The following is a 72,089-nucleotide window of genomic DNA, read 5'->3' on the forward strand; positions in this document are numbered from 1 at the left end:
GTGGCCAGGAATCAGTCATTACCTTGACACCATTAATGTTCGGGTTTTGAGGTGGAAAAACCTATTTTAACAGGAGGACTATGCAAAGGTTCATCTCTCTCTCTCTCTCTTTCTCTTCTGGGTCACCATTCATTGAACCTCTTGAAGACTGCAGGGGAAATTTCCTCCACAAACACTACCAACAGCAGATCTTTAATGAAGGTCAAACACAAAGAATATTAGAGAAACTCAGCAGGTCTCACAGCATCTGTGGGGAGAAAACAGAGTTAATGTTTTGAATTTAGAGACCCTTCTTCAGAATAATTTTAAAAACCTGACCCTGAAGTTCACTGCTACAGTCACAGCAGCAACAGGGCATTAGTATTTCGCAAGGAAACAATTTAGTTTAAAGTGTACTCCAACTTTTATAAACACAATATTGATTTGATGAAATCTAATGTGAAAAAATGGAATCATTCCTGGGGCATATTGGATCACAACATGTATAAGTGAGGTAAAAACCGAAAGAACCGAAAGATGCTGTAAATCAGGAACAAAAACAAAGTTGCTGGAAAAGCTCAGCAGGTCTGGCAGCATCTGTGAAGGAAAAAACAGAGTTAATGTTTTGGGTCCAGTGTTCTGAGGAAGGGTCACCAGACCCGAAACGTTAACTCTGTTTTTTCTTTAACAGATGCTGCCAGACCTGCTGAGCTTTTCCAGCAACTTTGTTTTTGTTCCATGTATAAGTGAGGTAATTTATTATCAGAATTCAGTGTATAGCGGTTATATATAATCTTTCTACTTTTATTGATTAGATCAGATAAGCAGAATTCTACACATACGCTTTCTATGTTTTATATATCATACAGTCAAACACAAGCATGTGAGAAAACTCCATATTTATTACAGAATTCACCAGCAATGTAAATTGACATGGGAGATTTTTTAAGATAAGTCTATTTTAATAAAGTATTTTGCAATAAGCCAACGGCTCTTTTCTTGACCTACTACTTCAAATTTCAAAGAATTTAATCTCTTGGGTTATCAAGCCAGTTGAATATTGATTAACTTTAGCCTCAATCCTAGCAATAAGTGAAAAGTGATAATAATGTTTAAGAACTGCACTATCACCTCAGTTTGTTGAGACCAAGTTAAAGAAGAGGGATGTGAACATTTGTAATATTCACATCCAAAAAAATCCTCAGCAACGCCATAAATATTAGCAATTCAAAAAGTCTTAACTATTGAATACTAATTACTGTAACAAAATTTAATTTAAAGAAACTTCAATTTTCAAACATAAATCATAGAATTACTACAGGGTGGAAGCAGGCCATTCAGCCCATTGAGTCCACACTGTGTCTGCATCCCAGACCCACCCTCTTACCCTATCCCTGTAACCCCACATTTCCCATGACTAATCCCCCTAGCCTGCACATCCCTGGGCACCATGAGCAATTTAGCATGGCCAATCCACCTAACCTGCACATCTTTAGAAGAAACTCTGGATCACCCGGAGGAAACCCACACAGACATGGGGAGAATGTGCAAACTCCACACAGACAATTGCCCAAGGCTGGTATTGAACCTGGGTCCCTGGAATGAAGAGGCAGTAGTGCTAACCACTGAGCCACCGTACCACCCCAAAATCTCATGTTATATTCAATGTTTCAATATGGCGCTGGAACATGGTGACACTTTGCATAAAGTTTTGTATTCTTCTATACATGTGACAGTAAATCTAAAGCTAACCTTTTTTGATTGAATTCAAATTCCACCACATACCTCGAAACATTACCTAGGTCTTCTGGATTAACACTTCAGCAATAATACCACTAAGTCATCGTCTCCTCTTTGCAGGCCATTGCCTCCTCTTTGCGAGTGAATGCTTCACATAATTTCCAAATAAATAAATGGACTTATGTCATAACAAGCATTTTTTTGAAGGGGATTGTACGAGGAAACTCACTTGAACAGGCTAATACCACTGAAATGTCTTATTTATTTTACAACTTTAAGCTCTCACAAAGGCATTGGGAAAATGATGCTGCAGCTAAGGAAGTGATCTTAGAAGGGTCACTGAAAGCTTAGCCAACAGTTAGGTTTGCAGGAGAGTCTAAATGGAGGAAAACTTTCCAAAGTACTTTGAGAAAGGAGTTCCAAAGTTAAAGGAATAGCAAGCTATGGTGACATGAGAAAGGAGATAAAGCTGAGTGGAGTCAGACACTTAGGGATTTTGGAAAAGGTTTTACAGGTTAGGTAAAGGCATGAAGTGATTAAAGCTCAAAGGTGAGAATTCTAAGTTTGAGGCTTTGGGTGACTGCAAGTCAGGAAGGAAAAGAGAAATGAGCAAGCATGGACTAGCTGAAGAATACAATATCGTCAGCAGTAATTTTAAATCAGCTGAAATTTACAGTGGATGGAATCCAATCAAGGGAAACAATAGAGTAGTCAGATCTGGAGATAAGAACAGTACAAACATGTCTCAATGCCAGATTGTCGGCTGACGGTAGTTGATATTATGTTTGCGCAATTAGGTAATATTTGCCAGACAGCTCATGGTTAGAATTTTTGGGAATACAGTTGCAAATTAAACAGAGTACCACACATCCATCTCTGTTTCACACTAAATGCTGCCTGTGTCCTGGAATGCCCTCTAATATAATTTCACAGTTTGTTTCCAAGTCTAAAATGATTGAATGGTTACAATTTAGAAAGAGCCATTCAGCCCATCATGTCTGCACCAGTTCTCCAGATGAATTTTACGTCTTAATGTCATTCTGTCACTTTCTCCCCATCACCCTACACATTGCTTCTCTTCAAGTAATCACAAACTGATCTCTTAAATATCTTGATAGAACCAACCTCCAATACATTTCCAAGCTTGACCTAAGCCACTTATATGATTTCTTTGTCTAATATCGCAGTTGCTTCTTTTCCAAATTACTTACAATCTGTGTCCTCTCATTCTCAATCCTCTTGTGAATGTGAACAGTTTCTCCCTATCTACTCTGTCTGAACCTCTCACGTTTTATAAACCATCGTCTCCTCTCAAAAGTCCCAACTATTTTTATTCATTAACAGGATGTCAGCATCACTGGCAAGACCATCATTTATTGTCCATCCCTAATAGTTAAGTGTCAACCACCTTGCTGTGGGTCTGGAGTCATGCACAGGCCAGCGTTGATAAGGATTACAATTTCCTTCTGACAGTCAGCAACAGTGTCATGGTCATAATTAGACTCTTCATACAAGACTTTTTTTATATATCGGATTCAATTTACCCCATCTGCATTGGTAGGATTCAAAACCAGGTCCCCAGAACATCACTTGGGCCTATGGATTAATAGACTAGTGATAACGCCATTGCCTCCTCCCTAATTTCTGCAAACTATCTTCAGAAATAAAGTTTCTAATTGGTGGAATCATTTGAGTAAACCTCTGTATTCCCTCCAAGTTATACTCCCTCCAAGTTAATCATGTCCTACCTGAAGTATAGCACACAGAACTGTACCGAATACTCCTGCTGAGGTAGAATTAATGCCATATACAAGTCCAATACAATCCCCTTGATCTTGATAAAAACCAAAAGAACTGCAGATGCTGTAAATCAGGAACAAAAACAAAGTTGCTGGAAAAGCTCAGCAGATCTGGCAGCATCTGTGAAGGAGAAAACAGAGTTAACGTTTCGGTTCCGGTGACCCTTCCTCAGAACTGAGTTTCTCAGGTCTGGCAGCATCAATGAAGGAAAAAACAGAGTTAATGTTTCGGGTCTGGTGTTCTGCCAGACCTGCTGAGCTTTTCCAGCAATTTTGTTTTTGTCCCCTTGGTCTTGAACTGTATATACGTATTAATAAAGCCAAGGGTATTGCATGTTTTATTCACAACTCTCTGCAGCTGCTCTGCCACTTTTCATGACACCTGGACATATACTCCCAGGTCTCTTTGCTCCTCCTGCACTCCTTCTAGAGTGGTTCTCTCCAATTTATACTGTGCGTTTCTATCAAAATATATCACCTCACACCTCTCCAAACTGAGCTTCATCTGTTACTTACCCGCTGACTCCACCAAAGTTGTCAGTGTCCTTTTAAAGCTCTGACACGCTTTGTTTTACACTTCCCCCTCTTAGGAAGGCAGCTGAAATGTAGCCAAACTATCTCCTCTGTAAAGGCAACCATTGTATTCTCGAAGTTTTTCTTACTAATCTATGATTCAATTTATCAGGCCTAGGTATATTGTCAACCTATTCTGAAATTGTTCCTCCTCAATTGCTTTTATCCCAATTGCTCTTTGTCCATTTCCATTGCTAACCTAAACCTCATGATGTTATGGTCACTTTCCCCTTGTGTTTTCTGACAAACTCTTCATCCACTTGACCCAACTTATTTCCCAGAAACAGATTCAGCAATGCCTCCTTTCTAATTGCCCTGAAAAATACTGATCAGAAAATTTACTTCAATACACTTTAGAAAAGCTCTTGAGACCGTTAATATCCGAGTATACGTTAGAATAATTAGAGTCGACTATCATAGTTTTGTATGGTTTTGCCACGTGTCTAATTTCCTTGCAAATTTGACCATTTAAGTTGTTTGCACAGTTGGTAGCCTATCGAATACACCTATTAGTAAAATGGGACTTCCATTCTTTGTTCTGACCAAATTGGTCTGTCCATAACGCCTCTAGTATCTTGTCTCTCTTCAGCAATCTATAATTCTGCCTAATTAATACTGCCAGTCTTCTTCCATTCACTATCTTTCCTATGCACCTTGGATTCAGGAGTATTTAATACACGGTCCTGCCCATTTTTGACCCACGTCTTCAATATTGCCACAACACTATATTTCTACATTGCTACCTTTGTCTGCAGCCCACTAACATTATTTAGCACACTCCACGTAATCACATACGTGCAGAGCAAACTTATTTTTGATTTTATATTCCCTTTTACACTGACAGTAAACCATATAGCATTTTATACTACATAAGGAGTCCACTCAACTGATTGTGACTGGACTGGCTCCTGAAAGAATTACCGAGATAGTACCATTCTCCAGGCATATCTCTATAGCTCTCTTCATTCATCACTTTCAAATATAGATCCAGCTCTCTTCTGAAATCTCCAATAGAATCTACTACTACCACTCTCTCAGGCAGCACATTCCAAATCCTAACAACATTCTAATTAAAGAAGTTTCTCCTCATCTCACTCCTAGCTCTCCTTCTGGTAATCTTAAAATTATGACCCCTAGTTACTGACATACTAACTAGTGGAAACAGAATAGCCTTCTTTACCCTGTCAAAATGTTCATAATTTTAAACACCTCAAGAAGGTCATCACTTAATCTTCTCTGCTCTAAGGAGAATAAACTCAATTTCTAATCTCCTTTTGTATTTAAAAACACTAATTCCTGGTATCATTCCAGTAAATTTCCTTTGAACTCTCTCTAGGGCTTTAACATCCTTCATTAAATTAGGTGCCCAGAACTGAACACAATACTCCAATTGCGGTCTGACCAATGATTTGTATAGGTGCAGTGTCACTGCGTTTATACCCTTATATCTCTATTTACAAATACTAGGAATTTAGAAGGTTAAGGAGTGATCTAATCAAGGTCTTCAGGATATTAACAGGGAAAGACAGAGCAGATAAAGATGAACTATTTCTGCTGATTGAAAAGATTAGTGCAGGTTTGGAACCCTGTTCCTCAAACAGCGGTCAATGTGACTTAAATTGTTAAATTTAAATCTGATCATTTTTTATTAAACAAGGGTACAAAGGGATATGGGCCCAAGGCAGGTATATGGAGTTAGGCCATAGATCAGCCATGATTTTATTGTAATTGGAGCAGGCTCAAGGGGCAAAAAGGCCTACTCCTGTTCCTATGAACCTATATCTTGTCATTTCTTTCTTGAGGACTGCCTGGTTCTTCTTCTTCTTTTTGTCACCTTGTTTTTCATCTCTTATGTTACCTCCTCATTCTCTAACCCTACGCAAATGAAACTTATCTGACCTGTAGAGATCCGAACTTCCCCAAAAACCAGCCCCCCTCCAAGTCCTAGGAATCAAAAGACCAGCCTCTTACACCCTGTGGTGAATGTTAGTAATGCCAAAAACACTATTTACAAAAGTCAGTTCCAAACTGTCCACCACAAAGAAATAAAGGCCACTCCAAAGCAATAACACTGCGCTGGTGGGTTTAATCAGCAAAGAGTGGGATGTCCGACCCTTAATGGGAAGAGGTGCTTTCCATTCTCTTCAGTCCGAGCAGTGTCAGAACTCAGTAGTGAGTGCTGCTCGAACTGCAAAGGGGCATCTATAAAAAAGGGGAATGCAATCCTAGATAAAGGCTAAGTTCCAGCCTTTTACAGACAGAAGCAATCAGGCATCCACAGGGAGAGCTGATTGAAGGGGAGGTCATGTGGATAAATACAATGGAACGGACAGCGATGTCCTCATCTCTGGTACCAGGAGGACACATTCCATCCCAGATTCAAGTCTGCAGCTACAAAAATACCAATTGCTCCCCTAATTATATAATCCCCTTCTGTATTACTTTCACAAAACACTTCCTACCCCCAATACAGCTGAGCCAGCCATGGACTCAGTTCTAGCTGCATGAAGCATTACTCTCACCAGTGTCCAGAACAGCAGATTTCTGTACTAACAGCCCACATTGCTGTGACAGCCTGGCAATCATCCATTCCTTCTCTGTCTGCACACATTGCAGGGCAATCCTATCAAAAAATATCCCGTCCATTAAGGTCAGAAATCACACAGCACCAGGTTATAGTCCAACAGGTTTATTTGAAAACCCAAGCTTTCGGAGCCTCAGAGGGCCCCTGCTATGTTTCTATTTATTAGCCTGTTAATTTACCTGCAGAAATAAATGTACTTAACAGAAATAAAATTGTTAGAGTAAAAATATTCCTAGGTATTTTCTAGGTTCTGCTAACAATTACCTTAAATCTCTGTCTTCATGTTATTAATTTCTTATCCACGGGAAGCAATTTTTTTTTATTTACACTCTCTATACCTGATATTATTTTTGACACTTTTACCAAATCTTACTCTTGGCCTTCACTACCCCAGGAGGAACAACTACAACTTTTAATCGATATCCAAAAGCCTAGCACAATGGAAAATGCTTGTAGCTATTGGAGTTCATCTTAATAGGACATTACCTCAGGAATTCCTCATAGTATCCTAAGCTCAACAATCTTTAGCCATTTTGTCAACGACTTTCCTTTCAGTGCAAGATTATAGGTGTGGATGATCACTGATAATAGTGTTCAGTACCATTTGAAGCTTCTTAGATACTGAAATGAGGCAACTGAAGGTATTTAGGCTCAGAGTACTGTGTACCGTCCTGGACATCCTGCTATGGGAATGATATTATTAAATCAGAGACGATTCAGAAAAGATTTACCAGGATGTTACTGGGAATGGAAGGACTAAAGTTATAAAGGTAGGCTGGGACTTTTTTCACTGGAGCGTAGAAGGTTGAGGAGTGACTTTATGGAGATTTATAAAATCATGAGCGGCGTAGATAAAATAAGTAGCAATGGTCTTTTCCGTAGGTTGGGGGAGTTCAAAACTAGGGGGCATATTTTTAAAATGAGAGGAGAAAGATTTAAAAAGGATATGAGTGGCAACTTTTTTACACAACGTGTGGTCCATATGTGGAATGAACTGCCAGAGGAAGTGGTGGATGCAGGTACAGTTACAATATTTGAAAGGCATCTGGATGGGTGCATGAATAGGAAAGATTTGGAGGGATATGGGCCAAATGCAGGCAAGTGAGACTGGTTTGGTTTGGGAACATGGTCAACATGGACTGGTTGGACCAAAGGGTCTGTTTATATGCTGCATGACTCTATGACTCTATAACTCAAATCTTTTCACCCTGGAATCATTCCAGCAAACCCCATCTGTAGCCTCTTCAAAGATTTCAAATCTTTTACAGTTCTGGTGCTCAGGGTTGGATACACTAGTCCATTTGTGACTGAGCTTGTGTATCAGATAAATTTAGGAAAATTTCCTGGATTTGTACTTTCTGCAAGCGATGGGGGATCTCAGCCACAGGCTGGAAAGCTCATAACAGAGCTGCACTATCTCCTCTGGGGAGGCTCGTCAGTGCTAAATGATAACAATCACACAGCTCAGAGGTCACTAGTGAACCTGCCATGGTCAGGACTCCAGGACAGCACTTCCATTGAACAACAGCATCACGGATTGGGGCGGGGGAGTGTGGTGGGGGGTTGAGGAGCTGCTGCTAGAACAACGCACCCATCGGATGTTCAGGAGTGACCCAAGCCAAGCCAATGATGACAGGAGTTGTTGGGGTGGGGGGTGGTGTGGAACGGGGGGTGGGGTGTCACGTGGCAGCAACAGCTGTAGATGGCTGGAAGCAAGGTCAGCACCCCCACCCCATTCCCCTAAGCGTAGAGAAATGCATCCCTGGGAGACCACAAGCAATCTGTCCAGGGTTTGCTCAATATGTCCCCCTCCCCTTTGTGTGCGATGGGAAGAGGCCCTTAATTGGGTTTTAATTGCCCTTTGAGAGTTGGTGGGAAGGTGGGGTAACAGTCCACAGACATGACTGGGGTAGAGATGTGAGGGTGGTAGGGTCCCCACCTTCCACATGATCAAATACCTTCCCTGCCAGAGGCTCTCCAAGTGGGAACATGTAAAATAATAACCAGTGCCTCAATTTATAAAGGTCAAGGCTCATACGTTTTATTAACTGTATGGCTAACTTTTCTTGTCAACTTCAAAGATTTATTCACAAGCCCCCACACACCCAGCTGAGTGAGACTTGAAATTTTGAGGTACCCAAAACAAAAGACTGTGATACGTTACTTATGAATAAGAGTTTATTTTATTTCTGTAAGGGGAATCATGAAGAAGGGGACATAATCTAAATGTTAGTGCTAAGCCAGTCAGGGGTAAAATCAAGAAATGCAATTGAAATCAAAATCATAAAGAAAAACAGAAATTGCTGGAAAAACTCAGCAGGTCTGGCAGCATATGTGAAGAGAAATCAGAGTTAGCATTTTGGGTTCGGTGACCCTTCCTCAGAACCGAAGGACTTCAGAACCCAGTTCTGAGGAAGGGTCACCGGACCCGAAAGATTAATTCTGATTTCTCTTCACAGATGCTGCCAGACCTGCTGAGCTTTCCCAGCAATTTCTGCTTTTGTTTCTGATTTACAGCATCAGCAGTTCTTTTGGTTTTCAACCTCACAGAGTTAGGGCAAGACCATCAGACAGGAGAATGTATCTAGGAGAAACCAGTTCTCATTGTTTTTACAATTTCCCAGATCATTTCTCGAAAAGGCCACATTCAGGGCAAAGCCAAATTTATAGAAAGCCACATTGGTCTTGTTACCTTTCCATGACGGACCTAACTTTATTTGGCATGTGGTATATTTGGCATTGGTCCCCCTTTGATGAAGGCCATTGATCTGAATCAACTAATTTGTCATTCATCAGTTGTATTCTCAACACCATTAATTTTTGCAGAGGGTTCTTCTGATTATCTACCAGAATTTGATGACGGATCAAAAGAAACTTCAGAGAACTCACATAAAAACATTCATGCTATTTCACAGGGTTTCTAGCTGTAGAAGAGATTAGACTGATTGCAGACACCGAAAGCAGTCAGGTTTGTATCTCCGGTAACTGTCTGGCTGAACATATTGTGAAATCTCTGATTGCTGCCTGATCAGGTGAAGGTGGTGGTGTCATTCTGTGATATACAGTGATATATATCACAGAAAAAAGAGTGATATAGCCCCTTGTATCTCCGATTATATAAGAAAAAAATCCTCATTATTTCTGAAGAGATGTGGCTCTTATCACTGGTCCATGTCTCCAACAGGATGAGCCGTTACCTCCTTCAACTGGCTGTCGTTTCTAACTTTATGCAGTGAAGACAGGGAGTGTGAAATTGGAGAGGGACCAAAATGGGCATGGCTATTGCCATGTATAATTAACCCATGCTCACTGCTTCCAATGCAGGCAGCAGATACAAAACTTCACAGATTGCTAATTTACAAGTGCTAGTCCTAAATGCCCTGCTGAGTAGCTACAGGCCACAGCAGATGGTTCAAGTCTGTGCAATATTGGCACCAAATAAAGCTGGCCTCAAAGTTAGTGGGAGAGGACTGTGGTTGCTCATGTGGTGATGCTGTGAGTTCCATGTCCCAGCAACAAGAAAGATTCATTGTCAAGTGCTGTGCTGCTCTCTCATTACCACCACTGCGAATGTCTTCTTAACATGCTCAAACATCTACACCTCTGTCACAACTCATCCTCTCTTTTGACTCCTTGCACATTTGCAGAGTTCCTGCCATGTAGGGACCAACCACTCAAAGCAACATCTCCTCCTCCACTCCTGAGGAAGAAGCTTCAGTTCCCTCAGAGGAAGCACTGGCAAGGCTGTCTCCTGCGCCCTCCACCCAGTTCCAGTACTCGGTGGGTAATATTAGCTCGAGTACAGATGAGAGCACATTCTGGTGACAACATCAATGCCAAGTCACTGGAGCTGGTCAAGGAAGAAACATGCCAGGTCATCAGAACTCAGAGGACAGCTGCAGACCAGACATCTGCTCGGCCTCAGTCAAGACCCCAGGGTGTCAGCCACTGATACTTCAACAAAATGCCCAAGCAGACACAGAAGCAGGAGTCAGGGGTTTTTCAGAGGCACAGGGCAAACTGACTCAAAGGTTGGCAGAGTCCACCAATGCTAACATACAAGTGTCTGGCTGCTGGTGGATAGCTGCCATGGGGAAACAGGTCCAGCACCCTCAGGGTCTGCTGGATATACACAAAGACCTGTACTCCGTCACTCTAGCCTAGCACTAACAGCAAAGTGACAAGGAGATGATCGATATTGTCTCCACTCCAGGTGCCCTTTCCTTCCATGGAGACAGGGTGGTGTCAGTAGACACCCAGCCGGAGGAGGAACCACATAAAGGTTCTCCAGAAGTCTCCTCACAGGACGATGTGGAGGTGCCTGGCCTTCCACCTCCACCTGCAGCCTTGTCGGAGTTCAAGCCCTAAACACTCAGGGGTTTTCCACTTACCCTCCAAGGCTAACTGGCTCCAATATAGGTCAGTTTCCCTCCAGCCCAGCTGAGGACACTGGGACTCCACTTGGATGTAGTGGGAGGAAAAGGAAGAAGAGGATCATCTAAGGGCACACAGGTGACACCATAAAACCATAAGATGTAAGAGCAGAGGGGCCATTTGGCCCATCAAGTCTGCTCTGCCATTCGATCATGGCTGATAGTTTTCTCAACCCCATTCTCTTTTCTTCTGCCTGTAAGCCTTGATCCCCTGACTAATCAAGAACTGATCGATCTCTGTCTGAAATACACTCAAAGCCTTGTCCTTCACAGGCCTCTGTGGCAATGAGTTCCACAGATTTACCATCCTCCGGCAGAAGAAATTCCTCCTCATTTCAGTTCCAAAAGGTCATCCCTTCACTCTGGGGCTGTGCTGTTGGGTCCGTGTCCCTCTTACTAGTGGAAACATCTTCTCCATGTTCACGCTATCCCAAGACTCTCAGTATTCTGTAAGTTTCAATGAGATACCTCCCTTGTCCTTCTGAATTCCATCAAGTACAGACCGAGAGTCCTCAATCACTCCTCATAAAACAAGCTCTTCATTCTCATGATCATTCTTGTAACTGTCCTCTGGACCCCTCCAACACTAACACACACTTCCTTCAACATTATTTGCAATTACCCACTCAGTAGTGCACAGTTTGAGTTCCACCAGGGTCACTCAGCTCCTGATCTCATTACAGCGTTTGTTCAAACATGGGCCAAAGAGCTGAATTTCAAAGATGAGTTGAGAGTGACAGCCCTTCACATCAAGGCTGGATTTGACTGGAGTCAATAGGTATCAAGGGGCAAACTGTCCATTGGCTGGCATCATACCTAACACACAAGAAGTTAGTCGTGGTTGTTGGAGGTCAGTCAACTCAGTTCCAGGACATCTCTGCAGGAGTTCCTCAGGGTAGTGTCCTCGGCCCAACAATCTTCACCTGCTTCATCAATGACCTTCCCTCCATCATAAGGTCAGAAGTGAGGATGTTTGCCGATGATTGCACAATGTTGAGCACCATTCATGATTCCTCAGATACTGAAGCAGTCCATGTTCAAATGCAACAAGATCTGGACAATATCTAGGCTTGGGCTGAGAAGTGTCAAGGAACATTTATGCCAGACAAATGCCAGGCAATGACCGTTGCCAATAAGGAACAATCTAACCACTGCTCTTTGACATTCAATGCTGTTACCATCACTGAATCCCCCCTACTATCAACATCCTGGGGGTTACCATTGACCAGAAATGCAACTGGACTCACCATATGAATACAATGGCTACAAGAACAGGTTAGTGGCTAGGAATCCTGCAGTGAGTGACTCATCTCCTGACTCCCCAACGCCAGTCCAGCTTCTACAAGGCACAAGTCAGGAGTGTGATGGAATACTCCCCACTTGCCTGGTTGGGTGCAGCCCCAACAACACTCAAGAAGCTTGACACCTTCCAAGTTAAAGCAGCCCGCTTGATTGGCACCACATCCACAGGTGTCCATTCCCTCCACCTTCGATGGTCAGTAGCAGCAGTGTGTACTATCTACAAGATGCATTGCAGAAATTCACCAAAACCACAAACACTTCTATCGATTAGGACAAGGGCAGAGGATACATGGGAACACCACCACCTGCAAGTACCCCTCCAAACCACTCACCATCCTGACTTACAAATATATCGCCATTCCTTCACTGTCGCTGGGTCAAAATCCTGGAATTCCCTCCCTAACGGCATTGTGGCTCTACCTACAGCACATGAACTGCAGCAGTTTAAGAAGGCAGCTCACCACCACCTCCTCAAGGGCAACTAAGGACGGGCAATAAATGCTGGTCAGCCAGCGATGCCCACAACCCACAAGTGAATGTAAGAAAAATTATTGAATGCTAAAATATTGTGTGCTCAGAAAAGGAGATGATAAACTTTTATATCAGAAATAGCTGGAAGGAAAATGTAATCCTTTCGAGGGAGTAAATCACAAATGAATTACTATGATTAGGCATCTCAAACATGAAAAGAAAATGTGGGTTTTACACAAGAGACAAGTTAAATGTTTGGTCAGCATGGGTGCATTACTTGATTCACAGAAGATGGCTACGTGAAAACAGGTAAATAAACTTATCCAAACAAATCTGAGAAACTTCAAATAATTTAGAATCCAAATTGGCAAATGTAAAAGATTACCAACTTCTTAACGGACAATGCATGAAAGAAGCAACAATACACAATGCTCAACTTGACCTCCTGTTCCTTAATGATCCTGACAAAATAAAGGAAATGGAAGCTGTAACACCTCTGGATGAAAGCAACACAAAGTGAACATAATCCGTGACTTAAATCTACCCAGGTCCAGGAGAATGAATAAAGAGAGCTTTTGAGTGTCTCCAAACTTTGGTGGAAGATCTCTGGATATCAAAAAGAACCTAATAGAAATGCTACAAATGGATCTTATGTCGTTTCATTGTGGCTTCTTCGTTATTACCAAACACAAGGCAGTCAATTAGATTAATAATTGTGCAGTTGTCAAGTCCGTATCATTAAAAGAGGTAAAATTGAGCAAACAACGGAACAACTAAATAGAATTGTTTGGGATAGGTTGCTCCAGAGCAAAGGAAAAAATGTCCTTTCAAATGTTGCAGGGAAGAGGAAAGGGATTCATCAGGATGAATAATATTCAAACATGCATTAAAATGCTAATCAGAAGAACAATGGGGAAGCTTGAAAATAGATAGCAGCAGATGATAGAAACAATAATAAAATACTCCTAAAATAAAAATATAAGTCAGAAAAGGGGTGAAAAATCTCAAAAGTCACAAAAAGGCACACGACAGAATGACATAGATGCTTTGGAGAGGGTGCAGAGAAGGTTTATCAGGATGTTGCCTGATGTGGAAGGTTTTAGTTATGAGGAGATGTTAGATAATCTCGAATTGTTTTCACTGGAAAGACAGAGGCTGAGAGGGGGACTGATAGAGGTCTACAAAATTATTAGAGGCATAAATAGTGGGGATAATCAGAGGTTTTTTTCCCAGGTTGGAAAGGTCAACTACAAGTCAGTACAGGTTCAAGGTGAGAGGGGGAAAGTTTAGGGAGAAGTGCGGGAAAATATTTTCACCCAGAGGGTTGTCGGTGCCTGGAACACACTGGCAGTGAGGTGGTGGAAGCAGACACATCAGCAATGTTTAAGGTGTATCTTGATAGACACATGAACAGGAGGCAAACAGAGGGATAGAAACCATGTATGGGCAGTAAATAGCTGGTCTAAATAAGGATGAGAATCGGCACAGACTTGGTGGGCCGAAGGGCCTGTTCCTATGCTGTATTGTATTCTATTCTATTGTAAGAGAGTTAGTATTCTGAATGACTAATATTTCCAAGTATTCACACATGAAAATATGAGCAATATCCCTCACAGGGAGATACCAAAACAAAATCAATTAATTTGATTGGAAATTGAGAGATAAAAGTCCTTGATTGATTAAAAGGATTTAAAACAAAAATTCCCAGGAATGGTCCTGTGGGAGTAATGGTTAATCATTTCTACAATTATAGCCTAATAAATAGCAGATAATACAGATTCAGAAGGTAAATATCTTGCCCGGCTGACCTCATTTTTTGAGAAAGTCACGTCCCAAATAAGTGGTGGTGAGACATATGTCATGATTACAAGGAAGTGTAGTGGTAATGTCACAGTTATTTGTAATCCTGTAAACCCAGACTAATATTCTAAGGCTGTGAGTTTGAATCTCCCAATGGTGATATTTGAACATAATAAAATTCTGGAGTTTACAAAAGATGATGGACATGTAACCACTCTAGATTTTTGTAAAAACCCCCATTGGTTTATGTCCTTTAGGGAAGGAAATCTTCCATCTTTTCCCAGTGTGGCCTACAGATGATTACAGACCCGTAGCAATGTGGGTGACCTTTAACTGCCCTCTGGATATATGATTAGTGATGGGCAACACAGACTGATCCATATCTCATGCATTAATTTTTTCAAATGATATCTATATTGCTGAGAAAATACATTGATTAAAGCTTTTCTGAAATACTCATCAGGGTAATTTGCAAGAATACCAATTTAAGTGGAAAATTAACATTTATATTGTATGAGTGTGCTGATGGAATTTGAGTAGTCGAGGCTTTACCATGGAAAAAGCGCCAGTTTTTAATCTTTGTTTAGATTTTAAACCAAGCAAGTTGACTGATTGGTCATGACATTACACTGAAAAATGAACCAGTGATTGTCTCTTACTTAATTTGTTACGTCGAGAGAGTCGCAGAGCATATGCATGATTTTTCTATCTACAAAGAACATGATTTCATGTGCTGTTTCATACTGCTGCTACGAAGTAACAACATCAGTTGTGTTTACCAATACAGCTGTTGCTATCAAGCCAAAAAGAGTTATGCCTTTTATAAAAATGAGTAATGTGATATATGAATTTCAGTGACAGTGTGATGCCTGGTAGGCCACACATATGTCAAACAGCGCATTCCTTCAACTGACAGAACATGTAAAATACAAACTCTATTCTACCAGTATGTGCTTGCAAAACTCACAACAGAGTGGCCAACAGTGGTTAGCACTGCTGTCTCACAGGGACCAGGGCTCGATTCCAGCCTTGGGTGACGGTCTGTATGGAGTTTATATGTTCTCCCTGTGTCTGCGTGGGTTTCCACCGGGTGCTCCGGTTTCCTCCCACAGTCCAAAGATGTGCAGATTAGGTGGATTGGCCACGCTAAATTGCTCATAGTGCCCAGGGATGAGTGGGTTAGGTGGATTTAACATGGTAAATGCAGGGTTACAGGAACAGGGTCAGGAGTTGGGTGTGGGTAGGATGCTTTTGGAGGGTCGATACAGAATTGATGGACCGAACGGCTTCTTTCTGCACTGTAGGGATTCTGTGATTCTGCAATTGAACAACATTTGCTGGATAACTATGAGTGTGCAAAGAATGACACTGACCACTGACAACCAATTTAGGATCATCAGTTAGACATGGTATGTGGTGTAAGTGCACGTACTGGAAGCCTCATTTTATTTTCAGCAACGCTGATATACTCAAGTTCCCTACTGCCAAACGGTTAAATATACCTATACAACCAAAGCTATTTGACAATGTTTCACATTGAAGGTTATTAATAAAATTCAATCCTTTGGAGATTCAGTGTGAAATCCTCAGAAGGTGCTGCACAAAAGGTGAATGCACCAGATTCTTGCTCATGGTGTTTGGGGTAATATTTTAAGTTGGATGGAGGATTGATTAATGGGCAAGAGAAAAGATCAGGACCAACAACGCATTTTCATGTTGGCAATCTGTGACTACTGGAGCGCCACAATTATCAGAAGTGGGGTGTCAGTTATTTACAATCTACATAAAATTATTAATTAGAAAGCCAGATGTACCTAAGTTTGTTGAAGATACAAAGTCAGGTGGAAATAAAGATAAAGTTGCCATAGCAGTCCTGGACCATGGGGCTGCTTTCTCATGAGACAGGCAACTGGTGGTAGTTTAACATGAGGGTCACCACACTGCTGATAAAGGGAGAGGTTGAGAAGGAGAGTCTGTCATGGTGACTTCAGCTGGTATGGGAATTGAACGCACACTGGCATCGTTCTGCAACAGAAACCAGCCATCTTGGCAAACTGAGCTAACCAACCTCATGTGGAAATGTAAGCTGTGAGAAGAACACAAAGCGGCTGCAAAGAGATATGCAGAAGTTAATTGAGCAGGCAAGAAGGTGGCAGAAAGATTACATTATGAGGCAGTGTGAGGTTAGTAGTTATTTTGATAGAATCACAGAGTCATACAACATGGAAACAGATCCTTCGGTCCAAACAATCTGTGTCAACCATAATCCCAAACTAAAATAGTCCCACCTGCCTGCACTTGGCCCATATCCCTCCAAACATTTCTTATTCATGTACTTATCCAAATGTCTTTTAAATGTTGTAACTGTACCCACATCCAACACTTCCTTTGGAAGTTTATTGCACACACGAACCACTCTCTGTGTAAATTGCCCCTCATGTCTTTTCAAAATCTTTCTCCTCTCACCTTAAAAATATGCCCCGGTCCCGAAATCCCCCACCCCAAGGAAAATACACCTGCCATACACCTTATCTATAACCCTCATTATTTTATTAACCTCTATAAGGTCATCTCTCAACCTCCTGCGCTCCAGTGAAATAAGTCCCAGCCTATTCCGCCTCTGCTTATAACTCAAACCCTCCATTCCCGGCAACATCCCGGTAAATCTTTTAATTAGTAAGATAGAAAGGAAGTAGTGAGGATAGAAAAAGAGTAAATCTTTATGTTCAGAGAGGCCTAGCTGCACAGGAAATACAGAAAGTTAGCATGCATGTACAGCAAACAGTCAAGAAGTAAAATGACATGTAGATCTCTGGAACAAAAGCAAAGTTGCTGGAAAAGCTCAGCAGGTCTGGCAGCATCTATGAAGGAAAAATGTAGATCTCTATTGGCTAGGGTTGTCAAATATTCTGTGCTAATGTGATACCCTGGCTACATACATACGCACACAAGCCGCTCAAATCAATAGAATGTAAATATGTCTGAAAACATACTTATATTTAAGGACCATGAGGAACTGGAATATGGAACCGTTTTGACATTTGGTATTAAAGAGCATTTACTGAGGTTCCAAAGGACATGTAATTTCTTGGATAGAAATAGAAATTAAGCAGAAATTCAGCAGGTCTGGCAGCATCTGTGGAGAAAAATCAGAGTTAATGCTTCAGGTGTGGTGACCCTTTTTCAGAACACAGAACTGATCTGAGGAAGGGTCACTGGTCCCGAAGCATTAACTCTGATTTCTCTCCACGGATGCTGCCAGACCTGCTGAGTTTTTCCAGCAATTTCTATTTTTGTCTCTTAGATGTGGTCTTGATACAGCCACATCCCCTACAGTGCTCAAGTCCTCACTTAAGCGATTAACTTCACATGTACTTTAGTGACAGTTATATAGGAACAGTGCACTGGTTTGTAATTCTAACATGTTTAATTCAATATTGGTTCTTTTAATATCTTGTCACTTCACTGTTAACTGCTGAATTCCTCTACTTTTGTTATGACACAATGGTCACATCTCTATGTTTGTAACCTGGTTATTTGATCTAATATTTGCATCAGACTACAATTCAGCAATTCATACTTTGGAGGTGTTTTCTCTAATACTGACCCCCAGATTCAGGTAAAACAAGGACCTACGCCAGAAGGTAAACAATCTTCCGCACTTTTGCCAAACTGGATTTGTCCAACAATTAAAGTTGAATAAACTTGAATATGTTTCTTGAATAAAATACCAGTATTACAGAAACAACTGAAAACGGCAAAAATATATGAATCCCTGTTTTTTTTCCATCCAACATCAACGTTTTGTGCAAAATCCCGTTAATTGTTGGGACTTGACCTCTTTATACAAAATTTATCTGAAGGTCAAGCGTCAGTAGCTTTCAGGAGAGCTTGTCTGACTTTATTAAGACTTAAAACAAAAGTCTTTCAGTATTAGTCTAATCAATTTTGCAATCCTATAAACACCTCTTGGGCACTTATTTCGAAGTTGAGTTTAGGATATCTGGTCGGCATGGACGGGTTGGACCGAAGGGTCGGTTTCCGTGTTGTACAACATCACTATTACTCTACCCAACTCCCCTTGATTTTGATGTAAAAATGTGACTATAAATAAACATTCGACCTTTGCACTTTTACCTCGTTTGTGTGGTATAGGGCCCATCTTCCTGCTCTGGCAAATCAGAACACAAGAAATGGGCAAAAAAAGAACAACACTCAAAAGTCTTTTGTGAAATATTTTCTAATCAACAGAAGTCTTTCATTGCGAGAACCCTGAACCAAATCTATTGCAGTCAGCGGTGAGAACTCATTCACCAATAATGGGAAGGCGTACATTCAGTAAATCAACCATTTACCGTCCCATCAGCGAGCAGCTATATCGACAGATATGAATTTACCATGCAGTTATTTAACAAGGTAATTGGGTTAGGAGGCACACAACCACCAACCAGTTGTTCCAGAGAGCAGAGGGAACGCATTTAAAAGCACGTCTGTGCGTCATTCTGGCGTGTCCGTCTATCCTTAGTTCGCTGGAGGGATTTAGAGGGAGAAAAAAAAAAAAAAAATATCCTGGTTCTACCCGTTGGTATTGGGGAACCAAGCAGTAGCTTGGCGCTGATAGTGGAACGCTGAAATGATCCCTCTCCGTGCGGTTTTGCCGCTGCTGCTTGCAGTGTGTGTGTATCAGTGCAGACATATACATGGTAAGTACTGTGACTCCATTATCTTAACACTGAGCTAGTGGCTGGGGTAAAGAAGCAGGTGGCAGGGCAAGATCCAGAGACAGGGGCGGGGGGAGAAGGAAGACATAGTTTTTAAAAAACGTGACCACAAGCTGAGCTGGTTTTATTTGCTCCTTTTTCAGTCATGGAGCTGTAATATTGAGTACTATCTGAATCGTGGCGGGTTACAATTTTTAAATGGAGATTCTTATTGTTGTAACAACCTCCTTCGCGAGCTTGTATACACTCCCTGTGCCATTCGCTCGTTCTTGGCTTAGTTGACTAATAATTGAAAAGCCACACTGTCGAGTAGGAAATGGCTTGGGAATTGTCAGACCTACATATACCTAAAATGGAACACTATATTAAAAGGGCAACAGTAGCATTTAAGGATGTGATCCTTGACTAGAAATGCTTTGTATTAAAAGCAAATAAAAATACTCCTATGGACTAAGGGAGAAGCGAACAATTATATTAAAGGTACTGTACTTCTAGGATACCCCATTCAGCCCCCTCCAAATGGGGGGGGGGGGGGGGGGGAAGAAATATTAGGTCCCACCAGCTAACTTTTTTTTTACTTTTAAAAGTAAATCTACATAGACTCCTGCTTAAGAGAACCTATTGGGTTTTAAAGCTGCAGACCTTGAAGCGTCTGCCTGCCTCATAACTTGGCGAATGTGATGCAAGCCTTGGCTAGAGTTACATTTACTGAATGGGTTAGGTTCTCAAACCAAACGTAGCTATAAACTTTCACTAGTCGGCATACTTTAAACCACAAATCGGGAGAGCATCACTGGATAGAGTACGCTGCCAAGGATCAAATGGCTAATCATTCCAGCTTTATTAGTACCTGGACTAAACTTGAGTCATGTCAACTTGCAGCAAGTTTAACTTGAAACTGAACCATCAGCCACTTCCATAGTGGTTACACTCTGGCTGTTCACCCTGAATTGCAGGCTTATCTCCTGTTTGACCTTGGCTTGGCTTTTAATAAGTCGAGTGTGTTTACTTAGAGTATTCGCGTAGCCCTATTCGGGACTGCTCCAAGTGGAGCAGGAGGTGACACGCCCCCCATGCCTAAGACGGTAAATTCGCTGCTTTCAGCCACCTTTCTCCCCCGGCACGGTCACAGCACTCATTGCTGAATGTGATCTAGAATGCCGTAGACAGCTTCTTAATCCGGCAGCTCCCTTACTCTTTCCCACCTTCTCTCCCCCCCCCCCGCCTCAGCCAAAACGACTTTGTTCACGAGAACAGGTTGTTTTGAACTGTTTAAACAAACGCTTTCTTAAAACCTTGGCTGTAGTTTGGCAGTGTGAAGCAGATCTTTCCTAAGAGTCGCAGACTAAATGACCTTGAACTGGCAACATGTTGCTTGTTTTGGTGAGGAGGAGCTCTACGTAACTATTTTTATATATACCTACACGTGGGTGTGTAGGTAAACGATAGCTTGTTTCTTTTTTCCCCTCTCTTTGTAATGCTGGTTACAAGGTGGGTTCCTCCAACATTAAATAACGAAGGAGAAACGTTGGCGTGCCGGGTCTAAGCAAAGGGGCTAGAAATCCGAGACCAGGATTTCGCGGCAAGTGGTTTGAAGACCAGCCTCAACCTGACTAATGCATAACCCATACAAGAGCTACCAGTTCAGAGTTCTGCCATTCACCCCCGTTCTAGTATGGGGAAACGTCCCTCAGTAAATTTAAATATCTGGAAAATTTCCTGAAGGGTCCAGACCCGAAACGTAAGCTTTCCTGCTTGGCCTGATGTGTTCACCCAGCTCTTAACATTGTTATCTTTAAATATCTGGAGTTTGTTTCAGCTTGCTAGTTATGCCTTTCTTCCCTCAAGTGACCTAAACTAAACCTTGCAAGTTGGTTTATAATAACTATATACAGAACCAACCAATTACTACTGCTCCAATGACAGGTGGTGCACTCACACCTGACCATGAAACAATTACTCAGTTAAGCTAGCAATACTTTATTAGATTAAAATAGCAAAATTGTGCTTAAAATTATCTAAAGCTAAGGTGCAAAAGATAAACTGCAACTTCTTTCCCCGGAGGCTCTCGAGTATCTTGTGAGGCATCACAATTCCAATGCCGAAATGGTCGCTGTATTCCCTCTGTATGGAAATGTGATGGAGATGAAGACTGCTCAGATGGAAGTGATGAAGCTGCCTGTGGTAAGAAGCTGAAATAGTCAATTGTCAGACTTTGAAACTGACATTGACTTCTACCTTCTATTATAGAAAGCATCAAGGGGACATGCCATAGATTTTAGCATGGATAGCTGAAGTTGCTATTGAGACTTGGGATTAAAATGCCAAAACATACAATTTTTTAAGCATACTCCTAATTAGAGTCTAACCTTGACTTGAGGTGTCTAGCTTGTCAATTGTTAGACACTGTCACTTTCAAGATTGCATCTCTCCATGGTGGAGATGCTATTAAAAATAGATTTTCTTCCATGCCCCTTTTCTTTTCTCGTCTAGAGTGAATGCTAGTGGTGATGTAATCACTTACTCTTCATATCCTAAGGTCAAGTATGACAGCAAACTTGAGCAAAAGTACAAACTAACTTCAGTGAAACTGACTGCTGGAGTCAAATTGTCAGCTGAGCTTTATGCTGTAAAGGAGTTTCAGTGGTGAAACTCACCACTCTAGGTGTAAACAACATCCTTTATCTGTCCTACATTACACACCTAAAGAAAGTAAACATCTTAACTTTTTTCATTATTTTTATACTGGCCTTAATTAGCTAACAAAGGCATTCATCCTCTGACTGGAGGACCAGCTCCTCATTAGTTACCTGGCTAATCCTGAGATTTTCAAGACTAATTGAAACCAATGCCCCATCTACACTGACATAGCAATGATCTGGCAAAGCTTTGCAATAGCTGTTTGCCTCATCACTTTTTCTCTTTCAATTGTGCTATCTATCCCTTGAACATTTAAATTCCTTTCAGTTAAAAAACTGATGTTGTGATAATGCCTTGACTAAGCCCTAGCAATCTCACTACACATCACCTTCCTCATTGACAAGCTTTTGTGTATCTGTTCCTTGATCCCCTTACCACTTCAGTTTCCATTACACTGACTAACTGCCTTGCTCAACACAATTGACACCTAACTTTGCAACTTGTTTCTGTACTCATGCAACATTTAAATGTTGCAAGTAGTTTAACTCCTGCAGGAAAACCTAGCACATGAGGCTAGATACTCCTTGAAGCATTAAGTAGGCCATGATTTTCTTGCCTCTCCAGGTGTGTAGAGGTTACAAATGGTGGTACCTGCTACATGATTTCTGAATGTGAATAATAGCTTGTCCCACTTTGTACAAAGGAATCATTATTGAAGACAATGGAACACAGCCTATAATTAGATTTAAACTCTGTTTTTTTTAAAAAAAACACCTCTTCTACAAATGACTAGGTTGGTTAACACTTTGTTTTTGAAATCTGAATATTCTAGGTTTTCCTCTAATCTTAGTGACAATACACTTGTATCTTCTGGCTTTGGTCAACTTGTAACCCTGAATTTTAAGTTTAAAATGGCAGTTATGAACAACTGGACCATATTGACTTGATCAATGATAAATCTGAAAAGCAGGTCTCAGTCTTAATTTTTCAATCTGGGTAAATGAAGTAGTTTAAGTTTTGAAGCTAATATTTGTGTGCAAATGGCTTTTTTTAGCCAAGAAGACCTGTGGTGCTTCTGACTTTGTGTGCCATGATGGACACTGTGTACCCAGTAGGTGGCAATGTGATGGCGATGCAGATTGTGAAGATGGCTCAGACGAAAGTCCAGAAGTCTGTCGTGAGTATTTAATGCTGGACACAAATTTATCCTAGCTGAGTATCTTTACTAATGCAGTATTAACAAACTGTCCTTGTCCAAAAGATTCCATACAATAGTCTTGCTGACTACAGCACAGGCATCAGCTGTCTCCTGCATAAGTAGGTTTGCCTTCCTGATAACATGGAGGTATGGCTAGAACTCCAACATGAAAATGTGAGTTTGGGGTTTTCATCACTGACATGGTACAGTCCTGAACTTGGGTCAGCTGGCAAAATATCAGCATGGGTTAATGACCTCTGCAGATACTGTTGCTTGTCCATCCAAATCAATCCATGACATAAGGCAAATGTCAATCCTAGGCTGAATAACAGCCCTGAAGAGAACTTAGGAATTGAATCAATTCCTTGTTTTGCCCACTTCAGTTCTTAATTTACTGGCATGCCAGTAACTAAATCTCTCTGAGCAATTGGCTAGAATATATATTGAATGCAACCAAACTAAGAATCCCTGCCATGAGAACTTACTGCTTTAGGTTACATGTTAAACAGCACATTTTTGACTCATTGCAGGAGTCAAATTCCCAACCTCCTTCTGCCTAAATGCTAGACAACTAATTCTCAAACACTTTCATTCCAGACATGAGAACGTGTCGTGTCAATGAAGTCAGCTGCAGTCCTGGATCTACACAGTGCATCCCTATACCCTGGAGATGTGATGGTGAAAGAGACTGTGATGATGGTGGAGATGAAGCAAATTGTGGTGGGTTGTTTAGACTAAAGTCTTGAACTACCTCCTACTAAACATCTGTTTAAATATCATGATGGGATGGTATACATGCCAATAGGGTCAAATTTTAGACTAATGCAAGGTAGTGATTATCCTTATCTATAATTCAAGATGCTTGACCTGCCAATTTTTTGCATTGGCAATGCACTTTATCTCCTATTGGAGCACTCCTATTGCTTTGCTTCATATTGTAAGCATACTTTAAGTTAAAGACAGGAGGCTTGGAAGGGATTTGAGAAACCCACCAGAAGGTGGTGGAAGTCAAGAATGCACAAGCTGGGAGGGTAGCAAGGCACAATCTTGTGTAGAGGCAAGGCTATCCTTGCCCAGGAAAATGGGGTTAGTTTATACTGTCTTCTGTAGTACAGACCAGATGGGCTGAAGGATTTTGGTCAACTGAACTATTAGTTTCCAACCTCCACTACAGATAGACTTGTACATATGTTTGCAAAACTGTTTACCCACTTTCACTTTACTGAAATCTAGATTTAAAAAGCCATGATGCTAGTTTTCTAGTCAAGTACTTGTTCAAATCTAACTTCAGGGTGTTGACTTGCCCACATTGCTGATTTGACTCTCTAACTAATAAAACACAATTGGCTGTAGATCTCATTAAGAGTCCCACTAACTTTCTAATCTTTTCATTTTAGCAATTGTTGCATCTAACATACCATGAAAGTCTATTGCTGAAATTCAACTTGAACATGTCTGTTCTGCCACTCTAGTGGGTTATATTGTGGCTGGTTAATTTAGCAGCTTCAGTTTGAGTACCAAATTGCTTTGAACAACTAACTTCAAACATTTTACCCTCTAGGTGCCCTCACTTGCAGTACACAAGAATTTACATGTGCCAGTGGCAGATGTGTTTCTAAGACCTTTGTCTGCAATGGTGAAGATGACTGTGGTGATGGAAGTGATGAGAAAGGCTGTGCACCACCAACCTGTGGCCCACATGAATTTCAGTGCAATAGTTCAGAATGTATCCCATTGCAGTGGGTATGTGATAGTGATGTTGACTGTGCTGATCACTCTGATGAATCCCCAGAACACTGTGGCCGCACACTCCCTCCCCCTGTAAAATGCTCTGCTGGTGAAATCCAGTGTGATTCAGGTGAATGCATCCACCGTAGATGGTACTGTGATGGTGATGCTGACTGCAGAGATGGAAGTGATGAAGTAAATTGCCGTAAGTAACTCTTTCTATTGTGTCAATGTCACTTCTGACTTAACAAACATGAATTATAGGGTATTGTTATATGGATGGAACTAGAAATAGTTCAAATGCTACAACATTCACCAATTATGGCTTTAAAGATTTAATGAAATGTTATTGGGGTCTTGAAGTTGACTAAAGGTCTGGACATCAGGTTTCTTGGTCTGACCTAAAATGTCACACATGACATCCCAATGCCTGATTCCAGCCTCCAGACCAGGTATATGGTCCTCCTGACATGTCTGCCTTGGGCAAATTCTGCCTGAACATAAGAACTAGGAGTAGGCTGTCTGGCCCTTCAAGCCTGCTCTGCCATTCAATAAGATCATGGCTGATCCTTTTGTGAACTCAGATCCACTTACCTGCATTCTCACCATAGCCCTTAATTCCTTTATTGTTCAAAAAAATTTGCTTTTTTTTTAAAGAAAAGCACTTTAGTGTCAACTAATTTACTACTGGGCAAGGAATTCCGTAGATTAACACAACCCTCTGGGTGAAGAAATTCCTTCTCAGTTCAGTCCTAAATCTGCTCCCTCTAATCTTTATGCTATGCCCTCTTGTCCTAGCTTCACCTGCCAGTGGAAACATCCTCTCTACTTCGATCTTATCTATTCCCTTTATAATTTTATCTTTCTATAAGATCCCCCTCAATCTTCTGAATTCCAATGAATATAATCCTGATCTACTCAGTCTCTCCTCATAAGCCAACCCCATCAACTCTGGAATCAACCTAGTGAACATCCTTTGTACACCCTCCAGTGCCAGTACATCCTTTCATAAGGAGACCAAAACTGTGCACAGTACTCCAGGTGTGGCCTCACTAGCACCTTGTACAGCTGCAACATAACCTCTGCTTTTATTTCAATCCATTTGCCTTCCTAATTACTTGTACCTGCAGACCTACCTTCTGTGATCATCAAAGGAGTCTTCAAGCTGGGAAGTTTCATAACTGAGACTGTCCCAGATATCAGTACAGCTCAACTCCAGAGCAGGTCCTATGGTATTTGTCATAACCATTTTTCACTGTTGCAAGTCAGGTTCCAAATTAAAGTGCTGCTAGCATTTTAAGGCTGGCTGTGCTTTATTGCATATCCCCTGCAACTGGTACTGATATGTTCCCTAATTCTCTTCTCCATCAATCCTCATTGAGATGGGGAAGAAGTCAGTGACCACAATCTCCTAGATAACTATTGCCCAAGTTTAAACTGGATCAGACTGAATATCCAAATCCAGGTATGGTGTCCGATGTGACTGCCAACATTTCTGTAAACCAAGTTGAGACTTGGACTACAGATCCAGTAATAACATGCACTTGATCACTCCACTACTCTGTACCTGGCAAGCAACAAATGCTGGCCCGGCAAGCAACACTCCCACATGCAAACAACTGCAACCACTTGTTTCCACAATCCTGTGACCCAGGTTTCATGGCTGGCACCCTCATTTGCCACCAGGGTAATGGCAACAGGCACAAGTTGTCTGTTGCTCAAATTAAACTTGAACATGTCTGTTCTGCCACTTTAGTGGGTTATATTGTGGCAGCTCATAATGGTCTCTCTAGCATTCTTGAACAATAGCTAGGTTCAAGGGGCAACCTGCACACTTCTACAATCCAACTGGCTTTCCTAAATGTATGACAGTAAATATCATCTGTAATATTCTCATCTGGCTTGTGAATATACCATGAGTTCTCTCTTCAGCTCCACAAACTTGTAGACCAGATAACTTCAGATGTGGTGATGGAAGCTGCATCCATGGAAGCAGGCAGTGTAATGGATTCAGAGACTGCCACGATGGCACTGATGAGATTAACTGCAGGAATGGTAAGAGATTGAAGTGTTGCATGCACCAACTTCAATTTGAGCAGTATTGACAATTCTCATTCTCTCCAGTTTCAGAGTGTACTGGTCCAACTAACTTCAAGTGCCACAGTGGAGAATGCATTGATATGACTTTAGTGTGTAATCAGCAGCAGGATTGCCAGGACTGGAGTGATGAGCCCCTCAAAGAATGTAGTAAGTGCTACTTGACTAGAACTGGTTATTCCTAGTTCAGAACTGGTCTAACTTAAACCACATACAATCCACTAGAGTAATCCAACCTTGCCATAGTATCTCATGAAGCAAATTCTTTCTATAAAGCCTTACCTGACTATATACCCAATAACCTTGACCTAAAGAACAATGCAGCACAAGAACTGGTCCTCCAAGCCTGCACTGGCACTTTTTTGTCCTTCATTCTAAAACTCATCACTTGCAGGATCTGTATCCCCACTTCCTTGTTAATTGTGTTCATCCAGTGTTTCTCAAATATTGCTACTGTCTGCTTCAACAATATCTGGCAATGCATTGCAGGCACTACACAACCTTTTGTGGAAAATCCTCAACTTTAAACTACCCCCTTGCACCTTGAACCTGTTTCTCCCTGTATCTCTAAGGGAGAAAAAGCCTCATACTTACCATCCATGCCATTTGCAAGCCTAGACTTCTGCTAGGCCATTCCTCAACCTGCCTTCCAATGAAAACAAAACCTTTGTTCATAGCTGAAATGTAAGGTTTTACTTGTGTAAACTAACAGGCCAAAGTCTGCCAGGCTGTCCTTGTTACAGCTTTAGTATTCAACATTGAATCAACAATATCAAACCAGGAGTTGTTTTTTAACTTGTAAACAAACTTCATTTGGTACATAGCTGGCTAATGTGCCTAAAATACACTTAACCATGCAGTAGGTATCAAACTTATAATTGGAATGGTGTTCTTGAATCTGCTGCAATAGTGAAATATGACTAATCTAATTTAAGGTACTTGAGTGAATAAATACAAATCATTAATGGCAATTTTCAACTGGATTTTCAATCTTGTCTAAACAGTAAGCTAATAGTTGTTACTCTACCTCCAGATTTGAATGAATGTCTAGCTAACAATGGAGGATGCTCCCATGTCTGCAGAGACCTTGTCATTGGTTATGAATGTGATTGTCCTGCTGGCTTTGAGCTGGTTGACAGAAAAACATGTGGAGGTAAAGACAAACTTGCAAGTTGCTTTTTCTTAGTCTTGTATCTTTCCATAATCTAAATTGTTGCTAACTTCATCTACAGATGTTGATGAATGCCAAAACCCTAGTGTGTGCAGCCAAATTTGTGTGAATTTGAAAGGAGGCTATAAATGTGAGTGCTATGAAGGATATCAAATGGATGCTGCCAATGGAGTTTGTAAAGCAGTAGGTAAGACTCTTTAAACAAGTGTCTTCTGGCATGCAAATTTTCAGCCCTATACTATAAATCTTAGCAAGGTCAAACTTAGAATTTGCCAGCTATTCACTTCATGTTTGAATCTTGATTTGCCATTGCTCATGTTAAAGTCAAATGAATCCCATTCTTAAGAATTTGGTCAACCAGTTTTGCTCACCCTAGAGCCAATTTCTTTCCTAGGCCTAACTAATTCTTAAGTGCAAAAACACAACTACCTATATTCTCATCTGTGGCTCTGCTGCATTGAGCAATCTTCTGCAGGAATGGTAGGTTACCAAAATGAGTTCTGACTCAAAGATTGACTGACTTTATTTCTTTGCAGGCAAAGAACCTTATTTAATGTTTACTAATCGGCGTGACATCCGGAAAATAGGACTAGAGCACAAGGAATACACTGAGGTGGTTGAGCAACTAAGAAACACAGTAGCACTGGATGCTGATGTTGCAGAGCAAAGACTCTTCTGGGCTGACTTGGGAGAACGGGCAATTTTCAGGTAACTAGTGAAGTCATCAACTGATGATCACTAACCTGCCCATATCAGGGGGAAAACCCCTGAATTTGACTCTAATGCCACGTACCAAGTGGTTTTTGGCCTTGATGCATGGCACAAATGCTTCCTGAGACTTCCTTCTCAATCTTTAGACATGCACTCCAGTTCCATACCTGAGCTTGCTGTGTGGACCTCTTAACAGTCTGGTTCTCCACCAGTTTGTGATAAGAAATTTTTTGTAAATTCTACAACCCTTGAGCCTGCTCACCACAATTCTACCAACACTTTTTTTTTGGTCCAGACTTGGTTATGAGTTGAATGTAGTCTTGTAATGCCCACTTTCTAGGGCAATGAACTGAACTCTTCTGAAATGGAAACTTCTCCAGCTGTTTCAATGGCACAACATCTTTTCTAGGCAAAGTCTGCACTACTTGACACTGTCTAGCATACAACTTGTTAATAGCTCCATATTAATACATTTAGCAAAAGCCTTGAACTACAACTTCATACTAATTTGTTCTTAAACAGCACTTCTCTGGACCAACGGAGTTCAGAAGGCCACTCCAGAGTTGTTGGTGATCTCAGAGTCCCTGTGGGAATTGCTGTAGACTGGATTTACAAGAACATCTATTGGACTGATCTAGGCTATAAGAGTCTCTCTGTGACTACCTTTGATGGAACCAAAAAGAAGACCCTCTTTGACACTGATCTAAGGGAGCCAGCTTCTATAGCTGTTGATCCACTAAATGGGTAATTAAAACTTTCAATTAACTCCAAATACAGACCAAACAAGGGTATGCTTTCACATCAAAGCTATTGACAATTTCTAGTAAATGTTGGCTATGTAAAATGAAGTTTCTAACTCCATCTACAGATTTGTTTACTGGTCAGACTGGGGTGAACCAGCAAAGATAGAAAAAGCAGGAATGAATGGTGTTGATCGACAGCTTTTGGTTACCAGAGACATTCAATGGCCTAATGGAATTGCACTTGGTAAGCAAAGCTTTTGCTCACATGCTCTTGCGCTCTCCCTGAAAAGAATCCTTTATCTAATGCCTGTCTTTGTCCACAGATCTTGTGAAAAGCCGGCTGTATTGGGTTGACTCCAAAATGCATACACTGTCCAGTGTGACCCTAAGTGGACAAGATAGAAGAAGAGTGCTGTTGTCACATGACTTCCTTGCTCATCCTTTTGCAGTTACTGTATTTGAAGTAAGGATGTGCTTTGCTTGCTATTAAAAACACTTGGTACTACTTTGGCAGACTGAGTAATAGAGCACTAGCATAATGGCAAACTTTCCAAACTAAAAGCTTATTGGTGATAGCTGCATCTCTTGTAATTTGGCCAATTCATTTGATGAATTGTATCTTTAAAATGGCTAAGATCCCTCAACTCACTACAATAATTCCCTTAGGACCGTGTCTTCTGGACTGACGGGGAAAACGAAGCTATCTATGGTGCTAACAAGTTCACAGGACAAGATGTGGTGCTCTTTGCTTTCAATCTTAATGAACCTCAAGATATCATAGTTTATCATCAACTTGTGCAACCATCAGGTATGAGCTTTGGATAATCTAACTTCTTGCCTTCAACTAGAATATCTACAGATGCAGCAGAATATTAAAGGAATTTGCCCAATGCTTGGTATTGCATGAGACCTTCTTCCATAAGGAAGATGCAGTGAGTTGCCATAATGAGCTGTTAAGTTGCATTAGAATAAGCAAAGGAGTACTCCATGGTACACTCTAGCTTGGCAAGTTGAAATGAGCAGTGTTCCAGATATAAACTTTGCAATTCATTTATATAATAACTTTCTCCTTTAACAGGGAAGAACTGGTGTAATGGGAAAGTAAGGAATGGAGGATGTGAACACATGTGCCTGCCAGCTCCTCAAATTAACAGCCATTCCCCAAAGTACACCTGTGTATGTCCCTCTGGCATGGAGCTAGCACAAGATGGTCTACAATGCAGAATGGGTATGCAGGAGTTTAACACTTCCCCTTTTTGTCTCAAACTTTCCACAAACCTGACTTCCTCCTGTAGAAGAAAATATTGTAAGAATGTGAATCTTGCTGGCAAAGCAACATTGGCCTAGCTACCATGACTTGGGTGCACCTAGAGCTCTCAACAGTCCAGAATATGGCATGGTGGGAGCATGGAGGCCATAGCAGCATGTTTGCTCCTCCAGTTGATAAAGCCATGAGTTTTTAGATGTTGCAGTTGAATAGACTTGGATTCTCAAGTGGCCATTCTGAATCCAAAAAGCACTTGGATCAAAGCACTTTTTTATGTAGTCTGAATTCACTGTAGCCTTTCTGACTAGGGAGCAATCACTTGAAATGGTTTCACTAGAATGGTACACAGGAAGAGGTCACAATGTCATATGGTTGACCTTACTTCCTAGCACTCAAACATGTGCTAAGGATAACTTGTTAGTGAGCACCACAATTGTTATGGCTGCATGCTAGTCACCAGACAGTTGCAGTTTGCCTTGTTGAGATTCTCCCTTATTAAAATGAGATGAGCAGGGTAGTCCTTATGGCAGAGCATTAACCAAACAGCTTGGGTATTGCTTCCCTTTGAACAGGGCTTCCAGTTCCTCCAGAGCAAAGATAGTTGCCATCTGTTCCTTGTGTCATAGCTGACAATCTTCCACTTTACAATCTGTCCTATCCTTCACTGGATTAAGGAACATGACTTTATTCTCAGGGTTCAGCCCTAACAGAATCCAACTACGGTGCATAGCATGTTTGCAGTGCATGACCCTACCAAACCCTCCGCTTGGACCTCAACAGACCACTCTTCACACTAGTGGGTTTCTAACAAAGTCTCACCACACCATCAAACCATGTGGTAGAATAAGAGTTTGATGTGGGTTGATTAGTTCATATGGTAGTTCCAACATTTAGACTAGCTTAGATAAAACATCTCCATGCCAAGGAGACCAAATCTGCATTCAGATGATGGGCCATGATCAACTAAGCAATTCTGCTAGATCTAGTCTGAATTAAGCACTAAAGATCTGATTCCCATTCACTACAGGTAGCTTTACATCAGTCAGCAAAAGATGCTAGTTATGCCTAATGGCTTCAGGAATCTTAGATGGGTTAGCTTTCCAGCAACATGGAACAAATTTCCAGTAAAACACAATCTGGTAGCTTGTGGAGGAAATGGTCTCCTTATTGGAAAATACTGCCTTTCTTAGCACTAGCAATACCCAGGCTCAAAACACAAGCTGTTAAGGTGGCTTCATTTTTTCCTGATTAATCCAAATGACTGACCCAGACGCCAGAGCCAAGACTTGACCTCTGGTGTAAAAGGATATGCAAGAGATGCTACAATCTAGATGCAGCAGTTGTCCAACCATGACTAGAATGTCCTCTTGCAAAACTAAGCCAGATAGGATTAAATTTTTAATCAGTTTGTCTTTATCATAAGACTAGAATTGTTAAGGGGGTTATTTTTCCTAGATTTGAAATTTTTCTTTGAGCACTTGTCCATTATCACTACAAACTGCCTTTTTATCCAGTTATACCACTTCCTGCAGGCTTAATCTTAAAGCTGTTCACAGATGGAAATATCTTGACTGAAATAGTGTCACTTGAGCAAAATGCTGGTCCAGAAAAAGGACAATACAATCCTGTGTTCCACTGGATTTTTGTCTACTTTATAGAAGTGGGTTAACAATTGGTATTTATAATGGAAGTCTCCATGAAAAGTTGCTAACATCACTTGGGAACTGCAATCAACTAGTATGAATTGAACTTTTTGACTTTTTCCCTTCTAAGGAACTACAAGTACTGGACGTGCTCACATTCTACCTTCTGCTTCCCACATAATGTCAACTGTACTACCAGGCTCTAGAGGTAACATTTGTGTAATGGCACACTCTAAACAATGTGTTTCTCTCCTTTGGACATCAGAAATTGCAAAAGCTGGTTCCAAATCCCTGGGCTGCAAAGTGTCTAATCTGGCCAGTCCCATGTGGCAAGAGGAGACAACATTGACTGCCCTTTAGCTCCTTTCCATCATTGGAAGGGCTTTCATTCTAAAGGTGGTGAGCAACAAACATCCAATGGAATTTAAGTAGCACTAACCTACAACTGGGAGAAAGTCAGGATCTAAACTAGCCAGGGTTATTGGGATAAAAGGGTTAGAATAAGACTTCTGCTTGGACTTGGTTTCCTGACTTTTTTCTTACTGATTTGCACTAAGTCTACAATATTAGGTCACCTTCTCTATGCTGCAATGTCCTGTTTAACTCTAGTGCTGGGCCATGCAAGTACAAACTTGCAGAAGGAGCAGGTAGCTAGCACTTCTGCATGCTATTCAAAGTAACAATATTGAACTGAGGCATTGGAGTCAATCTTGACTCTGGACTGAATGGGGGAAAGCATAAGGTGCTGAACTGACCCAAAGTTCACATCTGAAGTAATTCTGAATTGCATAAGCTTCCTTCATTTTCACTCAAACAATTTTCCCATGAACACATTGCTTCAGATGACTGTCTACTATTGCAGATACAAATTTGAGTATCCCACTTGAAGTGAGCCAGTTTGGGAAAGGATCAACAGCTGTCTGGATTATTATTCCTGTTTGTAAGTAAAAATCACTTTGGAAACTTTTCTGCCTTGCAAGATTGCAAGACTTGCATGTTAACTAGCTGAATGTAGTCTCCATCTAATATACTTTATTCCTCAACAGCATAGTTTCTTTTCTGACTTACTATACCACTTGGCTTTGCATTACTTTCTCTTTCCATCAAGCTGTTTGGTCAAAGTGACAATTTAACACTAGTCTGGCATAATTTCAGCTACTCTATAGCACTTTTGGGAACAGTTTTTTATAGTTCAGAATGTACTCACTTGTGCCAACTTTCTTTCAGTGCTTGCTACAATAGCTTGTGTAGCTGGTTATATCGCATGGCGCAACTGGCAGAACAAGAATACAAAAAGCATGAATTTTGATAATCCTGTCTACTTAAAAACTACAGAGGATGACTTGAACATTGATCTCAACAGGCAAAGTCAAGCAGTTGGCCATACCTACCCTGCAGTAAGTAATATGGCTTTTGAGTGAACTCTTCTTTACTGCTACTTCAACTGAAACCAAATTGAGATTTTGATAGCTACTTGCCCAGTCTGGATGAATTCAAGAACCTAGATTTCAAATTTTTTTAATCTTCTAACTAAATCATAACAAATTGGCAAGTGCCAGAGATCATTCTGGAAGAACAGTTTCTCAGCAAATTAGATTTTTGTTGCTTGCAACAACTTTGGGGAAGAGAAGGCAAGTTAATTTTAAACTTGTGGTGTTAACCAGGTTAACATTTGCCCTTGGGTTGTAGCTTGCTAGTCCAGCTTTCCTAGAAGCAGACTTTAATTCCTCAACTGGTTATAGCTTGCGAGTCCAGTTGGCTGCAATGTGGCTTTTGTTAAAACCATGTTAACATGGTTCTTGTAAAATTAAAACAAGATTTTGTTCAGAAAAGGACAAACGTATGTAACAAGCAAAACCAATAAGCCCATTTTGGGCAGCACACTGGCTCAGTGGTTAGCACTGCTGCCTCAAGCTCCAGGGACCTAAGTTCAATCTTTCAGCCCCAGGTGACTGTCTGTGTAGAGTTTGCACATTCTCTCTGCTGTGTGCATGGACACCCACACAGACTTAAAGAGCAGGGTAGATGGATTGGCAAAACTAAATTGCCCCTAGTGCCCAAGAATGTCTGGGTTTGACATGGGAAATCAGGAATGGGTTTGGGTGGGATGCTCTAGAGGGGTCGAGTGGACTTGGACTGAATGGCCTGTTTCCACACTGCAGGGATTATGATCTAAGTAAAATTGTTTTTGCCATGCATGGGCTTGAACACCATGCATTTCCCAGGATCAGTCTCATTCATACTAAGTTAGTCTCCACTATATCTTCTAGACAGTAATTTTTAAGCTTGGTGTATTAAACTGATTGCTGTCTTCACTCTCTACTACTTAGATTTCCATTGTCAACACTGAAGATGATTCAGCGTGATTGCTTGAGGGACTTTTACCAACTAGTTTGATATGCAGCTCAGTGACACTATACATCACCTAGATGACAGCATGTAATATGGTTTTGAACAATTTTCTACATGTAACTTATTTAAGACTAAAGTCACTGTTATTCCTTAATCTTGCAGTATTAACTTTTCAAGCACTTTTCACATGACACCTTTTTATGGTGAAATGCAGATTGGTATCTAAAGATACTGTTAATTGTATAAACTTGTAAATAAGTCTTGAGCATTTTGAGTACAGATTTTTTGCAATGACTGGGGTAAAGGGACAACTGCTGTGTTTGTAAGATTTTTATATGCCAAATATGCATTTGTCTAAATTAATCTTGCCATGTTTCCAATACTGCTAATGAAATAAAGTTCATAATTGCATTTGAATATAGCTGTCTCTTTCCACCAGAAACTATAAACTGTAGGCTAGCCCAACTCATCTGCTTTCACACTTGAGGATATGATATGGTGGATGAAAGCCCATCAAACAAATTAGGTTTTACCAGTCAAAACCTTTTTTGAGGTCACTGCACATGTTTCTCCAACCTCTGCCAAATAGCATGGTCATACTTAGCTCAACAGGCAATAACTAGTCCTTGCCAGGACTGAGCCTCTTTCATTTTCAACATCAACAGGTAATATTACAGACCAAGCAGGTGCTGGAGATCTGACAGTGAAATTCTCATCCACAGGTCTTAGATGCTAACAGACTAGGAAAGCTAACACTAGAATGTCAGCATAACTAGCAATGTGATGTTCTCTAACAGATGGCCATTAAGCAGGCATAAGACTTCCACAAAGGCAACAGGAAGCTTGCTTGAATGGTAGCAAGGCTTGGAGTTCAAGGATAGTGTCCAAGATGATAAAGACAGCTGCATGAGACTACTGACCAACTTGATGGGATTTTGAAAACTGAGTTGAATTTCCTATGACATGTTATCCTAATGTGGTGAGCAACTACTTTTAAGCTCTAGTCCCTCAACCAAAGATTTGGGTATAATATCGAAGCTAACTTTCATACTAATGGGCACTTGCCATTATCATGGCAATTTTACCCTCCTCACTCTCTACCATTTTAATGAGTTGGCATCTTAAAGTACTTGGTCCCTGATTTTGACTTTACAGAAATAGGCAAGTTTTTGCCTTAGTGCAAATACAGCATGTATGTCAGGGTGGTGATCTGGAATTTGATTTGGGGAGATATACCACCCCCTGTGTAATGGCTTGGAAAGTTCTGCTTTAGCCTTGCATATCTGCATGATGACCACTTGTGGATCTAATGCACCACTCAAGGCTGCTAATCCAACAAGCTGCTTTGCTGTATGTAGGTTTTTCTTTCCCCCAGCTGTGCACTCCCAAGGAAAGGAGTATTCCACTATCCGCATACTCCTGACTCTGGGCAGTCAGGTGAGTAGCTTAGTCTTTGGCCTCTGGCCTGCTTTCAGCCAGTTTGTTTTCATTATGGCTTTTTCTGGGCAATAAAGGAGTCTTTTTGCTGCAATTGTCCTGGCTTGAGCTATGAGCATATCTAAGTGATCACCCCAATGTGATCAAGTTGCACTGACCAGGAAGCACCCCTCCATTCCAAAAAATTTGCTTGTCTTTATCTGCAGCAATCAATGGTTGCAGTTTCTAGGGCAGCATGAACTAATTGCTAGTGATCAAGAATGGATGCAAATAGAACAAGTAAAAGCAGTTTTAGCTTCAAATATTTGGATTTAGCTCCCACAGCAGCTCCTGTTACATTGCAGGGGGAAGATTCTGTGGGATTGCCTGGTTGTTGTACTGATGGTAGGTTTTTGCTATGGCAGGCCATCAGCCTGCTTGGCTAGAAGAAAAACTTGGCTCCACTTAAGTTTGCCACAGAGCAGCTTCTCTACAAAAGAGTACAGCTGGCAGTAACAATGCAGCCTCACACTTTGTATTACATTTAAACCTCACTTTTTTATCTCCCATCTGGTGATCCCATAACCATGGGATCTGACAATGGTGTTCTTTCTAGCCAGCACATACCAAGGATGGCTTATGTAGAAATGTTCCTGAGGGATCAGCCACTTCCACTTGCCCAAAATAAACTTCCTGAAACACATGACTCCTTGGTTATGTTGCAGGCACAGTTGGCAAATGAAATGGATTGGACACAAGGAAAGAATACAAACATTCTGCCATGGTTCAAATCATCCATGAAGAAAATTGTATTCTGAAAGTGACCTGATCAAAAAAAACTCTGCTCTTGCTTTGAAAGCAGGGGCAGATCTCAAGGATGAGGTAGTTGTAGTGGTGGGTTTTTGGGAAGGAAATGTAATTTAGGATTTTACTGCTGGAATCAGTTAAGATGCTCATTGACACTGGACTTAAATGGTTTGCCAAAATGGAAATGAGAGAACCAAGGTGGTAGAATTCCAGAGAAGGATATTGAAGGACATGATGGCCATGAAATGCTTGGTGTGAAGAAGAATGGGAGAGGTACTAGTATTAGAACAGAAACATGCCAAAACTGATGGTAGAGGTTAACATGCTTTCATTCTGATTTGTAAAATTTGGAGGAAGAGGATTCTGCAAAACATGGTGTTTTGAGTAAAACAAAACTCTACTGAAAATAAGGTGCTGGAGACACTCACCGGCTCTGGTGGCATCTACAAAGAGTTGGCTGGAGTCCAAAACTAGAAGACACAGGTGAGGGGAAAGATTTTAAAAGGGACCTAAGGGACAACTTCATGCAGTGGGTGGTGTGTATATGGAAGGAGTTGCCAGAGGAAGTGGAGGCTGATAGTTACACTATTTAAAAGTCATCTGGATGGATACAATAATTGGGAAGGGGTTTAGAGGGATTTGGGCCAAATGTTGGCAAATAGGACTAGATCAGTGGTCGACATTGGATGAGTCAGACTGAGGAGCCTGGAAACAGACCTTATGAAACTAAGTCCAGTGACCCTTCTGCTACTGATCTGGAAATTTGATTTGGAAACTTTGACTTATAGGATATAACTTTTCAAGATTCTTCAAAATAGGATGAAGGTATAAAGAATGAAGCTGATATGTTTAGCCTAGATTCATTAGTAGAAATACAATAGATTTGGAATTGAAACAGTTAAACCAAACATACTATTCATTAATCAGGAACAATGCCTGAGTGTTTTCACTTGATAAAATAAAGTACTAATGATGAATGGGCTGTGATCCATCAGCTGGTAGCTTCAGCTGACTATTGGAATAGAAGTTTTACAAGTTGATAAACCAAATGACACTTCCAATTTTTCTCTCAAATTTCCAAGAAAAACTAACTGCTGTTTGTGAGTTGGCTTTAAAACCATTTCCAATAACATGAAGACTGCTCAATTTGAAAAATGAAAGCAGGAGCAGATTAAAAACTCATGTAAATTCTATAATGAGTATTTCAAACAGGAGGAAGGATCAGAGCCTGTTATGTTAACACTGGAGAGATACTATGATGGTCAATCGCAATGAGAAAAGTGTACTTTACAGCTGTGAAGTAAATAGAAAGTGAAATAGAAATATCAGAACAATTACAGACTGAATCATAAAAGCAAATATTAAATGTTAGCTATCCAACAACGAGCCTGGAAAATGCAAAGGTACCTGAAAGGTTAGATTAGAAAATGATCAGAGATTTTCAAAGGCTATGACAGAATTACAAACCAATTGTGGGAATAACTGATTGATGTTGCGGTTCATATATTAATTGTAAAACAATATCCCATACATCTTCAATCCAGAGACATTAGCTCAGGTGAGGGAAAGGATTAAGTTCATGATGGACAATGACATTGTTTAGCTGAGTCACAGCTCACCTTTCATGATGGTGCAAAGACTAAATGGATCACAAAGATTCTGAATTAACCATGGCAAAGTTAATGTAGTAACGAAAACAGATTCATCCTCACCAAGACTGGGTGATTGCGTTGAATTAATTGGACATACAATTTAGTACAAAAAGAACAGTGGAAAGGTTTGCTAATAAAGAGCACAAGTGTCAGCTTTTGTGACACCAGATGAACTTTGCATTGATAAAGTCACACCATTTTACATGAAAGATGCACCAGTAATGTTTCAGTGATTAGCCAACAGACTAACTGACAGACTGTGTAATTGCATTGTTTGCGTCAATCATTTGGGTCTTTTTAGCCAAACCTAGGAAGAGCATTTATATTTGCGTGAACTTTAAGATCAACTTCAAAAAGTGAATTTGATCATACATTTGTCTGAGAGCAAATTTGCCAAGGCAATAGTGAATTATTTGGCCCACACTGTGATACAAGACCAAGTACAACCAGAGAATCAAAAATATGGGTTATTTTAGATTTTTCCATGCCTAGGACAAAACATTGCCTACATTGCTCAGTCCTTTGAGTATAGGAGTTGGAACGTCATGTTGAGGTTGTGCAGGACATTGGTGAGGACTTTTCTGGAGTACTGTGTCCCATTCTGGGCACCCAGTTAAAGGAAGGATATTATCAAGCTGGAGAGGGTTCGGAAGAGATTTACCAGGATATTGCCAGGTACGGAAGGTTTGAATTATAAAGAAGGGCTGAACAGGCTGGGACTTTTTTCACTGAAGTGTAGCAGGTTGAGAGGCAACCTGATAAAAGTTTATAAAATAGTGAAAGGTATAGATAGAGTTGATGGTAGTTGTCTTTTCCCTAGGATGGGGGATCTCAAAACTAGGGGACACATTTTTAATGTGAGAGGAGAGAGATTTAAAAACAAAAGGCATGAGGCAATTTTTTTGCACAGAGGGTGGTTTGCATGTGGAATGAGCTTCCTGAGGAAGTGGTGGATGTTGGTACAATGACAACATTTAATAGTCATTTAGATAAAAGTACATGCATAGGAAAGATTTGGAGGGATATGGGCCAGGAGCAGATAGGTGGGACTAGTTTAGTTTGGAATTATTTTTGGCATGGAGTAGTTGGACTGAAGGGTCAGTTTCCATACTGTATGACACTATGAAATTTTATGTTATGTTGGTATGAGTGGAATTTATTGCAAGTTTGCTCTGAATTTGAGCACTGTCATTGCTCCTTTAACAAACTTGAAAAAATGCTGAAAATAATGGATACAAGGGTGTCAGTGTCTCTGAAGATGTAAAAATTCTGCTGACAGTTGTACCATTTTAGTCATACCCAGTTATAAAAAGCTATTCAAACTAACTGTTCATGCCAGCAACATTGGTGTGGCGCTCGTTTGCTGCAAGATAATAAGATGAGAATTGAAGCTCTGTCAGTTATTTTTCAATGAAACTGACAACATGTCAACAATAATATTCAATGCTGATGAAGAAATATTGAGTCTTGTGATGGCTCTACATTACAGAGAAACAGACATCAGTAACATAGAAGAAATTGCTACTTATACACACCACAATCCTTTGATTTTCTTGGAAAAATTTTGGGACAAAAACTTACAAAGATGTCAATGGAGCTTAATCCTTCAATTCTATAATTAGAAAATTGTACATGTGCCTGGAATTGAAAATGTTGTAATAGATGCTTCATTATAGCACATGTGAAGGACATTGAGTGATAAGTTGCCTATACTGTGCAAACTTATGCAAATTGTGGTTGCTGTGTAACTCACTGTATGTTTGCTGTTAGCATGTTATTACTGTTGAGCATGATACCGTAATAATGTTAAGGGAATTTTCTCATGAGTATTGCCTCAAAGATACCTTTTTCATTCTTCTTTGGGAAATGGATGATGTAGGATATATGATTTATATATATTTTACTATCAATTGTTATAGGTTTCTTTGAGTTTTGAATTAAAGATATGGGCTTTTTGTGTCTGAAAAGTTTAACGATAAGCTTGTATTTCTGTTGCCATAGTGATTTCTTTTGAAACAACTTGATAGAGAGGTTATTTTCAGAATTAACAGGTTTGGTGTACATTTGAAGACTTTTACAACTGAGCAAAGTAAACAATTATGCATTAGGAATTTCTTTAGAAATATCTGGGCTTTTTCTATTTTTAAGGTTCTAGGAAACCACCAAAACTTAAATATTTCAGTTTGGAGCAGATCCACTGAAGTCCTTGGATGAAGATGAATGTATAAAGTGGTGATCCTGAGAAAGGGAGAAGATAATAAAAGTAGATTATCTTTTGAGCAAGGAGTTTATTAATAGTTTCAGACCAGATGTACTTGAATAAAACCTCAAAGAGGTTATTTTGAAGTTGATTCAGAGATAGTAGGAACTGCAGATGCTGGAGAATCTGAGACAACAAGGTGTAGAGCTGGATGAACACAGCAGGCCAAGCAGCATCAGAGGAGCAGGAAAGCTGACGTTTTGGGTCTAGACCCTTCTTCAGAACCTTTTCTGGACCTTTTTTGAAGATGAGTCCAGACCCGAAACGTCAGCTTTCCTGCTCCTCTGATGCTGCTTGGCCTGCTGTGTTCATCCAGCTGTACACCTTGTTATCTCTTATTTTGAAGTTGGGAATGTTTAAACTCAGATGTACAACAGTTCCAAAAACAGCTATCATTTCTGGACTATACGTTGAAGTCACAGTTATGTTAAACCTTTCAAGGTGTTAAAGAAAACTATTGTTCTCTGGTGTGAGTATCTTTTGAGATACTGTATAGGGCTTTTTTTTAGGATTCGTATCGGGGTGTTTTAGAATCTATCAAGGGCTGTTTTGGAGCTCAAAAAATTATATTTTACCGTGTTTTGAAATCACTAAACATTTGTTACGTGTAAATATTTTAAATTTATTCTATTTTATCTTAATTTTGTGTGTGAAATAAACTTCTGTTTTATCATTAGAACCAAATCTGCAACATTGTTTGCTTATGTTTCAGTGAGACACCACTTTGTGAAAATCAAAACAAAAAATATAATGTATCAAGCCACATTACAGGCTGGTATCTGACTTGCTCAGTAATAACATTGGCTGGGATCATAACACCATGAAATAGTGCAATGAAAGGTATTGAACCTTTTTTTAAAAAATTGACACAAACTTATGATTATGGCTATAGTTACTATGCTGGTGCTTTACTTTAACCTTAGGAATGCATACATACGTACATTAACCTAATATTGTTTTTGACTTATTTCACTGTCAACCTTTGCTCACAAGCTGAGTGTGCTGAGAAATATGCTGACAACCAATTTAGGATTGTCAGTCAGGCTTGCAGTATGGCACACCCACACAAAGTGAAAAACTGTAAGTTGATACACAGGACCCTTCTCTTTGTAGACAGAAAGAACATGTACACACATTGCAGCCATTTCAACCCAACAAAAACAGGTGACAGCAATTCTTTGGTTCATTTCTCAGGACAATGCCTTAATCAGAGTCAACCTGTCTGATTTAAAATGGAACCAAAGCTTGGTAGTTAACTAGCAGTCATCATCTAACTGGTCTATTCTCTATGGGAAAACCTCTGCCAGTTAGAGTTCACTTGCTGACCAGTTAGTATTTTCTTATACAGTATAAAATGTTGTTTTCCCTTTAGGTTGGTGTTTGTGTGTGAGTTGTCTTGAAGAGTGCAAAATAGCAAGTTTGATAAAATGTGTCTTTTTCAGCAATATTCAAGTTCTACAGCATACCAAATGATGTTTTGAAAGTTATTTTAAATGATGCTGATTAGATTGATCCATGGCAGATTTTGTATTTGATATGCAGGTACATTTAAGCTAATAGTTTATCTCTCAAAACTAGTACTTAATTATGGTCAGTTTCTGCTTTATAATCCAACTGCAGCCTAATAAATTATGACTGCATCTAGCAGTGCACTTGGTATTTCCTTCCTCAGAATACACCCTATTTACAAAGTATAGTCCATGCAACAGACTGTACCCTATCACAAACTACCCCTGACTCTCCATTGCTACAACTTTTTATTTGTTGTGCCAAAGGAATTACTGATGACACTTCAAGTCCATAGTTCCTTGAAAGTGGAGCCTCAGGTAGACAGGATAGTGAAGAAGGCATTTGGTATGCTTGTCTTTATTGGTCAATGCATTAAGTATAGGAGTTGGGGGGTCATGTTGCAGCTGTACAGGACATTGGTTAGGGCCACTTTTGGAAAACTGCATGTAATTCTGGTCTCCGTCCTATAGGAAGGATGTTGTGAAATTTGAAAAGGTTCAGAAAAGATTTACAAGGATGTTGCCAGGGTTGGAGGGTTTGAGCTATTGGGAGAGGCTGAATAGGCTGGGGCTATTTTCCCTGGAGTATCAGAGGCTGAGGGGTGACCTTATACAGGTTTATAAAATCATGAGGGGCATGGATAGGGTAAATAGATAAGGTCTTTTCCCTGGGATGGGGAAGTCCAAACTAGAGATCATAGGTTTAAGGTGGGAGGGGAATGATTTAAAAGGGATCTAAGAGGCAATTTTTTCTCACTGACGGTGGTGTGTGTTTGGAATGAGATGCCAGAGGAAGTGGTGGAGACTGTACAAATACAACATTTTACAATTACGATTTACAATTACACATTACACATTACAATTACAAAGGTATCTGGATGGGTATATGAATAGGAAGGGTTTAGAGGGATATGGGGCAGATGCTGGCAAATGGGACTAGATTAATTTAGGATATCTGGTCCACATTGACAAGTTGGATCAAAGGGTCTGTTTCAGTGCTCTACAGCTCTATGATCTATACTGAACTGATTTGAAAAATTGTAATCACCAGAATCTCTACTGTTTCTATTTGAATACAATCATGAGGAGTTTTAGCAGTTAGTATTTAGCAGTTTTGAAAAAGATATTGAATGATAGTTCCTGCACATAAGCTACTGACCATTTTGTTTTCATCTCATTTGGGTTGGAAATTTTTGTTCTACAACTCATTAATTATTGTAGTGGCAGTGTTGAAAGGATGTGTTTCAGCAGAACTGTATGTCATTATTTGACCAACAAAGTTTTCATAACCTAGATTAAGAGGCCTCAGTATTAATATTGGAGACTTTCAGTACACACAGTCCAGATTGATCTGAACTCCTTCTTGTGGATTTAGAAAGTCAATAGGACAAGGTTCGTTTTATATTTAAATTTTGAAGTGATTTATAATTGGGCAACTTGTCCATGATAAACCCAGATGAGTCAGCAGTATTTGGGGACTGAAGTTGCATTCAGGCTGGTGAGACCCACAGCAGCAAGCCGCAAGCCGCAAGCCGCAAGCCGCCTTCCTCAAAGGACAATGTTGAGCTTTTGTTTCTCCGCTGACGGTCCATTTTATACCAACTTTAGTGAATTCTATTTCACAAATCGTCATGTTAAGATTTGAACACAAGTGTAATGAAACTCTTACTGTCTTCCTTCAAAGGATTTAGGTGTCGGCATTCCCATGCAAACTCGTCCAGAGCAAAGCAGTTGATCAATTCCTGTTGGGAATTTGCAGGTTGGCATCTCTTTTAAAGAAACTGGTTGCAAGATGGATGTCCCCAGTCAGTACCTCATGGTGGAGTACAGCAAGACAGGAGTCCCATTTGTCCATTCTATTCCAAATAATTCCCATCGTTCGAGCTCAATATCCACCCCTATTCGATGGAGATGATTGGATAAATGTTTCTGGTAATCTCTGCAGTGAGAATGGCGAGAGCCATAGGCTAGGGGTGGCATTGTTCCCAAGTTTCACTACCCTGACACAGGATTTATACTTTTCTGCTGAATAAATTATATCTTGGAATGTCTGAAAATCGTTTTGGGAATACCAGCACTGCAGTGACTGTGGAGGTGAAAAGGCCACCACTGTTTTGTTAACACAGCGAGCGGCAGGTTATAAAGTGTGGCATTGCACCATTACTGGCCTTCCATGGAAACAAAACCTTTAAAATTCAATATGCTGAAAATAATCAGCACTTCTACCATTGTCTGTGGAGAGCCAAGCAGGTTTACATTTTCAATCTGTGACTTTTGATCAGTTCTTATGTAAACAAATGGCATAATAAAACCCAATCTTTCTCACCATCAAACCATGCCACCTTTAGGATGTTTAGGACATATCATTATGAACTCTGTGACTCTCACTAAATTCTCCTCTTCCACTGTGATTAGCAACTAAACAGCTCAGCCTGCTTACAGTAACCACCTCTGTCATTAATGCCTATGATTTCCACATATGAATTTCATTACGAATTATTATAAATTCCAACTGATGTGTTTCTACTTTGAGTATCTTGGCCTGTTCTACAAGTAGAGCCACATGGTCTTACCAGAGCATAGGGCTGCTCTCTGAGGGGCACCATGCCTCAGGTGAGGGGAAAGGTTGAGAAGGAGAGTCCGTCATAGTAACCTCAGCTCGTGCAGGGATTGAACCCACACTGTTGATGTTACTCTGCATTAGAGACCAGCCATCCAAACTAACCAACCCCTGTTCTATAAGTGAAGTAGAAGAAAAAACTCAACAATTACAGACTGGTTTTGTAAAGCTGCAAGAAAGGAAGCACCTTTTTTTAATTCCTCTTTTGTATCTAAGTATTTGTACCTAAGAAGGTGCCATAAGAGGTAATATTGTAAAACTTTTCACTGTACTCCTGTACTTCTGTACTTGAGTATGCGTGGCAATAAAAGATATTCTATTCTATTCTATTCTAGAAGAGGTTTGGAAGCAATCATGGTGGCACACAGCTCAGGGGAAAAGGGACAAAAAGAGAATAATGCTAAAAATTATAAAGTGATTTAAACATACAATAAATGTAAGAAATACATCTGTTTGTTCAGAATGCTGCACAGAACGTTCGACCTATATTTGTATTTTGTAAAATCCAGGGCACAGAACGTTTTGTTTGCTAGTGCGAATCTGATGCCAGATTAAGGTTGAGTGTCCCTAAATTAACATGTATAAATGTAGACGATGCTGACTGAACTGTTTGAATGCACAGTAATGGAAGGACTGAAAAGATATGGTTGCCTTGGACAAATTCAAAACCCCATTGAGCCAAGCAAGGCTTAGAATATGGTATTATGTTGTGTCATTTTGGGGACAGATAATTACTGATCATTACAAAGGGATTTCACTACTCAAAACGCAATCAGTAGCTTTACTATCAATGTATCGATTGGCATCATTGTCAAATAGAGATAATGAGTTATTCCTTTAAAGGTTACAACAAAGTTCATGATTTTATGAATTTACAGAAGTGGCTGTAAATCTTGCTCTCCTCAAATATCGAAGGATTATTTTGTTTCCAGCCTGCTATGCAACTTCATATTGTTTAATTGTGGATAACTTTTTAAAAAGTAATTTCAAATACTCATCCCTTTATCATTCCCGTAGGGAGGTGAATAAATCCCTTTTTCAAGGAAACCAGGAATTAGAAAAATGAGGACAGTCACCAGATGCTCAAATTGGACTGAGATAGGGAAAACAGAGAGAGGACAACTGAGGCTAGTGTGAGGGCAAACCCAAGGTGACAGGAGGCGGGGGGGTGCGGTAAGGAGATGAGGAGGCAGAATAAAACAAAAATAATACAAGTAAAATAATAAATCAAAATGTACCTCCAAGGAGTTCAGTTCAAAATAAATATTAAATGTGAGCTTACCTGCAGCGCCACCTAGTGGAACAAACCGGAGTGTTGACTTTCAATGAGGTGAATTAACAAGTGTAAGAATAACATTAAATATATTCTCCTTACAGATATAAGTGTTGCACAGGTATTCCACCCAAAGTAATAAAATATCATGACAAATTGGAGCTCCACCTAATGACGTCAATATTCACTTCCTGCAGGACTTGTGCACTGTGGCAGCATTGCGTACCATCTTACAAAATACACCCTAATAATTCACCAAAGCTCCCTAGAGGACACTTTCCAAATCGTAGAATCCCTACAGTTCAGAAATAAGCTATTCAAAATATCAGATCTGCATCAACCCTCTAAAGAGCATTCCACCCTATCCCCATAGGGCCACATTTCCCATGGCTACTCCACCTAGCCTGCACATCCCTTGTCCCTACGGGACAATTTAGCGTGGTCAATTCACCCAACCTGCACATCTTTAGACAGTGGGAGGAAACTGGGCACCCGGAGGAAACCCATGTAGGCACAGGGAGAATGTGCGAACTCCACACAAATACACACCTGAGGCTGGAATTGAATCTAGGTCCCTTGCACTGTGAGGCAGCAATGCTAACCACCATGCTACCCCTCACCCCTTCCATGACCTTCACCACCTGGAAGAACCATGGGCAAGCAAGTACATGGGGACACTATCATCAGTGAGTACCCCTCCAAGCCACAATCCATCCTGACTTTGGAACTATATCAGCCTGTCTTTACTGTCACTGGGTCAAAATCCTGGAACTTCCTCCCTAACTTGGGAATACCTACCCACTCCCCAACCACCCTCAAGGCAAATCACCGCATATTATGTGTCATGGACTGTATGTTGGTATATTTTTAAGAGGCATGATCATGACATCATTACTACATCGTAACCTGACCTAAGGATATAAAAAATCTCATGCTCCATCTTAACTTGGATCACTTGAAGCCTGACAGGCTACAAGAAAGCATGTTGCTCTGTGTAAATTAATGTTAGCCCAGACACTGATGTGCCTGTGAATGTAATGACTTGGGGGTAGAAAGTGAAAGTATTGCAGCCAAATTTGCAGATGACAAAAAATGTTGGAAAGGCAGCCTGTAACGGGGATACAAACAGTTTACAGAGAGATATTGATAGGTTAAGTAAGGGGGTAAAAAGTTTGCAAATGGAGTATAATGCGTGAAAATGTGAAATTGTTCACTTTGGAAGGGAGAACAAAAGGACAGAATATTATTTAAATAGAGGGAAACTACAGAAAGCTGGCACACTAAAGGTCTTAGAGGTATTTGTGTATAAAACCCAGAAAGCTAGCACACAGGTGCAGCAGGTGACCAGGAAGGATAATGGAATGTGGGCTCTTATTTCAAGGAGATTGGTGTATATGAGTAGGGAAATCTTACTGCAACTGTACAAGGTGCTAGTAATACCACATCTGGAGTACTGCGAGCAGTTTTCATCCCCTTATTTAAGGATATGTCTCATTTCATTGGATGTTGTTCAGAAAAGGGTCATTAGATGATCCCAAGTATGGAGGGATTGCCTTATGAGCAAAAGATGGGACTCCATTCACTAGAGTTTAAAAGAATGAGAAGTGATCTCTTGAAACATATTGGATTCTTAAGGGGCTTGACAAGGTGAATGCTGAGAGGATGTTTCCCCTCTTGGGAGAGTCTAGGACCAGATGGCATAGTCTCAGAATAAAAGGGTGACAATTTAATACTGGGATGAGGAGAAATTTCTTCTCTCAGAGGGTTGAGAGTCTTTGGAACTACTTGCCACAGAGAGCTGTGGGGGCAGAGTCCTTGTGTATATTTAAGGCTGAGACAGATAGATTCTTGATCAGTCAGGGAATCAAGAGTCATGGGGAAACGTCAGGAGAGTGGATGTGAGGATCAGCCATGATCCTATTGAATGGTGGAGCAGAATTGAGGGGCAGAATGGCCTACTCCCGTTCCTATTTCCTGTGGTCCAATTGGTCATATGCTGTTTTTTTGTGATAAAGGTCTGTTGATCCATGGATCATATGCAATTGCCAATTCTTCCAACACCACAAGTCAAGCAATATCTTGCTGCATCTTCCAAACATGCATCGTTCCCTACCTAGTCCCATTGCACCTCTCTCATCTGTTTCTAGCCTCATCCTCCCATCACTGTTCCCAACAAATCACCAAATGTCTGCCAAAACTGCCTCATCCTTAAAGTGTTGCTATATACCTGGATGAGCACTTTCATGGAGGCTACCCCTTTTATCACTTTCATATCTTAATTTAGCCCCATTTTACATCTCCATTTCTCTTTCACCACAATTTATAACCTTTTTGCCTTACGTGCACAGCCTCCACACCATCTTTTCTCCCTGCTCCTCCTCGGCCTTATTCAGAAGTATATAAAAAATAGATTTTCCAACACTTTTCAGTTCTGAAGAACTGCCGTACTGGATTTGAAAACTCTGTTTCTCTCTCCACAGGTACTGCCAGGCTTGCTGAGTTTCTCAAGCAATTTTGGTGTTTATCCCAAACAATTAGTTGGTGATTCGGTATCCTGTAGAATTCATATTACATCAAGTGCGTATCATGTGCTCCTTTTAAAGAAACCTATTGCCAGTGTATATTTTTAATACTGGCCGTTAGCGCTTGGAACAGAGTTAATTAATAGTAGAAGTGATACAATTAAATACAACTTAAATACAAAAATTACAAAGTAGATAATGCACTACTTAAAATTGTCACAAAGTGAACATAAAGACAATAAGACTGCTAAAACTAAGATAGTGAAATAGAGCTTTTACTTAACATAATGTAATAAATCAATGTGGAAGTAATTAAAAAGGATGACAGCTGCAAAAACTGATGCACAAAACAAAAGATACTGCATGTAATTCAGAAGGAAGTGTTGACTTTAAGACCTTATAAGTTGAAATAAAATAATTTAGGACACAGGCTGAAGGCTTGATATTCCACAGATGTTATTCCATACAATTAATTGTAAATTAAGTTTTAAGAGAGTATGGTGGCTTGGTTTTTTCTCATTAAAACTTGACAGGCTAACAATATTTACTTTATAATTAAACCCATAAAATATAGTCATAGTCTTCACTTGTCATCTACTGTCGAAGAGTCAGTATGTGATACTAACTTCCCATATTGATTGCAATTAATCAGATTAACACAATATTAGATTAATTATTTCATCTACTTTAATTAACTGATAATAACTAAACTAAAACTAGTTATTAAATATGATCTTCCTTACATATTTGTCAGTTGTCCACAGCACTTTGAATTAAATTAACTTGTTTTTAGATAATCACTGTTATAATGGAAGAATTGTAGCAACAAATATTTGTGTCACAAACTCCTACACATCATGATAATGAACAGATAATTTTGTTTTGTGATGTTGATTGAGGGATAAATATTGGCTAAGACCCTGGGATAACTCCCTTTCTTGTCATCAAAATTGTGCCATAGGAACTTTTACATCCATCCTTGAGGAAGTCTCAGCTTTTTATCCAAAAAAAACAACAGCTGGGAGAAGGCCAAGCAGCATCAGAGGAGCCGGAAAGCTGACGTTTCGGGTCAAGAGAAGGGTCTCGACCCGAAACGTCAGCTTTCCTGCTCCTCTGATGCTGCTTGTCCTGCTGTGTTCAGCCAGCTCTACACCTTGTTATCTCAGATTCTCCAGCATCGGCAGTTCCTACTATCTCAGCAGCTGAGAGAGATCAGCATCCCTCTCCACAGCTGCACCAGAAGGGAAACTTTGATTTTTTCATCAAGCCTTGGGTAGGACTTAAATCAGAAGCTTGTGACCCTGTCTAGATGTATCTAGACAGATACATGAATGGGCAGGGAGCAGAAGGATACATATCCTTGGAAAATAGGCGACAGGTTTAGATAGAGGATCTGGATCGGCGTAGGCTTGGAGGGCCGAAGGGCCTGTTCCTGTCCTGTAATTTTCTTTTGTTCTTTGTTCAGAAGTAAATGTTCTATAACTGAGAAGTAAGAGTCCGAGATTATCCTGTTTCCCACACGGAGGTTTCTTTTGAAGAGACTTTAATCATCTAAAATAATTCCAATCTGGAAACTTTAAGTGTTGCAAAAATAACATAACATTTATAACAAAAACATAAATTGTTGGAGAAAATTCTGAACTGGACTCAAACTGTTAACTCTGTTTCTTTCTTTGATGCCAGACCTACTGAATTTTTCCACCTATTTCACTTTTTGTTTCAGATTTCCAGCTCCTGCAGTTCTCTGTTTTGTTATAACATTTATACTTCACTATCTATAGTCTGTTGGAGCCTGTATTCAAATTGGTAAGTACTTCCCTGAGTTTGAGAATGATCTGAGCTGCCCTAAGGTAGCCCCTGTATTGGGAGCTGGTTGGATAACCTTACTGGAGATTTGCCTTGTATTTTATAATTAACAGAAACCAGTTGCATCAGAGTGTCCACACAATCTGGGTTTGCATCTTAAGACCCCTTGTAAGATTTAAATCACTACCAGAATAAATAATGATTTAGTTTTATAGCATGGGCTCATATACAACTAATCAACTTTCATCCTCAGGTTGGCTTTCCTTTCCTACATTAAGCTCTGCAGTTGATCCGAGATATTCCTTCATACTCTTAATATAATCCCTCAGCTGCAGTACATCTGAAGGATTTTTAATTGAAGATCACATGTACAAGCGCATGATAGCTGGATCGCATATCTTGCTATGATACATTCATTAGCAATCATCTAAAATGGTGGATTGAGAGTAAAGTAATAACCTTCTCCTGAGATTCAGGCTTATTTCTAGATTTACTTCTAGATTTCTTACAGCTATTACATTTCAATAGTATACATGAATAAGAAAGTTTTGGAGGGATATGGGCTAAGCGCAGGCAGGTGGGACTAGTTTAGTTTGGAGTTATGTTCAGCATGGACTGGTTGGACCAACTGGTCTGTTTCTGTGCTGTGTGACTCTATGACTATCAGAAACCTCAGCAGTTGTCAATTGTTTGATACATGCCAACGAAGCAATGTTCCATCCATTTGAACCAAGCATCATCAGTGATCTCATTAAACTGGAGTCACTGATATGTGCTCAAATAACTGTTCAGGGAATTTAAACTTTTAGGTTTGCTCAAAAGGAACAGAAGTGCTTCTGGCCTCCCAGGCCCCAGCCCATTCTCACCTCTCCTGTGGATTATTGCTCATATTTTCCTTGCCCCACATTGTGCCTGATATGCCAGCTAGCTGGCATAGCTGGCAGCTATGAGAGCTGATAAGAGGGAGTGAGAGCCTGATAATTTCCCACCATTATGGAATCGATGAATTGCAAGATGGGGCTTTTGTGGTCACCATCAAAATGCTAAAGTGATCTGAGTCTCCCCATGGCTCAGGCATCAATAGGCAGCTGAAGCAAGTATCCGTTTCAGGCAGATGTCAATGATCATCCCCAAAGTGTCATACTCAACGAATGCACAACATGACATTGCGAGTGAAGAAAACTTGATGCAAATCTATTTTGAACTTTGTAATAAATGTCATTACCAGTAAAGAATGACATGGAAATTTACATGTAACTTGCACTAGATCTTATCCATCAACATATTTTTAAGTGTACGTGACAATATTGTTGTTGGAGCTGTGAGCGTGATACGTTATCGAGTCAGGAAGAAATTCTAACAAGGCAAATCCTAGGTTCACTGAATCAAAGATTGAAAGAAGAAAGGACCTGACACCAAGTGAGATTCCCCAATTCATGATGGTTCCAGATGGGATCCCCTTGAGTGCTTATGCTTAAGGGTGCTGAGGGTTGAACTACCTTTCCTCCTTTATTTCGCCAACCCCTTGGTTGATCACAGCAAAGTTAAAAAAAAGCTCCCTCCCTGTGCGGATACATTTCCCCCAGACCCAAATGAGCTTATGTTTTGAAAGGAGCCAGTTTAACCAGGCTATCCTGAATTAATAAAAAGGGGGAGTTTATTAATTAGTAAGTTATGGATGAAATAGTAACACAATACATATACCCAGAGGTTAAATGTAAGAGGGGAATCCAATGAGATAAAAATGTTAAAACATAAGATATACTGATCAGCCTCTGAATTGTTGCCAGACAGCAGATGGTTGAATATTGTTGCCATTGTAGTAGAAGTTATTAGTAATAGTGGAAGTTCCTGGTAATGTTGAGATAGGTAAGTAGCTTCATTAACCTTCATTTTGCAGGTAAGCTGAGATTCTGTGGTTCTGATGCCTTTTAGCTACAATTGAATTCCAGTATTTAGGCAACAGATACATGGGAACACCACCCCCTGCAATTCCCTCTCCAAGACACTCATCATCCTGACTTGGGAATATATCATTATTCCTTCCCTATAACTAAGTCAAAATTTTGTAACTCTATTCCTAACAACAGCAGTTTGTATACTACATTGACTGCAGCTGTTCAAGAAGGAAGATCACTACCACTTTGTCAAGTGCAATTGGGGATGGGCAATAAATGCTGACTTTGCTGGCAATGCCGACATTCTGTGATAGAATAAAAAGAAAAAAACTTCCTATCCCTACAACTTTTGGAAACGTGATTTCTCACTAACACTCAATTCATCGCAGTGACTAACATTATCTTACTGTTTTATTGTATTAGATATAACTTATATTTAATGGTTTATGTACAGTGGGTTCACATTTACTTTACACTTTTCCTATTGTCTCACAACTTTTATGGTATTAAAACATAAAAATTCATCTCACTTTCTAATTATTTCTAGTAATTTTCAGACAAATATGTTTTCTGTTCACAGTGCAGTCTCTACAGAGCTGCTGCCTTTATACACTGTGGCAAATTCACACAGGCACTTCCCATATAAACGTGGATAGTGGAAATTATAACAGAACTTAAATATAATGGCAGAATGTATGAGTTTAAAATGAGGGCAGGATTATATCTAATTACTCCCTAGTTGCGGATTCCATTTCACCTGAAGTATATACTTAGTCTTGGCTCCAAATATGAAACATTTTGGGGGATTGATAGTGTTGAATAAATTTGTCCATTGGTTCATAGGCCCTATCCTATGAAATGAATATTTATCTGCATTCTAAAAATGACATCACATGGCAGTTCAATACATATTCTATTGATACAGTTGGCACCTGTTCAAAACTTGGATCCTGTTATGTTTACCCAAACCTGGGTAAGTGGAGTGAAGATACATTACAGTTTATAGAGGACACATGATCCACTTAAAGGACTGTCCAAAAATACAGAAACTAAGGAACCACTTCCTGTAAAAACTCCAAAACATAATGCATGGATAAAGGAATATTCAATATATTAGAGACAAAAATAGAAATTGTTGGAAAAGGTCAGCAGGTCTGGCAGCATGTGTGGAGAGAAATCAGAGTTAACATTTTGGGTCGATGGACCCTTCCTCAGAACTCAGAGTTCTGAGAAAGGGTTACTCAACCCGAAAGTTAACTCTGATTTCTCTTCAGAGATGCTGCCGGTCTTGCTGAGCTTTTCCAGCAATTTCTATTTTTATCTCTGATGTACAGCATCCACAGTTCTTTCTGTTTTTGTTCAATATGTCATACAGGTAACATAAAACCAGGGACTAGGATTAAGACACAGCAACATTTCTGTCCATGGATTTTCTTCTTATATGTTGCACGGTAAAGTGAACTTGATATTTTACACATTGTTTGGAAGAAGAGAAGGCTAATTACTGCAATGTTTTATGTTCCTGACTAGGACTTCTTTTCAACTTAGAGTTGTACTGAGTGGCCTAGTTTTGTGATCAGTCTTACAACAAGTCATGGATGCCATATGCTAGGTGGTGAATGGGTTCTGTTCTGGAGTCCATTGGCAAGTCGATTCATACACAAGTCAGAACACAATGCAAAGCATTGGAGAGCAGCCATTCATAAGTAGAGGAAATATTTGTATGTTGGGTCTTTAATATTACACCCCTGTATGAGAACACGTTCTTAAGTACGAACATTCGTTAGTCGGACGTTCATAAATTGGGACCGAAAGAACCGTGGATGCCGTAAAATCGAAACAAAAACAGAAGTTGCTGGAAAAGCTCAGCAGGTCTGGCAGCATCTGTGAAGAGAAAATCAGACCGGACCCGAAACACTAGCTCTGATTTCTCTGCATAGATGCTGCCAGACCTGCTGAGCTTTTCCAGAATTTCTGTTTTTGTTCATAAATTGGGCACCCCCTGTATCTTATTTGAGCTGTAGAAGATAGCTTCAAGGTATTATTTTCTACACATAGTCTTAAAATTTTTTGTAATCATTATTAATTAAAAACTTTTGTTATTATTTTATATTGCCATCAATATAATAACATAAAATGTCCTATAATAGTTTATTGATATAATTGATTGGTTACAATAGAATAACTTAATTTGCAAGGCTGATTATGACACAGGAAATGCACTGTCTAAATCACACCCCTCACCTTCCCCTCCCCCCCACCCAATGACTAGATAAATGGATTGATCAGTGAGCAGGAAAGAAAGACGTCAGTGGCACTGGAAAAATGCAGCTGAAATGGGATAATATTTAAATCACCGCTTAAGCCCTTAGATCCTCACTGTCAGCACAATTAATAGGGTCAGCAGCATTTCTCTTCAGTCAACTCAATGCAGTTCAATCCTCTTCCTCCTGACGGTTAAGTTCTCTTAAACACAGAAATGTTTAAACTTAAGTTAAGGCGCCAGAGTCTGTTTGCAAACTATAAATTACGAGACAGCTTGAATGTATCTCAGCACCAAGGGAATGATTTGGCATTGGAAAAAGAATGTGCCTTGAAACCATGGAGTTCCATGCAAGAACTTGGGTCTGATATCTATGAAATTAAATATGATGATATAGAATCTGATGACGACTCACCAACTATTGCCCAATACAGCACAGATTCTACTTCAAAAGATAATGAGTTGAATATTAATGTTGGAGGCAAAGTTTTCCAGATTGCCTACATGGCTGTAGCCCGTTTTCCTAAGACCCGACTTGGAAAATTGGCCACTTACACCGATTCCACGAGGAAATTGGGTTTGTGTGATGATTACAGTGTTCCAAACAATGAATATTTCTTTGACCGCGATCCTGCAATCTTCCACCATATCTTTAACTTCTACAGGACAGGAGTTCTGTGGATCAAAAATGAGCTCTGTCCCAGAAACTTTCTCGAGGAGATCCATTACTGGGGTATACGGATCAAAAACAGCAATAGGTGCTGCCGAATCTCCTTCGAAGAGAGACAAGATGAATTGAATGAGCAACTAAAGGTCCAGCGAGAACTGCAAGCCGAACTTGAGGTGGAAGAAGATGAGGAGCTCTTCCGAGATTTGAAATATGGTCACCAGAGAAGAGTCATCTGGAACTTAATGGAAAAGCCATTCTCTTCAGTAATAGCTAAGATGATGGCAGTTGCTTCCAGTTTGTTTGTATTAATCTCCATTGTAGCCATGGTCTTGAACACAGTTGAAGAGATGCAGTACACAAGCGCAGCTGGCCAGCTGAGTGGACATACTTACATGGAGCATGTAGAGACCATTTGCATCGTTTTCTTTACTGCAGAATACCTGGTAAGAATAATGTCCACACCAGATATTGAGAAGTTTGCACGGAGTGCTCTAAATGCAGTTGACCTCATTGCAATCCTTCCCTTTTATCTCCAAGTCACTTTAGAATGTTTCGAGGATGAAGACTATGGGAGACACGATCAGGATATTGAGAAAGTGGGCAGAGTGGGAAAAGTTGGCCAAGTGCTGAGGATTATGAGATTGATGAGAATTTTCCGGATTTTAAAACTTGCTCGGCATTCCATTGGATTAAGGGCCTTTGGTTTCACACTGAAGCAATGTTACCAGCAGGTTGGCTGCCTTTTGCTTTTTATAGCCATGGGCATATTTTCCTTTTCTGCTCTGGTCTTCTCTGTTGAATATGATGTCCCACACACTAATTTTACCTCCATACCTCATGCCTGGTGGTGGGCTGCGGTGAGTACAATCTAAGAATTTGGGAATTAAAGGAGAAATATCACATTGTTTAATAGTTAACTATCTTCAGGGCTTAAAGCAAGGGGTATTATTTTGCATATTTTGTTTTCTGATGATATTCTACAGGACAGGGGTTCTGTGGACCAAAAATGAGCTCTGTCCCAGAAACTTTCTCGAGGAGATCCATTACTGGGGTATACGGATCAAAAACAGCAATAGGTGCTGCCTGTGCATCTGGGGGACAATATCATTAATTTTCATTATCAGTGTTCTCCAGTTAGGTTCATTGAACAAATACAGTGATAAGTTTTGAAGAAAGGTCACTGGACCCAATATGTTGACTCTGCTTTCTCCCCACAGATGTTGCCAGACTTGTTGAGTTCATTCAGCAATTTCTGGTTTTGTTACAGAGATAAGATCCCTCTACTGTGCTTCAAAATAACAAATATGATTAAAGGGGGATACTGCACATTTGCCCCATGCTATGATAAGATGGACTTCCAGCTGACACAAACGAGGACTTTCCCTCAAGCATATCTTTATAGCTTTTTTGGTCAGCATTTTAGTGTCAATTTGAACAAAATTGTCCGCCTTTGAAATGGTTATTTTAATATTGCATCCTCATTAATAGTGGGTAGTGAGGATTGTCAACATCACTCCAGGAAAGGTGAGGACAATAATGAAATGGGGATGAATCAGCAATGAGCAAAAGTGCTGTAAGAACATTTTATGAATATGCAAACATGGAGAATGGGAAAAGACCAAGAGATTTACATTTCTCCAGGAAAATAAGGCCATTTTACATTGTTTTAACCTTTTATATGATAGAAATATGAAAAGCAGAGCAGCTCATTGAGACTGCTCTTCCATTCAATACGATCATGGCTGATCCTCTATCTCAATCCCATGCTCCTGTTTTCTCCCCTCCCCCCGACCCCTTGACACCTTTAGCATCTAGAAATCTATCAATGTCATTGTTAAATATATTCAGTGACTTGGCCTCCAAAGCCTTTTGTGGCAGTGAATTCTGCAGTTTCACCACCCTCTGAGTCATACAGTGTGAAGCTCCTCTACTTTTTTAAACTGAGATTAAAACTCCGTCCACACTGACACCATCAAACACTCCCCGGGCAGGGACAGCTCAGGGTTAGATACAGAGTAAATCTCACTCTACACTGTCACCGTCAAACATTCCCAGGACAGGGACAGCACAGGGTTAAATACAGAGTAAAGCTACCTCTTTTTTTAAATGAAAGTAAAATTCTCTCTACTCTGTCCCTATCAATCACTCCCAGCAAAGGTATAGCATGGGGATAGATACAGAGTAAAGCTACCTCTTTTTTTAAATGAAAGTAAAATTCTCTCTACTCTGTCCCCACCAATCACTCCCAGCATGGGGATAGATACAGAGTAAAGCTTCTTCTACAATATCACCATCAAACACTCCCAGGGTAAAGAGATAACAAGGTGTTGTAAAGAGCTGAACACTGGCAGTTTACACTTCACTGCCTCTGTCAGGACCTCACTTTAAATGGTAGTCTGATGCATGGAGTGACAATAGGACACTGATCTTTAATGATATCCTCACTAGGAAGGGTGTTGGACAGGAAAATGGGTTGGACCCTTAAGTGGGAAGCTGCTTTTTAATAGAAAGAGAAGCAATTACAAATCACTGAAGAATTACATGTTAATATAGCCAGCAGTTAAGGTGAAAACAAAATCACTTTTTAATGCACCTCACATGCACTGTCTTTTCTCTTGCGTGACCTCATACATGTGTAACATACAAGGTTATGTCCAGCTTCAATCTATTGTATGTTTACAAACAGGGAAAATATTGCATTTCTGAAAAGCACAATTGAGAAGTGCATGAAAGAAATTGTTAAATCAGATTTAAGGCAAGGAGGCATGACTTTGTTGGTTGTCATTGTAACTTCATGATCAGTGAAAGAATCACCTTTGAACATTTAAAAGCATACCTTTTTCTAAAAGCAAGAGATGAAAGTGAGAATTAGTCTGAATCTCATTTGGTATGTGAATTAGAATTTTCAGGTTAACTTGCTAACCTAAATATTTGGTTTATAATGAACTGAATGCACTTTGTACTTAAAACTGCGGCAAAAGTTACAACAGTTAGCACAAGATCTGTATTCATTCCCTGCATGTCAGACATTCCCCTGGTTGGATTATGTATTGTGTCTTATACCATTAATGATAGATAAACGACTTGTATTATAAATATTCTGTGGTAGAGACATACAATTACAACATTTAAAAGACACTTGGACAGGTACATGAATAGGAGAGGTTTAGAGGTATATGGACCAAAAGCAGGCAAATGGGACTAGTTCAGTTTAGGATACCTGGTGGGCATGGACGAGCTAGGATGAAGGGTCTGTTTCAATGCTGTAGACTCTATGACTTGAGTGCGTTTTCTGCTGGAATTGGTGATATGTGCTGATGTGCAGTTGGCAATATTGACTTGCTGCAAATTCCTCCTACTAAAGTATTATAATATCCATTATTATCAACTGGAGTTACCTTTCTTCATTAGTGGGATCCAACTTGATTCTATTTCTGTTTTCTCAACACTGCAACATTTATGTTTTGCTTCCATTGTTGAATATTTGTCTCAACATCCCCTCCCGATTACACTTAATACTTTCCAGCATTTTGTGTCACTGAGTGCTAAACCTAACTTCCCATTTCCTAGCTTCTCCATCAGTAGGTTTGACTTGCTTCAATCTCCCACTCTGCCCATCTTCTCTTCCCCTCTCAGTTGTGTCTAGTCTTTTGTTCCAACGCCATCGATTTGAAAGCATTTAATAATTTGTTTATAAAGTTTGTTTTTAAAATGCTTTGTCAAGATACCTACTGAATAATGACTTTATTTGCTTACAGGTTAGCATTTCCACTGTAGGCTACGGAGATGTCTGCCCAGAAACAATGCTTGGAAGGATTTTTGCTTTTGGCTGCATTGCTTTTGGGATCATATTGAATGGCATGCCAATCTCCATTCTCTATAATAAATTCTCAGACTACTATTCACAGCTCAAAAGCTATGAATATACAACATCATCAAAGCAGCGAGGAAAGATCAATTTCGGAGGAAGAGTATTGAGGAAGCTGCTGGAATGTTGTGGAGGGGTCCCACACCATCATTTACCAAGAGAACAGTAACATTTCCTCAGGCAATGACCTGAGTTTGATACATCCTTCTTTTCTTTCTTCAGTAGCTAGAAGAAATATTTCATGTTTAAAATCCAGGGAATCAATTGGCATCCCTGCAAAAAATGAGAATAAATGCAACTAGAAGTGCTCTGAATATTGGTTTCATGATTAACCTGCAAAGCATGAAATGTAGAGCATAAATGTTTTTAAATATATTATTATTCAGGATTACTTTCCACGCAGTTGATTTAATTCAATCAAGAAGCAAATTCTTGGGTAAAATGCTGTTAAATAACATGACATAGGTTTTGAAAAGAATGATTTTTAGCAAACAGAATGTTGCATAAAAGAATTGTAACAATAAGAAGGGGCCAGGTCACCAATGCTTTGGAAGATTGCTTCAGGAAGAGATAAGAGTTGAGTGATGCTTCTCAGAATTCCAGAAAGTGGCGTTCCACAGGGATCCTTGATGAAGACATTGTTATTTATCATTGACATAAATGGTCTAGGCTTAGACCTTGGAGGTGCAGTGTTAAAATTTGCAAGTGATATCAAATTGAGGATAGTAGGAACTGCAGATGCTGGAGAATCCGAGACAACAAGGTGCAGGGCTGGATGAACACAGCAGGCCAAGTGCAGCATCATCAAATTAAGGATGCAGGTTAATAATATGGAGGTCTACAATAATTTATGTGAAGGCAAAAGGGTTTACCAAAATGTGGATGAGCATCAATTAACTTTGGTGCAGTGTGGAGCGTGGGAATGTACCTTTTGGCTGAAAGAACAAAGTGCAAGTTATTTCTTGGAAAATGAAATAAACAAGTTGGGCGGAGGAGCAAAGAGATCAAGGAATGCAGATAAATAAAACACTAAAAGTAACGCCACAAATTGAAATGTCTCTATCAATCACAAAGTATTGTGCTTCATTAATACAGGAATAGAATATTAAAGCAGTTGGCTAAAGTTAACTTTATATTGAATGTTAGTTAAACAATACTTGAGATAAAATGCATAGTTCTAGTCTTCAACCTGCAAATGGATATTATAGAGCTGGAGATGACACAGAAAAGATTTTCTCAGATGTTAACAGCACAGAATGACTGCAACTACCAGGAAAGATTGAGCAGAGCAGACTGTGGTTCTTTGGATAGGAGAAGACCAAGACAAGATAAGGTAATTGACATTAAAATTAAGAATTGGTTTACTATGATGATTATGGAAAAACTGTGAGTCAGTAAAGACATAAACATAAGATAGCTACCAAGAGATGAGCAGTCCAAAGGTATGCAGATTTAGGTGGATTAGCCATGCTAAATTGCCCATAGTATCCAGAGATGTGTAGGCTAAGTGGATTAACCATGGGAAATGCAGGGTTACAGGGATAGGATGGGTCTGAGTGGAATGCTCTTTGGGGGTCCAGTTCGGACCCGATGGGCCAGATGGCCTGCTTCCACACTGTAGGGATTCTATAATTCGCTAGGATTTTATTCTAGATCAAATAAATAATTTAGGACACTCCTCTTCATACAATATGGTTAAAATGTGAAACCCAAACTACATTGCTGGTTAAAACCAATAGCACTGAAGCGCTTATGGATGCCTGAAAATATGAACGAAAATGGAGACAAGATAGTGGGAGATAATTAGAATGTCAGCAGATTTATATGGGGCATGAACGTTAACATTGACCAATTGGAATAGATTGTTCCTGCGCTGTTATGTATCTGTATATAAGTTTCTGTAAATTTCAATAAAGAAGTTAATTCAATATGGGCAACAGAATAAATTATTGACACCTATTTGAACCATTGTTCTCAGGAATACAAGTAAAATGTTATTGTGAGCTTCCAGTTGATAAGTAGGCAATGGAACCGGTAAGATTGCATTAATATTGTGCAACAGTGGATGGTGTGTTTCCCATCATACATAGAAGGGCCACAGCCACATATTCCGGAAGCAGTAGCCAGTGAAAGACTGCTGACTGTCCATTGTATTCAACGCACTTCCTCAAGGTGAAAAGAGAAGGTGTGAAGGTACAATTGAGGTGGCAAGTGGCAAGGATGCCTACACACATTGTTGAAAAGAAACTGGAATGCCAGACCCCTTCACTATCCATTTCAAAATAGGATTTAAGAATCTTTTGAGAGCAGTACACAGCTTTAGCATAGATTTCCAGCCACTTTATATTCACCATTTGCTTTCCGTAAGCTGAGAACTTTGAGAACACTGCTGGTGACCACACCTGATATTCTAAGCAGCAGGTACCAGCTTACCTCAGCTTGATATCGACTCTAGTGTTTATTTTGCAAAACATATGTTTTTCAGACGTAATTTGAGCCTTAAGTGGCTTTCTTAATTATTAATTCAGTTAGCTAATTCTAATGCATTATCTTACAAAGAAATTGCCCTGCTGAATGTGCATTGTGTGTAAGTAAACAAATGTAGCCAATGCATTAAAATAATGTTTAATGGTGCCTTAGGAGTTCAATTGATTTACACCCCATAGATATTTATACTGTTAAGAAGATGCTACATATTTAATAGTTTTAGTGGACTTAACTGTGAAAAGTTTTGGAGATGCTTGGATTGTGTTTTTTTTAAAGGAGGTCAATGAAAAGGCACATTGGAATTTATTTTTAAAATAAGGCATTTCTTTGAAACTTTATGGTTCTAGGTAATTTCTGGTCTTTGTTATGCAAAATTAATGCAGGGAAAACAGCTGTCAGTTTCAGTCTGGGTTTTAGGGCTGCTCTGTTTGAACAGTGTTTGCAGGCTTGGGGGTTTGTGCTTGGATTTCGGGTTGTAACAGGAGCACCTATATGGAGTCTTCAAAAGAAATTGATACCTGAAAAGCACAATCCGCCATTATGTCCAAGACAGACCACAACAGGAAGACACAACATAACCAGACTCACTAGTCACCCTACCAAACATCAAGGACATTTCAGAGATGACCACAGGACTACTCAGACCCCGAGGTATCAGAGTAGCCCACAAACCAATAACCACCCTGTGACAGATACTGATGAATGTAAAGGATCCCATACCCACAACCAGCAAAACTGCGGTAATATACAAAATACCATGCAAGGACTGTGAGAAACATTACATCGGCCAAACTGGAAGAAAATTGATAATGAGGATACACGAGCAGCAGCTAGCCACCAAGAGACATGACCAATTCTCTCTTGTCTCACTACACACGGACAATGACGGACACAAATTCGTCTGGGACAACATATCCATAATCACACAAGCCAAACAGAGACATGTCAGGGAATTCCCGGAGGCCTGGTATTCCAACTGGAACTCCATCAACAAACACATTGAATTAGACCCTGTGTACAAACCACTGAGAAACAGAACTGGAAGTATTGCCAACCACCCCAGCAAACTGAGGTATATAATAACTAGCCGGACAGAACACCAACGCTTCACTGGAGGTGCACTGACAATGTTACCTAGCAGCGTGACGAAATGTTTGCAACCAAACACACCAGCTCGGAGAGCAAGTGTACAACCTCATCTACAACCCATGCTTGGATTTTAGTTGGGAAAGGTTGCTATATATCCTACATTGGGCAGGCTCATGTAATGTTCCGGGGACATGGGTTCGAATCATGCCATGGCAGAGGTCGAATTTGAATCCAATTTTTAAAAAATTGAATTAAGAGCTTAATGATGACTATGAATCCATTGTCGATCGTTGGAAAAACCCATCTGGCTCACTAAAGTCCTTTAGGGAAGGAAACTGCCGTCCTTAAATAGTCTGGCCTACATGTGACTCCAGACTCACAGCAATGTGGTTGACTCTTAGCAGCCCTCTGGGCAATTAATGGTAGGCAATAAATGCTGCCTGGTCAGTGATACCTTCATCCTGTGAATGAATTTTTAATTTTAATTTCTGAAACAGCTTTGCAGTGAGATCAGGGTGAAACCTGATCCCTCTTCAGAAAGAGTGACTGAAAGAACTTTCCAATGTTGCATTTCCTAAATAAGCTATGTCTGACAAGACCATAGAGAGAGCCAAGTGTGATTAGGACTTGACATGTACAAGAACACTAGATCAGCATAATTTAGAACATTCTACATCTTATCTTTTTTGCCTTCCTAAATGACTGTCATTGGCTATAACATGTTTTTCTTTTTAAAGTGAATCTCTACAGAAAGAATTTCATTATTTTCCCATTACTTGAAGTATATATGCAGTTTGGGTTAAATGGGAATGGTGACCATTTATCTTTTCAATTCCAACTTGTGTGTGTTAACCAATTCTGCATCTTCGCTGAATGGGACTTGCTTTATATTAAATCAAACATTTTGTATTTATTAAAGAAACCTGACTGGTGGATGTTTTTATTATAATACGGGAAAAAAAATACATTTGGCCATATCTGAACTTTGGTGCAAGACTTTTGTTTTATGTTCAACTCATGGAGTTGTGGGAGTTGGGTGACAGTACGCTCCTACTATCATGGTTTTAACAATACTCAGATACCTGACATTTCATCTGCAGCAATGGGTTAAAGGACAGAACTATTCTTTCCAGTATCTCTCTATAGCCATTTTGACATAAGGTTTGGACCTGATATCCCAGTCCTTTGACCCAATCAGAACAGATAATGTCAGACCCCTCTACCCTGGCCCAACCCTGGTTCTGACATTGACCCTTGGTTCAACATTGCTCTTCCCCCATCAGACCCAACACACCTTGGTCCCACTGCAGATCAACTTCACCCACCAATCTGTCACCACCCCATCTTGGATCCAAAAGTCCCTTTCCAACCCAACCCAACACCCAAATAACACCCCTGCTGACCTGACTCTTTGACTGACCTGGAGTATGCTTTTATCTACCTGACACGCTGTCCCCCTCACCTTCTGGCACTGTACCTACCTCACCCACCTAACACACTACGCTCTCACCCACCCAATACCCTACCCACCAGGCAAACTTCCTCCATCTTCCAACTCACACCATAATCCACCCATGTACTTTACATATCTCCCCTTTCACAGGAGCTATCAGTATCCATCCATGTTGTTGGACATTTAAATCAAAGAACACAACACACTGACTGCTGCAAGAAAGCGTTGTTGTTTCTACGAAGATTATCTCCACCATTGGAAGCCCTAGTGCTGGAATCTTCAGCATTGAACCCCTCTAAAAGTAAGTGGTTAAGTCTTAGTCCAAAACCAAAACAGTAATTGCTGGAAGAACTCTGTAGGTTTGGTAGAGAGACTGGAGTTAACATTTTGAATCAGAGATAGTAGGAACTGCGTCAGCCTCTCTGCTCCTATGATGCTGCTTGGCCTGCTGTGTTCATCCAGCCCTGCACCTTGTTGTCTCTTAACATTTTGAGTCCAGTTCTGAAGAAGAGTCACTGGACCCAAAATGTTGACTCTGCTTTCACTCCACAGGTGCTGCTAGAACTGCTAATTTTCTTCAGCAATTCCTGTTTTTGTTTCAGAACTTTAGCATCTGCACTTCTTGGTTTTATTCAAGTTTTAATCCAGTCCAGGTTGGAAACAATGTTCACAACCCCAATCAGAATAACTGGGCCATCATGTTGTATATTATTTTTCTTGTGCATTATTAATCAAGAAAGCACAATGACGTCTCTACTTCCTCAGGAGGCTAAGGAAGTTAGACATGTCCATAAAGACTCTTACTAATGTTTATAGATGCACCATAGAAAACATTCTATCCAGATGTGTCACAGCATGGTATGGCAACTGCTCTTCCCAAGACCGCAAGAAACTACACAGATTCATAAACACAACACAAACAAAATAAAAACCAAAATAATTGCAGATGCTGTAAATCGGGAACAAAAACAAAGTTGCTGGAAAATCTCAGCAGGTCTGGCAACATCTGTGAAGAAAACATCAGAGTTAAAGTTTTGGGTCCAGTGACCCTTTCTCACAACATAAGCAGAGCCGGAGTCATAAACAAAGCCCAGGCCATCACACAAACCAGCCTTCCATCCATTGACTCTGTCTGAAAGCTGCCCTGGGAAAGCGAATAACATAATCCAACATCCCTCCCAGCCCGGTTATACTCTCTCCCACCCTCTTCCGTTGGGGAGAAGACATAAAAGTTTGAATAAACAACTTACAAGGTCTGAAGTAAAACGGGCCAATATCTTGTTGCCACTGTCCAAAAATGTTGCACTTTTAGTGCAAGCTTCATTGATCATTCTTTACCTACAATATAATGAGAGATAGAGCTTACACAACTGTCCTCTTGCCCTGCTATGACTTCAGCAGGAAACCAATGGAGAGATGGTATAAACAGCAATTCAGAAGGTAAGGCTGAGAGAAAAGGCCCTCTTTGGAACCACAAAGAATCCCAAGGAAGGTGGGCCAGGAGGGAGGTGTGGAAGGAATTGTACCAGTTTAACGAGCACTTATATGGCCTCTCAGTCCCTGATTGTGTTGCTGGCCAGAACCAATAAGACAAGATAAGAGATGTCAAATACACATTTAAACACTGTAATTCATTGTATTAAGCTCTTTTGCTACTTATAATCATTACCCCTGCCTGTTCTGTTACATTTGAACAGTTTGTCATCACTGGATAGTATCCTTTGCACACTAGACTTAATGGCTGGTATTCCTTCATTCACACCTTAAATACACTTACACCTCAAAAACATTGCATACACCATTATCCCAAATAAAGATGGGCATATGTTGGTAATCCTGGTCATTATCAGTGTAGCTGAGGCAATTGAGTATACACCTGAGAGTGGGATATGGCAGCTTAAAGTGCTAATGTTCTTAGTAAACTTTGTTCCTAAAATCTAACTTAATCTGTAAGCGAAAGGTACTGAGTTCAGATTAAATGACTCATATGTAGCAGTGACCACAATATGATTGAAATTTACACTCTGTTTGAGAGAGAGAGAGTGGGTCTAAGACTGGAATTATAAAATTATATAAGGGCAACCACTTAAGTGGTTTATTAGGCTAGGAGGTAGATCAACAGCGATGCGGTGCCACATATTTAAACACATATTTCAGAACACAAAACATAACTATATTCCTACTATATCGAAAAATTCTAAAGGGAAAATCCACCGTCAATGGTGAACTAAAGAAACTAGGGGAAGCATTCACCTTAAAGAAAAAAGCATACAGCTGCCCAGAAATGAAAGCCAGGTAGATGATTCGACAAAATGTAAAGAAAGGCTAAAATGTTAATTAGGAGGAACAAATTAGATTCCACAAGGAAACTAGCCAGACATATTAAAATGGATAACAAGAGTTTTCGCCTCCTGGATGTTGCGAGAGTGAGAATGGGAGTTAATAGTAGATACTTTGATGGTGCCGTAATTTTGAGAGGTTATTTTTGTCCTGGTTTCTTTTAAGAGTGAGATTGAATGAGAGGTTGTGAGCTGGCTGGTTAAGACCACTTGAGTAAACAGCTAGGGAGGCCTTGGTTTTTGTTTTAACAGTGTGAAAGGGTGCAGCCAGCTTTCACTGATCAGGATTTTTGGGGTTTTTTTTATTTTTTATCATAGAATCCCTACAGTGTGGAAACAGGCCATTCAGTCCAACAAGTCCACATTGCCCCTCCGAAGAGCCTCCCATCCAGATACTTTCCCCTACCCTTGCATTTTCCAACATCTAACCCACCTAAACATCCCTGGACACTGTGTGCAATTTAGCATGGCCAATCCACCTAACCTAATCTTTGGACCGTGGGAGGAAACCGGAGCACCCAGAGGAAACTCACACAGACCCGGAGAGAATGTACAAACTCTACACAGACAGTCACCCGAGGGTGGAATTGACTCTGGGGCCCTGGCACTGTGAGGCAGCAGTGCTAACCACTGAGCCACCATGCCGCCCAAAATAGGGATGGCCATGCAAACACCCAGTCAGAACTTGTGGCTAGAATCCTACAGACTTGGTCAGTAGGGGGAATTGGATGCATGACCTTGGTATTATTAGCACCATGCTGTAACTAGCTGAGCTAACCAACCACCACAGGCAGGTTATTTATTTGCTTTATCTTCGTGTGACCTGATTAATCAGGTTATTAATGCTCTGAAACATTCAACACCTATTTAGCTTGACCAAAGGAAGGTGGGAACTCCTTCGAGCTAGAAATGAACTGACAACCTAAGGATGACAGATTTGCCACACAGTACAGTCCTTTGCTCTACCAGCTGAGCTATCATGAATGTGTGCATAGACCCCACTACCTCTCGCATGCTAAGCGAGCACTCTACCATTTGAGCTAATTCCCCATATGTGTTGCTTGCTGTAGCATTGTTTCCAGCATTAGAAAAGTCACCTTTTTAAACCTAATGCATTTGCCAATTTATCACTTGATGCTGAGGGAGAATGGAACATTGCGGAACTGGAGTTGATCATTCGAATATTTGTATAAGCAAGGGAGAATACATCGAAAACTGCCAAGTAGTTTTCATTACAGTTTACAGTAATCCTTTGAAGCAGCACTGCATAACATTAATATTTAGTACACTTTGAAAAAGGACACAATGTGAAAAAAATTAGTTAAATATTTAATACTTGTAACACATGATAAACATCTGAACATCTGAACTGAGGAAGGGTCACTGGACGTGAAACGTTGACTCTGATTTCTCTTCACAGACTTGCTGAGCTTTTCCATCAAGTTCTGTTTTTGTTTCTGAACATCTGAACTATTGTAAGTACAATAGATTTAATGTTAAGCATTTATCTGTAAACTGTTCAGCTTTACATATTCTAGCAGATTAGCATATTCCATTCTTGGCAAATACTAGATTGTTAATTGTCCATCTGATTCATTGCGTTAACACCTCTATGTTTTTGAATCATCCTCATGCCCCAAATAAAACAACATCAGTAGAGATGTTTGATGAAATTGCTTAAAAATCAGACTGAAGTGAGACAAACACTCAAAGTTAACTGAACATCAGGCATATCAGTACTGAATACCCTGTTCAAAGTTCTCTATTTTAAACAACTTGAAAGAACTTAAGAATTAATTTTCTGATGTGCTTGTAATCTACCAAGTTTCTCCTTTTACCTCCTCTCCTTAAGGTCCCTGGGTTGTGAATGGGTTTTGTCATGGGGTCCATTCACAAGTTGATTTGTACACAAGTCAGAACACAATACAGGATCATGTAAAGCAGCCACACATAACTACAGGAAGCGTTCATATGTCGGGTCTTTAAAATTACACCACTGTTTGGTGCATTTGTAAGTCAAGTGTTTGCAAATTAGGGACCTCCTGTAATTCATTACTGATGCACAGTTTAATGAAAAGCTTTTGATATAGGCTGGTGCCCAATATCCATGCATTTATCCTGATATAGTGTTGACAAGCCATTAATATTTTCCTTTATTCTTTCACAGGACATGGGCACTGCTGGCTAGACCTAATTGTCCAGTGGGCAGTTGAGAGTCAAACACATTGCTGTGGGTTCAAAGTTACAGGTAGGCCAGACCAGGTAAGGATGGCAGGTTTACCCTCCCCAACACAAACACACACCCCACACACCATACCACAAACACACACACACACACCATACCACACACACCCCACTCTCTCTCTCTGTCTCACACACACACACACACACCCCACTCTCACACACTAACCACCCCCCCACACACACACCCCACTGACACACACACACCACACACACACATACACACACCATACCACACACACACCATACCACACACACCCCACTCTCTCTCACACACACACACACCACACACACACAACTCACACACACACCACACCACACGCACGCACACACACGCTCACCACACACACACACACACACCACACGCACACACATGCACACCACATACACGCACACACAGACACCACACACAACCCCACACACACATGCACACAAAAAACCAAAAAGATTTCTATATGTGGAGGGAAAGACTAAGAAAGCAATTCAATAATTCCTGCTCACAGGATCTACTGAGGCAAGTCTTGTGCTAATCAGAATGCTGCACCTCAGATTTCCTTCTCCGGTTGCTTCCACTGGTGTAGGCCGGGTACAGATTGTCTGGTTCGTACTTATAAAAGATCTTATAAAATATATTTAAGTATTTATTAATTATAACTTATAAAAGAAGATGGTGGATGCAATGTTAATCAATTAGGCTATTTATCCTGGATGGTGCTGAACTTCTTGAGTGTTGTTGGAGCAGAACTCATCCAGGCAAGTGAAAATCAAACTCTTGACTTGTGCCTTGTAGACAGTGAACAGGCTTTGGGAGTCAGGAGGTGAGTTACCACAGAATTTCTACCTTTCGACCTAGTCTTGTAGCCATGGTATTTTGATGGCTGGTCCAGTCAATTTATTCAAATGCAACTCCTAGGCCATCGATGGTTTGTGAAAGTGATTAAAATCAGATTTCTTAATGAGATAACATGGTGACTGCAACAAGTACAACCAATGTGGCAGTTTAGGGCGCTATTAAAAAGAAGTCCACACTATATTCAGTGCTTTTACGGGTTTAAGTGACAGCATCCAAATGCAAATTTTTTTTGTATTTAACACAGTTCAGTAGATTAAGTATGAAAAAATTGTATTAATAAGATTAAAAAAGATTACTGTATCTTTTACATTCTGAACTGATCATTAATCTTTTTATATTAACAATTAATTTAACATTATCAGAAGTGAAGGTGCTTGGGCTGCATCATTGCATAAATTATGTACGCTGTTTGAAATGTCATTGTCAATTAAATTTAGATTAAGCCTGAGTAATTAAAACTCTGTCTAATCCTGAGCAATGTATGAAAATAGATCTATACCACATTAGAATTGAAAAACGTTCCATTTCATACAAGCAATGTTGGTTACTACACACTGGAAGTGTACAGTTGATGGATTCACAGCTAGCAGCTAAGCCTCTAAACCCCCTCCTCCAGAGATTATTTCAAACACTTACTTGCAGCCTCCATATATGCATCCCAGTCCATGTCTCTCTGAGGCACTGACTGATTGTAATAACTTCAGATGCAGTGGAGTGAAACAAAGTAAGTTTAATCTGACATTCAATTCTGGTCACCACATTATAGGAGGGATATGAAGGCTTTGGAGAGGTTGCAGAAGAGGTTTGGCGGGATGCTGCCTGGATTAGAGGGTATCAGCTATAAGGACAGGCTAGAAAAACTCAGGTTGTTTTCTGTGAAGCAGTGGAGGCTGAGGGGAGACTTGACAGAAGTCTGTAAATTTTATGAGATGCATAGATAGGTTTGACAGTCAGAATGTTTTTTGCCAGAGTTGAAATGTCTAATACCAGGGGGTATGCATTTAAGGTGAGAGGGGGAAAGTTCAAAGGAGATGTGAGGGGCAAGTTTTTTACACAGAGAGTGGTAGGAGTCTGAACACACCACCAGGGGTGGTGATGGAGGCAGATACAGTAGAGGTATTTAAGAGACTTTTAGATAAGCACATAAATATGCAAAGAATAGAGGGTTATGGACCAAGGGCAGGTAGAAGGGACTAGTTTGGCTGTACTGTTCTATGTTCTATGTGCAATTCTTTGTAAATTGTACAGTGCACCACCTTCCGCTTACTACAACAAGTATGCAAATAAATATTTTGTTTTTGAAATTAATATTGGAAATGTTAGCACACTAATGCTTAATACAAGACAGCAGGCAGCACGTTTAAAGTTGTATATGAAATCTTACTAACTTGTCCCCACCCAACTTGATAACCTGTCTTTGTGCAGGTAATCGAAAAAGCATCAAGCATGCTACACTGGAAATTTTTATGTGAAAAAGGATGTGTTCAGCTTGTCTTCCTCTTTTATTTCATATAGATTATGGATGTTAAATGCAGGACAAAAATAAAAGCAATTTCTAGAAGGTTGATGTGCTGTACCTTAAAAAAAGCTGTCTGGTAGTTACTACTTCTGAATTTATTCAATACATTTTAAGTAAAAAGATCTGGGATCCCTGGCTTTGTAAATAGAGGCATAGTGTACAAAAACCAGGAAGTTATATTAAAATATAGGAAAAAGACAAGTCTGAATCAAGCTGTCCAATTCTGGGCACCACATTTTATAAAGAACATTAAGACATTGCAGCAATATAGAGGAAAAGAAGAATATCTGAAGCAATGTGGGACTGGTGTTTGTTAGATGACTGGAGAACCTGGGGGTTGGGGAAGAACTGTTCTTTTCGCAGAACAGGAAATTCAGTGGAGATTCTGGAGAGGTCTTTAAAATCACGAAGGGTGTAGAAAAATTAACAATAGAGAAACTGTTTCCATCTGTTGTAGGACAATAACAAAAAAATAGTGATTGGCAAAAGAACCAATCTTTTGGTTTGTGGTCATATAGATTCTTAAATTGAATTCAAATTCCACCATATGCCATGCCATGAGTTCCCCAGAACATTAGCTGAGCTTCTGAATT

The 72,089-nt window shown here is 40.1% G+C and overlaps 2 protein-coding genes across 2 annotated transcripts; both read left to right on the plus strand.

Moving 5' to 3' along the window:
- Nucleotides 1-19,172: 19,172 nt before the first annotated feature.
- On the plus strand, nucleotides 19,173-35,369 carry vldlr (very low density lipoprotein receptor). Its single transcript, XM_020519036.2, has 19 exons — nucleotides 19,173-19,384; nucleotides 21,467-21,586; nucleotides 23,097-23,219; nucleotides 23,838-23,960; nucleotides 24,802-25,173; nucleotides 26,901-27,023; nucleotides 27,093-27,215; nucleotides 28,099-28,218; nucleotides 28,298-28,423; nucleotides 28,773-28,944; nucleotides 29,470-29,691; nucleotides 29,816-29,934; nucleotides 30,014-30,153; nucleotides 30,357-30,498; nucleotides 30,769-30,918; nucleotides 32,731-32,808; nucleotides 33,463-33,540; nucleotides 33,828-33,997; nucleotides 34,931-35,369. The coding sequence occupies exons 1-19, from the start codon at nucleotides 19,315-19,317 to the stop codon at nucleotides 34,964-34,966; spliced, it is 2,607 nt and encodes an 868-aa protein (XP_020374625.2). The 5' UTR covers nucleotides 19,173-19,314; the 3' UTR covers nucleotides 34,967-35,369.
- Nucleotides 35,370-55,193: 19,824 nt separating this feature from the next.
- kcnv2a (potassium channel, subfamily V, member 2a) lies at nucleotides 55,194-59,684 on the plus strand. Its single transcript, XM_020519038.2, has 2 exons — nucleotides 55,194-56,504; nucleotides 59,406-59,684. The coding sequence occupies exons 1-2, from the start codon at nucleotides 55,194-55,196 to the stop codon at nucleotides 59,682-59,684; spliced, it is 1,590 nt and encodes a 529-aa protein (XP_020374627.1).
- The last annotated feature ends 12,405 nt before the right edge of the window (nucleotides 59,685-72,089 follow it).

This window comes from Rhincodon typus, chromosome 3 (assembly GCF_021869965.1).
Source record: "Rhincodon typus isolate 14 chromosome 3, sRhiTyp1.1, whole genome shotgun sequence".
Lineage (NCBI taxonomy): Eukaryota > Metazoa > Chordata > Chondrichthyes > Orectolobiformes > Rhincodontidae > Rhincodon > Rhincodon typus.

What these genes read in the sequence shown, in the direction of transcription:
- vldlr (XM_020519036.2), top strand. Translation starts at nt 19,315, where the DNA reads ATGATCCCTCTCCGTGCGGTTTTGCCGCTGCTGCTTGCAGTGTGTGTG. An exon ending in TGGAGATGAAGCAAATTGTG is followed by an intron (nt 23,961 to 24,801) that starts GTGGGTTGTTTA and finishes TTTACCCTCTAG; the next exon opens with GTGCCCTCACTTGCAGTACA. An exon ending in TTGCAGTTACTGTATTTGAA is followed by an intron (nt 30,154 to 30,356) that starts GTAAGGATGTGC and finishes TAATTCCCTTAG; the next exon opens with GACCGTGTCTTCTGGACTGA.
- kcnv2a (XM_020519038.2), top strand. Translation starts at nt 55,194, where the DNA reads ATGTTTAAACTTAAGTTAAGGCGCCAGAGTCTGTTTGCAAACTATAAA. An exon ending in ATGCCTGGTGGTGGGCTGCG is followed by an intron (nt 56,505 to 59,405) that starts GTGAGTACAATC and finishes ATTTGCTTACAG; the next exon opens with GTTAGCATTTCCACTGTAGG.